At 43.0% G+C, this 60,948-nt stretch overlaps 2 protein-coding genes across 2 annotated transcripts; one reads left to right on the top strand and one right to left on the bottom strand.

Moving 5' to 3' along the window:
- Positions 1-7,792: 7,792 nt before the first annotated feature.
- On the bottom strand, positions 7,793-16,383 carry LOC137097307 (uncharacterized). Its single transcript, XM_067469557.1, has 5 exons — positions 16,272-16,383; positions 15,534-15,706; positions 14,072-14,196; positions 9,575-9,952; positions 7,793-7,854 (listed from the first exon to the last, which is right to left on the bottom strand). Exons 1-5 carry the CDS (start codon positions 16,290-16,292, stop codon positions 7,793-7,795), a joined length of 759 nt encoding a protein of 252 aa, XP_067325658.1. The 5' UTR covers positions 16,293-16,383.
- A 12,468-nt stretch (positions 16,384-28,851) lies between these two features.
- On the top strand, positions 28,852-60,726 carry CLDN7 (claudin 7). Its single transcript, XM_060779870.2, has 4 exons — positions 28,852-29,216; positions 54,674-54,838; positions 55,502-55,586; positions 57,070-60,726. Exons 1-4 carry the CDS (start codon positions 28,994-28,996, stop codon positions 57,236-57,238), a joined length of 642 nt encoding a protein of 213 aa, XP_060635853.2. The 5' UTR covers positions 28,852-28,993; the 3' UTR covers positions 57,239-60,726.
- The last annotated feature ends 222 nt before the right edge of the window (positions 60,727-60,948 follow it).

Genomic DNA, 60,948 nt, shown 5'->3' on the forward strand with positions numbered 1-60,948 from the left:
CTAGCAGAGGTGCAGGTTTGATGAGATTCTAGAGGTTGTTGGCAACCCATTCCTGAAGGCGAAGGCTGCCCAATTGGGATGTATCAACAGAGATCGAGAAGGGATCCCAAAACAACAGACCGATCCTTTTGTTCATCTTTGTTGGGTGCCCTCGTCAGCAGGAACGCTCCACTTGAGAGGAAAGTTGGAAATCTCGTCCCCAGGAACGTCAGGGAACGCAAGTCATCGTTACCAGGCGAGTAGAGGTTTTCTTGGGGAAAGGGAAAGTCTAGACTAGTAAACAGGCGCCAGAAGGGTGGAAGGTTGGAAAGTATTGTCTGTTCGGGACTGTGATACAACTGAATAGGCACCACCCTTAGGAAAATGGGGCAAAAAGGGAGTAAGAAATGCTCAAGCCCATTGGAATGTATGGTTAAGAATTTCTCTAAGTTTAGGCAACAGATGCCAGGATGTAACAATGCCCAGAAATTGCAATTTCTGTGTCAGGTGGAATGGCCGAAATTTAATTTAAATCCCAGATGGCCAGAAACCGGAACTTATGATTTGAAAATAGTAAGGCAATACCTTCGTTACATAGCTGCCAACCATCTAGATTAGCTTTGCTATATAAATGCATGGAGTGTTGTGTTGCAAACCTGATCTCCTTGGCTTTTAAAATGTTGCAAAGAAACTCCCTCTTGCATGCCCTTACTTGCCAATCCAACAGCACCATTTAATGGTGAAAGTAAGAAGGTCATATACCTTGATTCTGCAGAAGGACAATTAGAGCTGGAATCCCAGCCCCCACCATATGTGTCATAAGTACTTTTAAAAACATTAGATAGGTTCTGCTTTTAGTGAGACAGGTTGCATTAGGCACTTTCAGAGAAAAAATAGACACAGACTCCAGTACTTCCACCCGCCATGCTCTGCTCCATGGGAAGGACAGAGGTTGTGTATTCAGAGAGTGTCAGATATGCTATGGGAAAGCATCATTCTGGACACTTTGGGTCTTCTTTCTCAAGGGAAGAGGAAGAAGTGCGCTTTTGGAGTCTTAGATTTTGTGCAGGGAGTCAGGTTCTGCTGTATGGAAAACAGAGGTCTGGTCCTTGGCATTGTGCTTAGGGAAAGAAGTTTTGGCATTTCAGTGTTTTGAAGTTATGGCATTATGGAAGTTATGGAACTGTGCATTGGCAGGCTGCAGGAAAGCAGGGTCTGGCCTTACAGGTGCTTCTCCAAGGAGGGAGAAAAGGATATGGTAATATTTGGATGCATGTGGATGAATGCATGTACATGTGTGTGAATGTTGAGTGAAAATGTAATTCCCCTATGTTTAATGTATTGTCGAAGGCTTTCATGGCTGGAATCACTAGGTTCTTGTGGGGTTTTTTCGGGCTATAGAGCCATGTTCTAGAGGCATTTCTCCTGACGTTTCGCCTGCATCTATGGCAAGCATCCTCAGAGGTGTGAGGTCTGTTGGAATTAGGACAATGGGTTTATATATCTGTGGAATGGCTGGAGTGGAGCAAGGAGCTCTTCCCTGCTGCAGTTAGGTGTGAATGTTTAGCTGATCACCTTCATTAGCATTAGAAGGCCTGCCTGAGCCTGGGAAAATCTGTTGCTGGGAGGTGTTAATCTGTGCCTGGTTTTTTTCCCTCTCTGTTGTTTAGCTGTTATAATTTTAGAGTTTTTTTTAATACTGGTAGCCAGATTTTGTTCATTTTCATGGTCTCTTCCTTTCTGTTGAAATTGTCCACATGCTTGTAGTCTGTGTAGTCTGACATGGTGGTTGTTGGTGTGGTCCAGCATTTCTGTGTTCTCAAATAATATGCTGTGTCCAGGCTGGTTCATCAGGTGCTCTGCTATGGCTGACTTCTCTGGTTGAAGTAGTCTGCGGTGCCTTTCATGTTCCTTGATTCGTGTCTGGGCAATGCTGCGTTTGGTGGTCCCTATGTAGACTTGTCCACAGCTGCATGGTATACGGTAGACTCCTGCAGAGGTGAGAGGATCCCTCTTTTCCTTTGCTGAACGTAGCATTTGTTGGATTTTCTTGGTGGGTTTGTAGATTGTTTGTATGTTGTGTTTCCTCATCAGCTTCCCTATGCGGTCAGTGGTTCCCTTGATGTATGGCAGGAACACTTTTCCTCTGGGTGGATCTTCACCTTTACTCTCGTGGCTTGTTCTTGGTCTTGCTGCTCTTCTGATGTCTGAGGTGGAGTATCCATTGGCCTGTAGAGCCCAGTTGAGGTGGTTCAGTTCATCTTGGAGGAGGTGGGCTTCGCAGATTCTTTTTGCACGGTCTGCCAAGGCTTTCATGGTGCTTCTTTTTTGACTTGGGTGATGCTTGGAGTTTTTATGTGGATATCTATCTGTGTGTGTGGGTTTTCTGTAGACGGTGTGACCCAATTGTTGATCTGGTTTGCGGATGACTAGGACATCTAGAAAAGGCAGTCTTCCTTCATTTTCTTTTTCCATGGTGAACTGGATGTTTGGGTGGATGCTGTTAAGATGGTCCAGGAACCCGTTTGAGTTCTTCTTCTCTATGGCTCCAAATGGTGAAGGTGTCATCCACATATCTGAACCATATTGTGGGCTTTTTGGTTGCTGTCTCCAGGGCTTGTTTTTCAAAGTGTTCCATGTAGAAGTTAGCTATGACCGGGCTGAGAGGGCTCCCTATAGCTACTCCATCTTTCTGTTCGTAGAATTCATTGTCCCACTGAAAGTAACTAGTGGTGAGGCAATGGTGAAACAGAGCCGTGATGTCTTTTGGGAACCTCTGGTTTGTTTGTTAACCAATGTAATTGTGAATCCAATGTAGTTACATAGAATCTGTATGTCTGTATGTCCAATGTCATTCTTTGCCTAAATGTTTTCTGTAATCTTATATACCTTCTCACACTGGAAATTGCACTAAAAAAGAACCTCTGCTTTAAAATCATTGAAAAGTCATTCATGACATATGTAATTTTAGATTTTATTTAGCCTCACTCTTATTGATGATACTTTTCATAAAGTGTTTGCAGTTTTGAGCAGAAGATCCTCATCCTTATTGATTACAGGCTAATGATAAATAGAAGTGGGTTCATCCGAACTTGGAAAGCTGTGCAAGTTAATTAACAGTTTTATTTGGTTTCTAAACAGGAATGCAACTGGCCACCAATTAAAAGGATGCAAAGCTTATGAAAAAAAATGCAATTGGACTATTAATTGGAACAGTAAATATATGTATTGTTTGTGTTTTATAGTTTTTAAGGAGTGCAATAATAATAATAATAATAATAATAATAATAATAATAATGGTGACTCATATTATTATCTGGTACCAGAACCTATTGGCAGTTGTTTTTTCAGAGGCCAGAGCTATTCAGCATCAGACCTCTTTGAAAAACAAAGCAAATGAGATATCAAAAGTGCAGGATTTGCTAAGATTGGTTTACATGATTGGTAAAGAACAATTGCTCTAACACAAATGAAAGCAATATATGGTATAAAGTGTAAGATTTATTGTATAAAGGGTATAGAAAAAAATAAGGATGACATGATGTTTTGAATCAGATCAACCAAGTGATAGAAGGAAAGACACAGAATACAACGGATGAAGAATATTGAGCTTCAAATAGAGAAGTACAGCTTTGGTATATGGGATTACTGCCGGATTGCAATTAAGTATATTTGACCAGCTGAATCATTCCTTGGTTGCTTTAATGAAAGCTAAAAATGAAACCTTACAACAAATAAGTAAGTCTATGAGTTGTTTGACTATGGAAATAAATTTGAGAGATTGGAGAGAAAAATGTTGATGTTAATAATGGGAGGACACTCAGAAGCCTTCCTAGAATTAACAAAATTACATTATTGGTTAAGAACAGATTATAAAGGATGGAGTAAGCTTGTCAAATATTCTTGGGAAGATGATATACTAAGATTGAAACTGGAAACCTTGGGAAAAATGGTCAATATTGGAAAAAAAAATTGGTTTGTGATATAGTTCCTATGCCTATGCATGTGGGAAAATGGTTCTGGGTTCCATATTTGTTATCCAAGAAAACCATATGCACAAGGTCCAAATATACAAATTTGAATGAAATAATTGATATTGATAGATGCAATAAATGGGATATGTATGTCCTTTAACAGTAAAACAAGTTGAACCATGTGCATTGGAAATGGCAGATGCAATCTGCAGGTTACAAAAGCTAAAGCCCAAAACCATGGTATATGACAATGGAATGTAATGCCTATGTGCTATATCACCTAATGATTTATATTGGTGGAAACACAGAACACCACTGGTATGATATCTTCATAGGATACATTTAATAGTATGGATAGGGATACTTATATTGCTGCCAATCATTTGGATCTTATGGCCTCTTAGACAAATGACAGGATTGACAAATCGATTATCTATATTTGAAAACAAGTTAACGTGTTTAGAAACACAATTATGAACTATGATGTTTGATTAATCATACAAGTTCAATATTAACCTAAAGATATATACTCTACACTTAATCAAGTTTGATTATAAGTATAACCAACACTGAATTGCTTATCATGTATGGATCATGTATGTGATACGATAAATTAGCATTTATGTATCAAGGGGAGGAATATGTGAGGAATGAATGTTTGAATGCATGGAAAAGAGAAGAAACAGGCCTGAAGAAAAACCAACATGGAGTTCTCGCAAGGCATGATATGGGATGAACTTGGCAGTCGAAGCGAGGAGGCAGTAAGGCATAACTGAACAACAATGGACAATGAGGTATGCGGCCGAGCATGTAAGGAGTGCAGGAGGTACCCCATAAGTCATGAGGCCTGGAATGCGAATGTCTTGAACTTTGGAGAGAACAAAGACATATTGTCCTTTAGTAAGAGGACAGAGCAACCTGCTGTTGAAATGAAGAAAAATGGATTTTGGCCTATAAATGCAGGGGACCCCTGACAATCTCCATGCTTCCTGAACTGCAGCAATGGAGCGTCCACGCTTCCTCAGAAAAGACTGATCATCTTCGCCGGAGGAGGCCTGTGTGTGCATGAGTATGAATGAATGTGTGTGTGCACGAGAGCTCTCCTTGATGTGATTCTGATATGATTCTATGACTTAGGCTGTAGCATCCTGATGCCATACCTGTGCCAAGAAGAAACTTGTGTGACTCTAAATACTATAGTTGCTGTTAGTACACATTTAGGACATTACCCCACCTGTGAGAAGATTGTTGCTATGGTACAATCTATCTACTCTCCAACAGGTGAAAGTTGGTGGAATTGGCTAACCTCAGGGTTACCAGATTTCGGATGGCTAAAGGGATTGTTCCTGGGTATTGTCCTGTTGATTATTGTATTTTTTATAATTGTGATGTGTTTTCCCATCATCATGAGGATGTGTTATAAGTTCACCACAAGTGTGGTTCCCAAATGCCAGGGTATCGTAAAAATGTTATAACTAGATATTGATCTTGCTTCAGCTTCTGTATGATCAGCTTTCGCAAAAAAAAAAAAAATGGAGGAGTGAAGGGGCTAACAGAACTCAGAAATGTTGAAATTCTAAAATGCAAACCTAGAGAGGGGTTTGTGCCTCTCCTCTGGCCTGCAGAAGACCAGAAGCTAAGAGGAGATAATGTATCTAGAAGACACAAGATGCTGTATTGTCAAGTACACCCAGGGTGGGTTACTACGCCCAGGGAGTACCCAAGGGTGGGTTAACACCCAAAATGCTTATCTGTAACAATAATGTGTGTGTTTACGTAGTTTGTAGAAGGTTAGCAGTGAAAGACATTGGAGTGGCAAAATATGAGAAAAACATGTTTTTGAATGGTTGATCCGATAAGAGAGGTGTGTGCCCATGACACAGTGAAAAGACATGTATATAAGGAGACTGAAATATCCAAATATCAGAGACAGCTCTCTTTGAAGACACTGGTCTGTCTGGGCTGTTTCTCCCTGTGTGGCCACACTTGAAATAAAGAGATTTCTGCTTTACCTCTGGAGACTAGACTCTCTTCATTTTGCTGCCCTCTGTGACGGACTCAGCAAGGACCCCAAGCAGGGGGTCCCCTACACTTTCTTTCTTTCTTTTTTTCCTTCCTTCCTTTCTTCCCTTCTTCCCCTTATCCTCTCTTTCTTTTCTTCCTTTATCTTCTGTTCTTTCCTTCCTCCCTTCCCTTTCCTTCCTTCCCTTTTTCCCCCTTCTGTCCTACGTTTCCTTTCCATTTTTTCCTTCTTCACCTTATCTTCTGCCCTTCCTTCCCTTATTCCCTTCTGTTTTTCCTCCCTCCCTCCTTCCCACCCTTCCCCTTCCTTCCTTCCTTCGTTTCCTTCTTTCCCTTATCTTCTGTCTCTTCTTCCTGCCTTCCTTCCTTCCCTCTCTTCTTTCCCCTTTTGTCCTACGTGGGGTGAAAGAGTGAAGGGCCCATCGCCCCCCCACAAACAACTCCCAAACGTCAACGTCTTCCCCAAACTCTACTGTGTACAAATTTTGCCATATTGAGTTTTCTTCCCAAGTTCGGCCCAGATTCATTTTTGTTTTGATTCACAGTGCTCTCCAGATGTAAGTGGACTGCTATTGTGGTTGTTCTTATTATTATTATTAACCTGAGCCTGGCTATCTGTCAGCAGTGGTTAGATTGTGCTTCTCCCATTTGCCAAAAGGGGCTGGACTGGATGGCCCCTTCAAGTCTCTTCCTATCCTACGATTCTTTTATTATTATTATTATTATTAGTAGTAGTAGTAGTATTATACTGAGCCTGAATGGCCATCTCTCAGGAGTGGTTTGATTGTGCCAACCCTTTATGCCAGAAAGGGCTGGACTAGATGGCTCTTGGAGGTTTCTTCCTATCTTAGGATTCCATCATCATCATCATCATCATCAGGTTGAGGCTGGCCATCTCTCAGGAGTGGTTTGATTGTGCCAACCCTTTATGCCAGAAAGGGCTGGACTAGATGGCTCTTGGAGGTTTCTTCCTATCTTAGGATTCCATCATCATCATCATCATCATCAGGTTGAGGCTGGCCATCTCTTAGGAGTGGTTAGATTGTGCTTTTCCCATTTTCCAAAGGGGGCTGGACTGGATGGCCCTTGGAGGTCTCTTCCTACCCTACTATTCTATTATTCTTATCAACCAGAGGCTGCTTGGCCATCTGTCAGAAGTGCTTTGATTGTGCTTTTCCACCATGAGGGTAGAAGGGGGTTGCCACAGACTATGCCACAGCAACGCGTGGCCGGGTACAGCTAGTTTATTTATAAAATTAAAATAAAGTGCAATTTTAGAAAATTGTGCCTGCAACCCAATGCCTGGCTCACAAGTTCTTCTTCCCTTGAGCATGTGCAAAGTTCTTTTGCTCTTCAATATTTTATTATTATTATATTTATTTATAAAATAAAAGTTAAAATAAACTGCAATTTTCAGATATTGCTCATGCAACCCAATGTCTGACTTGCAAATTTCCATTGAACATGTGCAAAGTGCTTTTGCTCTCCAATATTTATTATTATTATTGTTATTATTATTTATAAAATTGAGCCCCCGGTGGCGTAGTGGGTTAAACTCCTGTGCCGGCAAGACTGAAGACCAACAGGTCACAGGTTTGAATCCGGGGAGAGGCGGATGAGCTCCCTGTATCAGCTCCAGCTCCTCATGTGGGGACATGAGAGAAGCCTCACACAAGGATGATAAAACATCTACAAAAAACAAAACATCCGGGCGTCCCCTGGGCAACGTACTTGCAGACTGTTGTGGTTCAGCAACAACATGATGGGAATGATGGGAATGAGGGTACAGTGAGTACAGATGTGGGCTTTCAGTTTTCTCATGTAGCTAGAGACACAACTAGAGACAGGCCGCTGCTGTTGTCACAAGAACGGAATGTAACTGATAAGACAGTGGATGGGAAACAAGGTCACGCTGCCCAGGTGTTAAGAAAGAGTTCACGACTTGCAGCCAAGTGTTGAGCTCATCTGTTGGTGGGAAAATTGCTCGTTAGCTGCTTGTTGATGCTTGATGTTTTGATGTTTAACGTATAAGTAACCTGCCTTGGAAGTGATTCCTGTGTCAGTTCCAATATTGCAAAAATGGCTCGCTTTGGCTCCGGCTCTGGGGCTTGGGAAAAGCCTGTTTCATGTAACCTCATGCTATTTTCTGGACTTTACTCTGTTTCTTTGCTTCAGGTCTTTTGCTTTGACTCAAAGGAATTTTATTGGATTTTTTACCTTGTACTACTGAACTTTTTACTGCTTATACTTTGATTTGGTTGAAAACCTCATAATAAACTTCTTACTTCAAGTTTGGCTGGTTTGTCAGAGACAGCAAGGTGAATCTTAACCTGAGATACAACACAGACGGCCAATTCTCTCACATCAGAAGTGACTTGCAGTTTCTCAAGTTGCTCCTGACAAGACCAAAAAATGTTTTATAAAATTAAAATAAAAGTGCAGTTTTAGGATATTGTGCATGCAACTCAATGTCTGACTCACAAGTTCTTCTTCCATTGAGCATGTGCAAAGTGCTTTTGCTTCCCATCATCATTTATTTATTTACCATATTTATATACCGCCCCCCTCTGCCCGAAGGCGACTCGAGACGGTTTACAGATGATGATTACTATTATTTATACCCTGCTTTATCTCTCCTGCAGGAGACCCAAAGTGACTTAACATACAAGCATCAGCATCCAATGTAAATTATACAAATATGCAAACATTAAAACAGGATTAAAAAATAAACAGTATTTAAAAATTCACAATTAAAAACCATTAAAACATATTCAAAGTTAAAAGCATTTCAATACAATCTAAAACAAACAAATATTAAAATAGAATTAAATATCATTAGTATTAAAAACAATTGCTTTTTTTGCAATTTGCAAGGTAGAAGCTGTATTGTTGAAGGCTTTCATGGCCAGAATCACTGGGTTGTTGTAGGTTTTTTCGGGCTATATGGCCATGTTCTAGAGGCATTCTCTCCTGACGTTTCGCCTGCATCTATGGCAAGCATCCTCAGAGGTAGTGAGGTCTGTTGGAACTAGGAAAAAGGGTTTATATATCTGTGAAATGACCAGGGTGGGACAAAGGACTCTTGTCTGCTGGAGCTAGGGGTGAATGTTTCACCTGACCACCTTGATTGGCATATAATGGCCTGACAGTGCCTAGAGCAAACTTTTGTTGAGAGGTGATTAGATGTCCTTGTTTGTTTCCTCTCTGTTCTTGTGCTGTTACAATTTTTGAGTTTTTTAATACTGGTATCCAGATTTTGTTCATTTTCATGGTTTCCTCCTTTCTGTTGAAATTGTCCACATGCTTCTTGTGGATTACAATGGCTTCTCTGTGTAGTCTGACATGGTGGTTGTGGGAGTGGTCCAGCATTTCTGTGTTCTCAAATGATATGCTGTGTCTAGGTTGGTTCATCGTGTGCTCTGCTATGGCTGACTTCTCTGGTTGAAGTAGTCTGCAGTGCCTTCCATGTTCCTTGATGCGTGTTTGGGCAATGCTGCGTTTGGTGGTCCCTCTGTAGACTTCTTGTCCACAGCTGCATGGTATACGGTAGACTCCTGCAGAGGTGAGAGGATCCCTCTTGTCCTTTGCTGAACGGAGCATTTGTTGGATTTTCTTGGTGGGTTTGTAGATTGTTTGTATGTTGTGTTTCCTCATCAGCTTCCCTATGTGGTCAGTGGTTCCCTTGATGTATGGCAGGAACACTTTTCCTCTGGGTGGATCTTCATCTTGACTCTTGTGGCTTGTTCTTGGTCTTGCAGCTCTTCTGATGTCTGAGGTGGAGTCTCCATTGGCCTGGAGAGCCCAGTTGAGGTGGTTCAGTTCATCTTGGAGGAGGTGGGGTTCGCAGATTCTTTTTGCACGGTCTGCCAAGGCTTTAATGGTGCTTCTTTTTTGACTTGGGTGATGGTTGGAGTTTTGATGTAGATCTCTATCTCTGTGTGTGGGTTTTCTGTAAACGGTGTGACCCAATTGTTGGTCTGGTTTGCGGAAGAGGAAGAAGAAGGAGGAGGAGGAGGAGGAGGAGGAAGAAGAAGATTATTTCAGGATATTTTTTAAAAAAGGAAAACAGACTAAAAACTAAAGGTAGGATTGAAAGGGTGGGAATGCATTAATATGATGGCCAAAACCCTGATGATGATGATGATGATGATGATGATGATGATGATGATATCATCATTATAATCATAAGGGAGATTATTTCATAGGGTGAATAATAATAATAATAATAATAATAATAATATATAGAGGCCTCTAAATATCTGGGCATACTACAGCAGGACAACATCAAACATGAACATGTGAAAACGGTGGTCAGCAAAGAATACATTCACAGGGTCAGAAAAATTCTCAAAAGAGAGCTCAATGGAGGCAACACCATCAAGGCCATAAATACCTGGGCAATGCCTGTCATAAGACACACTGCTGACATCATAAACTGGACGCAGGCAGAACTGGACAATTTGGACAGAAAATCAAGAAAACTCATGACCATTCATAATTACATCCTCACAGTGATGTTGACCGGCTATATCTGCCTAGAAGGTCTGGTGGAAGAGGACTCTTACAAGTCAAACAAGCAGTTCAAGAAGAAAAAACACGATGCCCTGGCAGAAGATGTCAAGGAAAGCCAAGAACCCGCTTTAATTGAAGTCAATAATCGGAAACTTCTCAAAGCACAGCAGGCAAAGAGTCAGTACAAGAAAACTGCACCCCAAACCAGAGCTGACAGCTGGCACAACAAAGCCTTACATGGGCAGTTCCTTGAGAAGATTGAAGGAAAAGTTGATAAGGAGAAGACCTGGTGATGGCTCATGAATGGAACCCTGAAGAAGGAGACAGAAGAAGGCGTGATTCTTGCGGCCCGGGAGCAAGCCATCAGAACCAATGCAATTAAGGCCAGGATCGAAAAATCAGCAGATGACCCCTAATGCAGACTGTGCAAGGAAGCTGATGAAACCATGGACCATCTCCTCATCTGCTGCAAGAAAATTGCACAGACGGACTACAAACAGAGGCACAACTCTCTGGCCCAGATGATTCACTGGAACTTATGACACAAGTACCACCTACGTAGCAGTAAAGAATTGGTGGGATCATAAACCCGCAAAGGTCGAGGAAAATGGACATGCAAAAATACTGTGGGGCTTTTGAATCCAGACTGACAAAGTTTTGGAACACAACACGCCAAACATCACGATAGTGGAAAAGAAAAAAAGTCTGGATTATTGATGTCACCATTCCGGGTGACAGTCACATTGAGGAAAAACAATAGGAGAAACTCAGCCACTATCAGGACCTCAAAATCAAACGGCAAAGGCTCTGATGGCATAAACCAGTGCAGGTGGTCCCAGTAGTCATTGGCGCACTGGGTGCCATGTCAAAAGATCTCAGCCGGCATTTGGAAACAATAAACATCAACAAAGTCATGATCTGTCAACTGCAAAGGGCCACCTGACTTGGATCTGCGCACATCATTGGAAAATACATCCCACAGTCTTAGACGCTTGGGAAGTGTTTGACTTGTGATTTTGTGATACTAAATCCAGCACAGAGATCTCGTTTGCTGTGACATACGGTGCTTTTGTTTCAACAATAATAATATAATCATCATCGTCACCATAAAGGAAAAGTATTTCATAGGGTACATTGAAATAATAATAATAATAATAATAATAATAATAATAATAATAATATCATCATCATCATCATCATCATCAAGGAAGGGTATTTCATAGGATGAATCCAAAATCATCATAGAGGTCCACTGAAATAATAATAATAATAATAATAATAATAATAATCTATACTGTCATGCTTCAAGGCTATGGGATCTTTGGAGTTGTAGTTTTACAAGGTATTTTAATACCAAACCGCACAAGAACATGAGGAAGAACTTCCTGATGTAAGAGCCGTTCAGCAGTGGAACTCTCTGCTGAGTGTGGTGGAGGCTTCTTCTTTGGAAACTTTTAAGCAGAGGCTGGATGGCCATCTGTCAGGGGTGATTTGAATGCAATATTCCTGCTTCTTGGCAGGATGGGGTTGGACTGGATGGCCCATATGGTCTCTTCCAATTCTATGATTCTACAGTATAGATGCAATTTGCGCTCCATTATCCCCAAAATTAGGAACTCACAAAATTAAGGGGAAATGGAACTGCTATTGGGGATGATCTAGATTTAAAGAGGCCAAATTTGAACCCATGGCTTAGGTTCCTCACTTCCTACCACACCAAACCATAACCCTGTGATCCTATTCTTCAGGATGACCTTCCGTGCTCAAGACTTGGATCTCTGCTGCCCAACGCACCCCACTTTTTGTTCTATGGCTTTCTTGTCCAGCTATGAATCTTGTAACCAAGTTATTAATCATCCTGTTCTGTCGTAAAAACAGAGCTGTTCTGAAAAATCCAATTAAACCTCCCTGGTTTGGTTTCCCCCGTTTCCTCCAAAGTGTCTCCAGGAACTGAATCCCCAAAGCTTTGCAAACAGAACACTTTGATCACATTAATTTATGGTTTTATTGCAGGCGTCTCAGGTTAGCCACCTGGTCAAAACACTAAAGATAAAAGTCACAGGGAAGAGTCCAGGAAGGAGGAGGAGACAAAGCCTCCCATCAAACTGGGAGCAGACGAGGAGAAGAAGAAGGAGGAGTAGGAGGAGGAGGAGGAGAAAAAGGAGAAGGAGGAGGAGGAGGGGGAGAAGATGAAGAAGATGAAGAAGAAGAAGAAGAGGAGGAGGAGGAGAAGGAGGAGGAAGAGGGAGAAGAAGGAGAAGAAGAAGGAGAAGGAGAGGAAGAGGAAGAGGAAGAAGAAGAGGAGGAAGAAGAAGAAGAAGAGGAAGAAGAAGAAGGAGAAGGAGAGGAAGAAGTAGAGGAGGAAGAAGAGGAGGAAGAAGAAGAAGAAGAGGAGGAGGAGGAGGAGGGAGAGGGAGAAGAAGGAGAAGAAGAGGAGGAGGAGGAGGAAGAAGAAGAAGAAGGAGGAGGAGGAGAAGGAGAGGAAGAGGAAGAGGAAGAAGAAGAAGAGGAAGAAGAAGGAGAAGGACTAGGAGAGGAAGAAGTAGAGGAAGAAGAGGAGGAGGAGGAAGAAGAAGAAGAAGAAGAAGAAGAGGAGGAGGAGGAGGAGGAGGAGGAGGAGGGAGACGGAGAAGAAGGAGAAGGAGAAGGAGAGGAAGAAGAAGAAGAAGAAGAGGAAGAGGAAGACGAGGAGGAGGAGGAGGAAGAAGAAGACGAAGAAGAGGAGGAGGAGGAAGAAGGAGAAGGAGAAGAAGAGGAAGAAGAAGAAGAGGAAGAAGAAGAAGAAGAGGAGGAAGAAGAGGAAGAAGAGGAAGAAGAAGAATTTTAGAGTTTTTAATACTGGTACAGCACAAAAACAGAGAGGAAACAAACAAGGACATCTAATCACCTCTCAACAAAAGATTGCTCCAGGCACTGTCAGGCAATCAAATGCTAATCAAGGTGGCCAGTTGAAAAATTCACACCTAGCTCCAGCAGACAAGAGTCCTTTGTCCCACCCTGGTCATTCCACAGATATATAAACCCATTTTCCTAGTTCCAACAGACCTCACTACCTCTGAGGATGCTTGCCATAGATGCAGGCAAAACGTCAGGAGAGAATGCCTCTAGAACATGGCCATATAGCCCGAAAAAACCTACAACAACCCAGTGATTCAGCCATGCAAGCCTTCGACAATACGTTATACTGCCATGCTTCAAGGCTATGGGATCCTTGGAGTTGTAGTTTTACAAGGTTTTCTAAATACCAAACTGCACTGATTCTACAATATAGATGCAATTTGCGCTCCATTATCCCCAAAATTAGGAACCCACAAAATGAAGGGGAAACGGAACTGCTATTGGGGATGATCTGGATTTAAAGAGGCCAAATTTGAACCCATGGCTTGGGTTCCTCACTTCCTACCACACCAAACCATAACCCTGTGATCCTATTCTTCAGGACGACCTTCCGTGCTCAAGACTTGGATCTCTGCTGCCCGACGTACCCTGGTTTTTGTTTTATGGCTTCTTGTGGCATCCCAATTTTTCCTGAGGATTCCCACTTTTCCTCCCTCAATTCCCAACTTTGGAGACCCTTTCCTTACCAGAAAAAGCTCCGATGAGGAACCGCCCGATGATCATCATCTCATAGGACTTGCCAAGCTGCGCCAGACCCATGAAGCCCCCGCCGAGGAAGGCCAAGCCGTTGTTCACAATCATGGCCCTCTTCCTGAAAAGAAAATACAAGGCAATAATCTGTGATCTTGGACTACAACTCCCATCTTGTAGTTTTACGCGGTCTTTCACCTTCTTTGCCAAACTATAACTTCCAAGATTTCATAGCATTGAGCTGTAGCAGTATCAAGTGGGGTCAAATTACAGTATAGTTTAGGGAAGCATTCACGTTCTTTGTCAGTGATGGCTTTGTAAATACTACAACTCCCATTATTCCAAAGTGGTGCCAAAGCGCATTAAGTCTACAATGCGGATGCACCCATAGTTATATCAGAAAGGAAGAGGCACTCTCTTGGAAGGAGGAACATTGACATCCCTGGATTGTGAATGCAATATGGTGTGACGGAATGCCTCAAGCACCTTGCGCATGCTCATTCCCCAATGCGTTGCAATGGAATGCCCAAGGCAGTCTGCACATGCTCAAAGTAACCCTAGGATTCCCCAATGTAGTGCAATGGAATGTCCAAGGTACTCTGTGTATGCTCAGAGTCACCCTCAGATTCCCTGATGTGGTGCAATAGAATGCCTAAGGTACTCTGCACATGCTCAGAGTAACCCTTGGATTCCTCAATTTGGTGCACTGTGTGCAATGGAATGCACAAAGCACTCTACATATGCTTGGAGTCACCCTCTGATTCCCCAATGTGGTGTAGCAGAATGCCCAAGGCACTTTGCACATGCTCAGTCACCCTCTGATTCCCCAATGTGATACAATGGAATGTCCAAGGCACTCTGCACATGCTCAGTCACCCTCTGATACTCCAATGTGGTGCAATGTGGTGCAATGGAATGTCCAAGACACTCTGCACATGTTCAGAGTTACCCTCAGATTTCTCAATGTGGTGCAATGGAACGTCCAAGACATTCTGCACATGCTCAGAGTAACCCTTGGATTCCTCAATGTGGTGCAATGGAACACCCAAAGCACACTGAATATGCTCAGAGTCACTCTCAGATTCCCCAATATGATGCAATGGAATATCCAAGGCACTCTACGCATGCTCAAGGTCACTCTCTGACTCCTCAATATGGTGCAATGGTATGCCGAAGGCACTTTGCACATGCTCAAAATAATTCTGATTCCCAATGAGGTGCAATGGAATGCCCAAGCCACTCTGCACATACTTGGAGTCAGTCTCTGATTCCCCAACGCGGTGAAACAGAACAGCCAAGGCATTCTGCGCACGCTCAGAGTCACTCTGATTCTCCAGTGTGGCACAATGTGATGCAAGGGAACACTCAAGTCATTCTGCACATGCTCGCTCTCCGATTGTGGTGCAATGGAAGTCCCAAGGCACTCTGCGCATGCTCAAGCAAGGGGCGGGAGCTCACCTGCCAAGCCATTCTGAGACGACGCCCACCATGAAGGAGGAGACCATGCCTCCGATGGAGAAGATGGCCACCGAGAGGGACCACAGCATCTTGAGGGTGTTTGGCTCAATGGGCGTCGGGTGCTCCACGCCCTGGCGCTCCATCCAGGTGGCATTGTAGTTCTGCTCAATGATCTGCGCAAAAGAATGCATGGTCAGTCTCCTCATCATCCTGAAGCAAGAGAAAATGACTGAGGATCCCTGTCATAGATGTGGGTGAAACGTCAGGAGAGAATGCTTCTGGAACATGGCTATATAGCCTGAAAAACCTACAACAATCCAGTGATTCCGGCCATGACAATACATTTTGGACCTTTGTTGCCCTTCGGTGCCTTCAAAAATGCTCCCTTTCAAAAAAGAATGCAGAATCCTTGTTTGTTGTTTCCTTTCCCGCCTTCAGCCGACCAACCGGCTTCCGGTGGCATGCCCAAGCTGGCTGGCATTGTTTCGGAGACTGGCATTCTGTGCAAAAGCGCTCCCAAAATTTGCATTAAAGTCCAGCAAAAAATCTCTATCCACAAGAATGGGCCAACTTGGGCCCTCCAGGTGTTTTGGACTCCAACTCCCACCGGCTGTTAGGAATTGTGGGAGTTGGAGTCCAAAACACCTGGAGGGCCCAAGTTGGCCCATTCTTGTGGATGGAGTTTACATTTCGTAATGGTGCATCCTTCTGTGGATGGGTTGCAACAAGTCCACCTACCCGTCTCCTCCAAGGGACCATCCTGAGCCGAGGAGCAAAGGGTGCTGCAGCTGCGCTCCTCCAAGTGACGCATGCATGCCTTGCTCAAGGGCTGCTCCTGCGCCCCACACGTCCCGCCCTCTTCCTCCTCCTCCTGACTGGTATGTGGGGAGAGGCCGGGTTGTCATAGCATCCGCCCAAAGGAAAGAGAAGCCCCAAGCAAGGCCAGGCAGGGCAAGGCAAAAGGAAGGCAGGAGGGCCAGGCTCCTCAGGGAGCATGTGGGTCCCAATGTGGGCTCCTGGTGGAGGGCATAGGGGATCCCCACACAGCTCCAATGCGCAGCAAGTAGAAAACTGGGCAAAGGGGCCTTTGGGAAGAGATGCGTCACCTGCTGCGCTTCACAGAGTGAGAGAGAGAGAATGCTTCTAGAACATGGTTATGTAGCCTGAAAAACCTAGATAGAATTGTAGAATCATAGAATTGTGGTGTTGGAAGGGGCACCCAAAGGCCATCCGGTCCAACCTCTACATAGATATAGAATCATAGAACTGTGGTGTTGGAAGGGGCACCCAAAGGCCATCCAGTCCAACACCTACATAGATATAGAATGATATAATTGTTGTGTTGGAAGGGCACCCAAGGCCATCCAGTCTAACACCTACATAGATATAGAATCATATGATTGTGGTGTGTTGGAAGGGGCACCCAAGGACCATCTAGTCCAACTCCTAAATAGATATTGAATAATAGTAGTTTGGAGTTGGAAGGGGCACCCAAGGAACATCTAGTTCAACCCCCTCAGGTAGATAAATGATAGATAGATGACAGAATCATAGATTCAAGGAGTTGGAAGAGACCCCCAAGTCATCCAGTCCAGCCCCTGAAATGGAATGGTGGATGGATGGATGGATGGATGGGTGGGTGGGTGGGTGGGTGGGTGGGTAGGTAGGTAGGTAGGTAGATAGATAGATAGATAGATAGATAGAGATATACTCCTGGCATTGGAAGGGGCACCCAAAGCCCATCCAGTCCAAGCCCTCAAGTAGGTAGGTAGGTAGGTAGATAGATAGATAGATAGATAGATAGATAGATAGATAGATAGAGATATACTCCTGGCATTGGAAGGGGCACCCAAAGCCCATCCAGTCCAAGCCCTCAAGTAGGTAGGTAGATAGATAGATAGATAGATAGATAGATAGATAGAGATATACTCCTGGCATTGGAAGGGGCACCCAAAGCCCATCCAGTCCAAGCCCTCAAGTAGGTAGGTAGGTAGGTAGGTAGATAGATAGATAGATAGATAGATGGATGGATGGATGGACAGACATATTGATAGAATAGTAGAATTGTGGAATTGGAAGGGGCACCCAAGAGCCATCTAGTTTAGCCCCCTAAAGTAGATAGATGATAGATAGATAGATAGATAGATAGAATGAATCATGGACTGATAAATGTCCATTGAGCAGGTGCAAAGTGCTTTTGCTCCCCAATATTTATTATTACTGTTATTATTATTATTATTATTATTATTATTATTCAAATTAAAATAAAAGTGCAGTTTTAGGACATTGTGCATGCAACCCAATTTCTTTTTGCTCTTCAATATTTTATTATTATATTTATTTATAAAATAAAAGTTAAAATAAACTGCAATTTTAGGACATTGCGCATGCAACCCAATGTCTGACTCGCAAATTTCCATTTAGCATGTGCAAAGTGCTTTTGCTCCCCAATATTTATTATTATTATTATTATTATTATTATTATTTATAAAATTTAAATAAAAGTGCAGTTTTAGGAGATTATACATGCAATAATCTCCACATCGCTGAGCCTGGATCCCCAGGTTTCGGCGGTGGTCAGGGGAGTTTTTGCACAATTAAAACTTGTCCGCCAGCTGTGCCCGTACCTTGGGAAGTCTGACTTGGCCATGGTGGTCCACGCTCTGGTTACATCCCGTCTAGACTACTGCAACGCTCTCTATGTGGGGTTGCCCTTGAAGACTGCTCGGAAGCTTCAAATGGTCCAGCGCTCGGCAGCCAGGTTACTAACAGGAGCAGCACTCAGGGAGCATACCACTCCTCTGTTGTGCCAGCTCCACTGGCTGCCAATCTGCGACTGGGCACAATTCAAAGTGCTGGCGTTAGCCTATAAAGCCCTAAACGGTTCCGGCCCTACTTACCTCTCCGAACGCATCTCCACCTATGAACCGACTAGGACATTAAGATCGTCCGGGGAGGCCCTGCTCTCGATCCCGCCTGCATCACAGGCGCGCTTGGTGGGGATGAGGGACAGGGCCTTCTTGGTGGTGGCCCCTCAGCTATGGAATGCCCTACCTGTAGACATCAGACAGGCCCCTACATTGCTGGCGTTCCGGAGGAAGGTGAAGACCTGGTTCTTCGAACAAGCGTTTGGCTAAGCAGTGCAACTGAATATAGGAACACGGTGTAATCGAACATAGGAACATGAAACAAAGGATTATGAGAATGGATTCTGATTTGTTGTCGAGGCGTTATGATAACGATTGTTTATTGATATTGATTGTTATGTATAATGCGTTTTAATTGCTTATGATACTGTCTTGATAATTTGTACTATGTAAACCGCTTTGAGTCGCCTAAGGGCTGAGAAAAGCGGTATAGAAATAAAGTAAGTAAATAAATAAACCCAATGTCTGACTTGCAAGTACTTCCATTGAGCATGTGCAAAGTGCTTTTGCTTCCTATAATCATTTTTGCTTCCTATAATCATTTATTTATTTACCATATTTATATACCGCCCCTCTCAGCCCAAAGGCGACTCCAGACTGTTTACAGATGATGATTACTATTATTTATACCCTGCTTTATCTCTCTTGCAGGAGAAACAAAGCGATTTAACATACAAGTTAAATATACAAATATGCAAACATTAAAACAGGATTAAAAAAATAAACAGTATTTTAAAATTCACAATTAAAAACCATTAAAACATATTTAAAGTTAAAAGCATTTCAATACAATTTAAAATAAACAAATATTAAAACAGAATTAAATATCATTAGTATTAAAAACAATTCCTTTTTTTGCAATTTGCAAGATAGCTCTCAACTGCTGCAATGGCGGCATCTAGTGGTCGGTAGCGGAATTGCAGTGATAAGATCTCTCTCCCTGAATCGATTTATCAAGAATCCAGTCCTGGTTTTCGGAAATTTTCTCCCAACTTGGTGAAAGAGGCGTCCTGATCTGAACACAAGTGAGACAGCGGATCGTCAGGAAAACCTGGACTGGATTATTTCCCAATACTCAGTATTTCTGTTAGGGTTAATGGAAAGAGTGCAGGAAGTGGGGATATATGTGAAAGCCATGGTTTGGTTAGCAGGGAATGGAATGGAAAACTGTTTTGTGATGTGTGCCATTTTATTATTTGGGGGCTAAGAAAAGGACACTCTGCACATGCTTAGAAACCCTCTACTATTACAACCATACTGCCATGTACTGTATATTTGTGGCATATATATCCTTGTTGTTGTTTATTCGTTCAGTCGTCTCCGACTCTTTGTGACCTCATGGACCAGCCCACGCCAGAGCTCCCTGTCGGCCGTCACCACCCCCAGCTCCTTCAAGGTCAGTCCAGTCACTTCAAGGATGCCACCCATCCATCTTGCCCTTGGTCGGCCCCTCTTCCTTTTGCCTTCCACTTTCCCCAGCATCATTCCCTTCTCCAGGCTTGGCTGTCTCCTCATGATGTGGCATTCAAAGGACTTCCACTTTCCCTCTAGTCTCCTTCCCTCCAATGAGCAGTCGGGCTTTCTTTCCTGGAGGATGGACTGGTTGGATCTTCTCGCAGTCCAAGGCACTCTCAGCACTTTCCTCCAACACCACAGCTCAAAAGCATCTCTTCCTTCGCTCAGCCTTCCCTAAGGTCCCGCTCTCACATCCGTAGGTGACTCCAGGGAAGACCATGCTTTGACTAGGCAATGGATCTTTGTTGTCAGTGTGATGTCTCTACTCTTGACTATTTTATCGAGACTGGACATTGCTCTCCTCCCAAGAAGGAAGCGTCTCCTGATTTCCTGGCCACAGTCTGCATCTGCAGTCATCTTTGCGCCTAGAAATACAAAGTCTGTCATGGCCTCCACGTTTTCTCCCTCTATTTTCCAGTTGTCAATCATTCTTGTTGCCATAATCTTGGTTTTTTTGACGTTTAGCTGCAACCTGGCTTTTGCGCTTTCTTCTTTCACCTTGATTAGAAGGCTCCTCAGCTCCTCCTCGCTTTCGGCCATCAGAGTGGTGTCATCTGCATATCTGAGGTTGTTCATGTATCTTCCAGCAATTTTCACCCCAGCTTTGCTTTCATCAAGAACACATCGCATGATGTGTTCTGCATACAAGTTAAAGAGGTTGGGTGAGAGGATGCAGCCTTGCTGGACGCCTTTCCCAATCTTGAACCCGTCTCCTGTTCCGTGGTCAGTTCTGACTGTGGCTCCTTGGTCCTTGTACAGATTCCTCAGGAGAGAGGGAAGGGGGCTTGGGATGCCCATCCCACCAAGAACTTGCCACAATTTATTATGATCCACACAGTCAAAGGCTTTAGAGTAGTCAATGAAGCAGAAGTAGATGTTTTTCTGAAACTCCCTGCCTTTCTCCATTCTCCAGCACTCGGATATTGGCAATCTGGTCTCTGGTTCCTCTGCCTTTTCTAAACCCAGCTTGAACATCTGGCAACTCTCGCTCCATGTCTTGCTGGAGTCTTCTTCCTTGCAGGATCTTGAGCATTACCTTACTGGCATGAGAAATAAGGGCCACTGGACGGAAGTTTGAGCAGTCTTTCGCATTTCCCTTTTTTGGTATGGGGATAGAAGTTGGTTTTTTCCAGTCTGATGGCCATTCTTGTGTTTTCCATATTTGCTGGCATATATATCCTATGTATTACTATATGGTACATGCATATCATTGCCTCCATTGGGACCCAAATTACTCAAAACGTTTTTATGATAGAACCAATTAGGAAATGACATTGATAACCCAGGAACAAAAACCGTGTTATGCAGTGTTATGGGCCTCCAAGTTGATTCATGCTTGTAGCACCACCCTCCCAAGTTTGTCTTGGCCAGATTTACTTTGAAGTTTTCTGTAACTTTCCTCCAAAAGAGTTGCCTAAGATATTGGCAAGCTGGGACACGTTTAGGAGAAGGGAAACAAACTGGTCAAAGGTCTGGAGACTGGGACACAATGGAGCCATGGGTTCCAAGGACAGGAAAAGAGATTCCACCTGAACATTAGGAAGAACTTCCTAACTGTAAGGAGAGCTGTTCAGCAATGGAACTCTCTGCCTTGGAGTCTGGTGGAGTCGCCTCTAGAGGCTTTTGAGCTGAAGCTGGATGTCCATTTGCCAGGAGGGCTTGGATTGTGGTCCTTATGTGTCTCTTCCAACTCTAGGATTCTATGGTTCTTCTTCTTATTATTATTATTATTAATAATAATCAAAGGATTTGGTGGTCATCTGTTAAGAAGGCTTGGATTGTGTCTTCCTGCCTGACAGAAGAGGGTTGGACTGGATGGCTCTCGCATGTCTCTTACAACTCTAGGATTCTATGGTTCTTATTATTATTGTTATTAATAATAACAACAATAATAATTGAAGGCTAGATGTCCATCTGTCGGGAGGGCTTGGATTATTTCTTCCTGCCTGGCAGAGGGGGGTTGGATTGGATGATCCTTATGTGTCTCTTCCAACTCTAGGATTCTATGGTTCTTATTATTGTTATTGTTATTAATAATAATAACAATAATTGAAGACTAGATGTCCATCTTTCAGGAGGGCTTGGATTGTGTCTTCCAGACTGGTGGAAGTAGGTTGGATTGGATGGCCCTTTCGTGTCTCTTCCAGCTGTAGTATTCTAGTAGTAGTAGTAATAATAATAATAATAATAATAATAATAATAGGCTGGATGGCCATCTAGGAGGGCTTGGATTGTATCTTTCCTGCCTGGCAGAAAGAGGTTGGACTGAATGGTTCTTATGTCTTCTCTCTTCTAGCTCTAGTATTCTAGTAGTAGTAGTAGTAGTAGTAGTAGTAATAATAATAATAATAGACTGGATGGCCATCTTTCAGGAGGGCTTGGATTGTATCTTTCCTGCCTGGCAGAAAGAGTTTGGACTGGATGGCCCTTGCTTGTCTCTTCATATTCTAGCATTCTAGTAATGATGATGATAATAGGTTGGATGGCCATCTGTCAGGAGGGCTTGGATTGTGTCTTTCCTGCCTGGCAGAAGAGGGTTGGACTGGATGGCCTTTGTGTTTATGTTCCAACTCTAAGATTCTATGACAGAGCTGGCAAGCTGGTGTGTCACTTTGCTCCGACCGTTTCACCTTTGGGTTGTTGTAGGTTTTTTTTTCGGGCTATATGGCCATGGTCTAGAGGCATTCTCTCCTGATGTTTCGCCTGCATCTATGGCAAGCATCCTCAGAGGTAGTGAGGTCTGTTGGAACTAGGAAAAAGGGGGTTTATATATCTGTGGAATGACCAGGGTGGGACAAAGGACTCTTGTCTGCTGGAGCTAGGCGTGAATGTTTCAACTGACCACCTTGATTAGCATTTGATGGCCTGGCAGTGCCTGGGGCAATCTTTTGTTGAGAGGTGATTGGATGTCCTTGTTTGTTTCCTCTCTGTTGTTGTGCTGTTGTAATTTTACCTTTCACCTTTGGCAGGGTTGGATGGCCATCTGTCGGGAGGGCTTGGATTGTGTCTTTCCTGCCTGGCAGAAGAGGGTTGGATTGGACGGCCTTTGTGTTTATCTTCCATCTATAGGATTCTATGACAGAGCTGGCAAGCTGGTGTGTCACTTTGCTCTCACCGTTTCACCTTTGGCAGCAGAAGGAAAGAAAGCCAGAGAAGGCCATAAAAGTGAGTTTTGATGACTGGAGGCTGCCAGGTGAGCGAGGAAGGCCGTGCGGAGACGCCACCTGGGCAGGACAGCAGCCTGTGGCTTGGCCTGGTCCCCGCCTCTACCTGCAGGGAGTGGCAGGAAGCCTTGCCCTTTTATGGGCACACCTGGGCAGCCAGGTACATGCAATGCACCTGCTTTATAGCCAGCAGGGAGAGATACCTGCACCACAAAACCCAGGTGACTTCAGAGGGAGTAGTGCCCCTGATCATGTGCAGAGGGCTCACACTCTTAGTCTCCTTGGATTGAAGTCCTAGGGGAAAATGGGAGCATGTGGAATGATATAAAATGGGGTTATCATATGGTTTTTTTGGACAACCATACCCAGAATCCCCCAACTGTAAGGATTATGGGTGCTGTTGTCCTTTAAAGTACTTCTCTGCCATGAGTCATAGCCAGGGATCATGTGTGTACTCCAATGACCAATGCAGTTTGCATCCTTCCTATTCCTGTTGTGAATAAACCGAAAGTTTCTTTGTCCTGTTGGTTTCAAATCCATATTCTTTGGCCGAAGAAGGAGACGGTGTGTCACTGTGTCAGTGAGTCACACTTTCGCTGGGCCAAAAGTACAGCATTTCCTCACGGATCCTTCTTGGGCTGCAACTGACTCATACTGTCATAAAAGCAGAAACAAACAAGCAGCGGATGGATGGGGAGAACGGCGCTCTGTGCATGCCCAGATGCCCACTTGGTCCCTGGCAGAGAAGAGTATATTTACACTAAATTCTTGTGGGTTTTCTCGGGCTATATGGCCATGTTCTAGAGGCATTTCTCCTGACGTTTCGCCTGCATCTATGGCAAGCATCCTCAGAGGTGAGGTCTGTTGGGAAAAGGGGTTTTTCCCCAGTTCCAACAGACCTCACTACCTCTGGGGATGCTTGCCATAGATGCAGGCGAAACGTCAGGAGAAATGCCTCTAGAACATGGCCATATAGCCCGAAAAAACCCACAAGAACCTAGTGATTCCAGCCATGAAAGCCTTCGACAATACATTATATTTACACTGTTGGAATTAATGCATTTTGACCTCATTTGAACTGCCAATGGAATCCTGGAATATATAGTTTCACATAGTCTTCAGCCTTCTCTGCCTCTCCAAACTGCAACTCCCAGGATCCCATTGCATTGAGCCATGGCACTTCAAATGGGATCAAAGTGCTATAACACTGCAGTGTGGACAGTGCGCTAAACAAGATTTCTATCATTAGTCTTTTCTGAATAAAAATTGCATATTGATATATTTATATGTACATGTGTGTGTGTATGTGCATTTATACATGTACATGTGTGCATGGGCATTAACATATGATCTGTGTGTTTATGTGTGCTTATATCCATGTGTGTGTATGCAAATCTATATAAATTAAAATGTAACGTTCGTTTGTGGGATTAACATAACTCAAAAACCACTGGTCAAATTGACACCAAATTTGGACACAAGACACCAGTCAGGCCAACGAGTGACCGTTACTCATAAAAATATTGAAAAACATAACATAAGGGACTTAAAAAGCCAAAAAATAAAAAAAAATACATTATAACACATGCACAAAACCACATATATACACAAATTTATATACACACATATATACACAAACAAAACACATATAAACAGACTGGGCCACAGCAACATATGGCAGGGGATGACTAGTATGTGTGTGTGTGTCTAACTATCTATTTATCTATCTGCACATGTATACATGCACATATATACCCACATACATAAAGACACATGTATATAAGCACACATAAATAGATACATGCACACATATATGTGATTTCTGATTTGGCCCACCCTGTGTGTGCACGTGTGTGTGTGTGTATGTGTTTATGCAGAAGCATATACTAACACACTCATATATATGTAAATATATAGATCTGTAATTTTTTCTGTTGGTGGCACTGTGTGTCTTACAATGGATGGCGTCCCAGAATTAATGAAATATGGTATATATGTGTCTGCGCGTGTGTTAGTGTATGTTTGTAAATGTGTGTGCATATACATACACAGACACACACAAACACATATATATACACACACATATATGTACACACAAGCGGTAGTCCAAAAGTCACAAAGAAGTTTCTATCTATCTATCTATCTAGAGAGAGAGAGAGAGAGAGAGAGAGATGACCTAAGCGCTAATCAATACAATAATCAATACAATAAACAATAAATAATAAATAATAAAATCAAACTGCAAAGACTCTGGCACAAGCCAGTCAAGGGGATCCCAGTGGTGATCGGCACACTGGGTGCAGAATATAAATAATAAATAATAAAATCAAACTGCAAAGACTCTGGCACAAGCCAGTCAAGGGGATCCCAGTGGTGATCGGCACACAGGGTGCAGTGCCTAAATACCTTGGCCTGCACTTAAACACAATCAGCGCTGACAAGATTACCATCTGCCAGCTGCAGAAGGCATCCGTATTGGGATCTGCACTCATTATTCGCCGATACATCACACAGTCCTAGACACTTGAGAAGTGTCCGACATGTGATCCAATTTAACAGCCAGCAGAGTGATCTTGTTTGTGGTGGATTCATCTTGTTGTGTTTCTAATAATAATAATAATAAGCCACAGGGAGGAGGGAGCAAGCTTGTTTTCTGCTTCCCTGGAGACTAGGACGCGGAACAATGGCTTCAAACTACAAGAGAGGAGATTCCATCTGAACATGAGGAAGAACTTCCTGACTGTGAGAGCCGTTCAGCAGTGGAACTCTCTGCCCCGGAGTGTGGTGGAGGCTCCTTCTTTGGAAGCTTTTAAACAGAGGCTGGATGGCCATCTGTCAGGGGTGATTTGAATGCAATTCCTGCTTCTTGACAGGGGGTTGGACTGGATGACCCATGAGGTCTCTTCCAACTCTTTGATTCTATAATAATACATCACACAGTCCTAGATAATTGGGAATCATAGAATCAAAGAGTTGGAAGAGACCTCATGGGCCATCCAGTCCAACCCCATTCTGCCAAGAAGCAGGAATGTTGCATTCAAAGTGGCTGACATGTGATCCAATACAACAGCCAGCAGAGAGTCTGCTGTGGACTCATCTTGTTGTGTTTCAAATAATAATAAATTTAATATACAGTACCATATAATTATATATGCTTTGCTATTTTGCTGCTGGAACACATCTCACCATGCTAAAACAGTGGATGTGGCTCTTAATGAGACATGGCGCATTATCACAGGGTGTCTGCGCCCTACACAACTGGAGAAATTACACTGTCTAGCCAGTATTGCACCACCTGACCTCTGCCGGGAAGTAGCAGCCAACAGTGAAAGGACCAAGGCAGTGAAATCTCCAACTCATCCCTTGTTTGGGTATCAGCCAGCATTTCAACAACGTAAATCAATGAATAGTTTTCAAAGACCTACAGAGACACTCGCTGGAACACCCCAGCAAGCGAGAGTCCAAAAGTGGCAGGCTCAAACTCAGAACCTCAACCAATGGCTGATACCAAATGAGAGACTCCCCCCTGGGCACACAGAAGACTGGGCAACTTGTAAGGCGCTGAACAGACTGTGCTCTGGCACCACGAGATGCAGAGCCAACCTCAAGAAATGGGGCCACAAAGTGGAGTCCACGACATGTGAGTGTGGAGAAGAGCAAACCACTGACCACCTGCTGCAATGCAACCTGAGCCCTGCCACATACACAATGGAGGACCTTCTTGCGGCAACACCAGAAGCACTTCAAGTGGCCAGATACTGGTCAAAGGACATTTAATCAACTACCAAGCTTGCAAACTTTGTGTTTTGTTTGTTTGTTAAATGAAGCTTTCTTCATTTCCTCCGAAGTGACTCTTACCCAAGGCAGGTCTCACCTGGCCACACCCCACCTATGCCATCCAAAGCATAAATGGATATAATTTTGGGGACTGGCTGTACTTCATTAGAGAAGTCATTCCCCAAATTATGATCAGGGAGATTGTTTGGTAGCTTCATGGGAAAACGGATGCTCAATCCAAGTGGCTAGACCTCATGGCTGAAAAGCAGGTTTACTCACAAGTCAAGCTAGATGTCTAGATTAAGAAAGGCTTGACACCAAGACAACACTTTGGCCCTCCAGGTGTTTTGGACTTCAACTCCCACAATTCCTAACAGCCGGTAGGCTGTTAGGAATTGTGGGAGTTGGAGTCCAAAACACCTGGAGGGCCCAAGTTGGCCCACACCTGCTTTGGACCCTACCTGTATACATACATCATATACATGCATACATACAGCCAGTAGGCTGTTAGGAATTGTGAGTGTTGGAGTCCAAAACACCTGGAGGGCCCAAGTTGACCCACACCTGCTTTGGACCCTACCTGTATACATACATCATATACATACATCTATACAGCCAGTAGGCTGTTAGGAATTGTGGGAGTTGGAGTCCAAAACACCTGGAGGGCCCAAGTTGGTCCAAACCTGCTTTGGACCTTACCTGTATACATACATCATATACATGCATACATACAGCCAGTAGGCTGTTAGGAATTGTGAGTGATGGAGTCCAAAACACCTGGAGGGCCCAAGTTGACCCACACCTGCTTTGGACCCTACCTGTATACATTCATCACACCTAGTTTGGATCCTACCTGTATACATATCTCATATAATACATACATACAGCCAGTAGGCTGTTAGGAATTGTGGGAGTTGAAGTCCATAAACACCTGGAGGGCCCAAATTGGCCCACACCTGCTTTGGACCCTACCTGTATAAATACATCGCACCTGGTTTGGACTCTACCTACATACATATATCATATACATACAGCCAGTGGGCTGTTAGGAATTGTGGGAGTTGGAGTCCAAAACACCTGGAGGGCCCAAGTTGGCCCACACCTGCTTTGGACCCTACCTGTATACATACATCATATACATACATCCATACAGCCAATAGGCTGTTAGGAATTGTGGGAGTTGAAGTCCATAAGCACCTGGAGGGCCCAAGTTGGCCCACACCTGCTTTGGACCCTACCTGTATACATACATCATATACATACATCTATACAGCCAGTAGGCTGTTAGGAATTGTGGGAGTTGATGTCCATAAACACCTGGAGGACTCAAGTTGGCCCACACCTGCTTTGGACCCTACCTGTATACATACATCATGTACACACATACATACAGCCAGTAGGCTGTTAGGAATTGTGGGAGTTGGAGTCCAAAACATCTAGAGGGCCCAAGTTGGCCCACACCTTCTTTGGACCCTACCTTTATACATACATCACACCTGGTTTGGACCCTACCTGTATACATACATCATATACATCTATACAGCCAGTAGGCCGTTAGGAGTTGTGGGAGTTGAAGTCCAAAACACCTTGAGGCCCATACCTGTACACATACATCATATAGATACATAAATATAAATATATCTCCCCTGACCCAGGTGTTTTCTTCCTTTCACACCTGTATGGAGTTAAATGGGACTCAAAAAACTCAGCTGCAACCTGTTGACTTCTTTCAGTCCTCCCTTTCTTTGCCCATTCCCTCCAGACTAGAGGAAAGCAGGTATCCGATATCCCTGTCACCTGGCGACGCCTCACCTGTGGGATTTCCGCCTGCAAGAGGGCGAGAGGGGAGGGGGCTCTTTGCCTCTTCCTGGAGGGTGGCCTTGGGTCTCGGTTTCTGGTGACACTCCTCCTCCTCCGGCGCCGACGTCACGCGCCCCTTCCTCCCTCCCTCCCTGGTCGCCAAAGGCATAAATACAGGTGCGCTCACCTGGCGCGCAGGTAAGCGCCTCCCGCCTCCTTCTTTGCGCGTCTCCTTCGGGTTGTTTGCTGCTTGGACGCCTCTCCTCCCGGACTCTCGATGGCCAACTCGGGCTTGCAGTTGCTGGGCTTCGCCTTGGCTCTGTTGGGCTGGATCGCCACCTTGGTGGCCACCATCATGCCCCAGTGGCAGATGTCCTCCTACGCCGGGGACAACATCATCACGGCCCAAGCCATCTACAAGGGGCTCTGGATGAGCTGCGTCTGGCAGAGCACCGGACAGATCTCCTGCAAGGTCTTCGACTCCGTCTTGGCCCTCGACAGTGAGTCTTTTGGGGGGGGGGGATTTTGGGGGCAGGGAAGGGGGTCTCCCGGAAGCAGGGCTGGGGGGAGGCCAAGGAGGGGCTCCCAGGACCCTCGTGGATCCATTTCACCCTTGGGTTTGGCTTTGGGGAGCAACAAAGGGCAGTTTCCTCCAAGTCGGGAGCTTCACAGACTCTGAATCCCGTTGAGCAAAGAGGAACAGCCTTTTGGGGAACAACAAAGCCCAGCATCTCCGGTTTGGGGGCCTTAAAGACTCAGAAAACCCTTGAAACAAACAAAATAACCTGTTTGGGGAGCAACAAAGCCCAGAATCCCTAGTTTGGGGGCTTCAAAGACTTTGAATCCCTTCGAACAAACATCACAGTTTTGGGGAGCAACAAAGCCCAAAACCCCCAGTTTGGGGGCTTCAAAGACTTTGAATCTCTTTGAACAAACAGGATCACATTTTTGGGGAGCAACAAACCTATTTGGGGGAGTAACACAGCCCAGAATCCCTAGTTTAGGGGCTTCAAAGACTCTGAATCCCTTCGAGCAAACAGGATCACATTTATGGGGAGCAATAAACCCAATTGGGGGAGTAACACAGCCCAGAATCCCCAGCTTAGGGGCTTCAAAAACTCTGAATCCCTTCGAGCAAATGGGGTCACATTTTTGGGAGCAACAAAGATCATAATCCACAGGGCTTCAAAGACTCAGAATCCCTTTGAGGAAACAGAATTAACTTTTTTGGAGGAGCAACAAAGCCCTGAATTCCCAGTTTAGGGGCTTCAAAGACTTCAAACCCCTTTGAACAAAAAGGAACACCCTTTTGGGGAGCCACAAAGCCCAGAATCCCTGGTTTGAGGGCTTCAAAGACTATGAATCCCTTTGAACAAACAGGATAACCTTTTGGGGGGAGCAACAAAGATCATGATCCACAGTTCAAGGGCTTCAAAGACTCAGAATCCTTTTGAGCAAACAGGATCCCCCTTTTAGGGGAGCAACAAAGCCCAAAACCCCCAGTTTAGGTACTTCAAAGAATCCCTTTGAACAAACAGGATAACCTTTTTGGGGGAGCGACAAAGCCCAGAATCCCCAGTTTAGGGGCTTGAAAGACTTTCAATCCCTTTAAACAACCAGGATAACCTTTTCTGAGGGAGCAACAAAGCCCAGAATCCCCAGTTTAAGGGCTTCAAACATTGAATCCCTTTGAACCAACAGGATAACCCTTTTGGGGGAATAACAAAGCCCAGAATCCCCAGTTTGAGGGCTTTAAATATCCAGAATCCCCCTTTTTCCTGGATGATAGACATTCAGAAAAGTTTCAAACTTCCAGGAAACCCATTTTTGGGACAAAAAACTCCCAAGATCACAATTTTCTGGACAAACCAACTTTCCCTTAGTATTTTCCCAGCTCCAGACTTTCCAAAATCACACTGTTTTGATTTCCCAGAAGCCCAATTCCAGGGTTATGACATCCCAGAAACTCCACTTTTCAGGTGACTCGCTTTCCACACTTTGGACTCCAAACTTCCCGAATCTTTGGCTCAATTATTCCCAGAATCCATTTCTTTCTACTACTACATGATCCCAGCGCCCTTCCAGGCAGGCCCTATATCCCAGGATCTGATCCCAAGTTGAAACTGGATTATATGAGTCCACATTGCCAGATAATCTGGGATAAACAGAAAACCTGGGACCTGATTCTGGGATATGGAGCTTGTCTGGAAGGACGCCCAGAATCTCTGTTTTTGGGACCTCCAGACTTCCAAAATCTACGTTTTGGGGTTATAGACTCCCCAGAATCCCCATTTCTCAAACGATTTGCTCCCCAAATCTCTGTTTTTTGGGGCTAAACACAACCAAAATCCCAATTTTCTGGAGTGCGAACTTCAAAGAGTCCAATCTACTCCCTAAAATCTGCATCTCTCAATCAACTAGTTCACAAAGACCATGTTTTTGGGGCTCCACACAACCAAAATCTCAATTTTCTGGACTGGGAAACTTCAAAGAGTCTAATCTACTCCCCCAAACCCCCATTTCCTCAAACGATTAGTTCACTAAATCCATGTTTTTTGGGGCTACACACAACCAAAATCTCAATTTTCTGGACTGTGAATTTCAAAGAGTCCAAATTTGGGATGATATATGTTTCCAGGAGCCCCATTTTTGTATAAAAGCCCCATTTCTTAGACAACAAACACCCACAATCCCCATATTTTGGATCGCGCCAACCAGAATCCCCAATTTTCAGGCTATAAACACAAAGAATTCCAATTTCCCTAACTACACACACTCAAAACCCACATTTCGAAGACCACAAATTCCCAGAATCCCCCTTTTCTGGGCAACAAATCCCTTTCTGGGACTACAAACTCTCCGAACCCCACCTTTTTTGTCTCTTCTAATCTCTACTTCCTTTTGACTACACAACCCCCATTACTTTACTTGTAATATAATATATTATATATACATATATTTATAATTTTATAATGTAATACAATATAATACTACTAATAATACAATATTATTTATTTGCATTATTTCAACCCTGTTCATATCAGGCCGAAGGCGACTCAGAGCGGCAATATTATAATTATATAATAATTTAATATATTGTATGTATGTGTGTGTGTATATATATATATCTTGTAAGCCACTCTGAGCCCTTCAGGGTGAGAAGGGTGGCATATAAATGTCGTAAATAAATATATAAATATTAGCCCCATTCCCTTGGCTTGTTTGGCAATACAGTCCCAATTTTCCCTTCCTTTTTAAGGGACTATAACTCCCAGCATCCACCCAAAGTTGACTTTTCCCAAGCTTTCCTCCAAGGGGAAAGGAAGGCATTAAAACCTCATATTGTCAAGAAAGAAAAACAACAAAGGAAGAAGCCAAGGGGGGATTCTGGGACCCCAAAAGCCCCTTTTTCCCTTTGGGAGTTCTAGTTTGTTGCTTCTCCCAGGCCTTGCATTTTCCTCCCTGAAACTAGAGGTTCCCCTCCTCCTCCTCTTCCCCTGGCCTTTGGCCCTTTCTTTACTGATTAACGAAGTTTCCTCCTAACGAATCTTTCAACAGTTTTACTCCTTGGCTACAAAAGGAAGCCAACCGTCCATCCCACCCGCAACACACCCTGCAATAAACACACCTTTTCCTCCATCCTTTCGAGTGGTTTCCACAAATTGAGAGTTGAAGCAGAACTAGATCAAAAGATATCAAAGTATGGGAAGAATGAGGAAAATCCACCTTAAATTTAGATTATTTTGGCCAAAGGTAGGAGTCGGTAAACAACGTCATGCTTTCAATCAGGATTTTGTTGGACTTTTTAGTCCAAAATCAGGATTTTGTTGTATTTTGTGGTCCAAAATCAGGATTTTGTTCTACTTTCTAGTCCAAAATCAGGATTTTGTTGTACTTTGTGGTCCAAAATCAGGATTTTGTTGTACTTTGTGGTCCAAAATCAGGATTTTGTTGTACTTTGTGGTCCAAAATCAGGATTTTGTTGTACTTTGTGGTCCAAAATCAGGATTTTGTTGTACTTTGTGGTCCAAAAATCAGGATTTTGTTCTATTTTGTGGTCCAAAATCAGGATTTTGTTCTACTTTCTAGTCCGAAATCAGGATTTTGTTTATTTTGTGGTCCAAAATCAGGATTTTGTTTATTTTGTGGTCCAAAATCAGGATTTTGTTGTATTTTGTGGCCCAAAATCAGGATTTTGTTGTACTTTCTAGTCCGAAATCAGGATTTTGTTCTATTTTGTGGTCCGAAATCAGGATTTTGTTGTATTTTGTGGCCCAAAATCAGGATTTTGTTGTACTTTGTGGTCCAAAATCAGGATTTTGTTGTACTTTCTAGTCCGAAATCAGGATTTTGTTTATTTTGTGGTCCGAAATCAGGATTTTGTTGTACTTTGTGGTCCAAAATCAGGATTTTGTTGTACTTTGTGGTCCAAAATCAGGATTTTGTTGTACTTTGTGGCCCAAAAATCAGGATTTTGTTGTACTTTGTGGCCCAAAATCAGGATTTTGTTGTACTTTGTGGTCCAAAATCAGGATTTTGTGTTACTTATCATAGTCCAAAACACCTGAAGGGCCCAAGTTGGCCCCTGCCTGATTTGCACCATAGAATAAATGCGTTTTGACATTTTTTCCCCTGCCTTTTCTCCCTATCTTTGAACTTTTAAACCAGAGCAAACCTGTGGGTGTTTCAAAGTGTGCCCACGCAACCCTGTTGTACTGGATCTCTCCAACTCCCTAAGGGCAGGCTTTAATTAGAAGCAGCTCCTTTTTTGGCAGGTCATGAGAAGCAGCCAGCAAAGTAGCCTCTGGGCATGTGCAGAGAGTGGTCTCTGACTAACTAACCAATAACTAACCAATACAGGTGGGAAGGGGATGGATGCATGCCCCATTGCACCCACCCCCCATTTTGCCCCTCCAAAACTGGGGAGGAAAGTAACCAACTGTTTTACATCTATCTATCTGATCTATCTTTAGAAGGGGGGTTGGACTGGATGGCCTTTGGGTGCCCCTTCTAAACCTATCTAATCTATCTATCTGTATTTGGGGGACTGAACTGGATGGCCTTTGGGTGTGCCTTTTAAAGCCACCATTCTATCTATCCTATTTAATCTACCTGTATTTGGGGGGTTGGACTAAATGGCCTTTGGGGATCCCTTCTAAAGCTATATATCTGTATTTTGGGGGGCTTTGGACTGGATGGCCTTTGGGGCGGTGCCTTCTAAATCCATGATTCTGTCTGCCTGTCTATTCTATCTGTTTTTTGGGGGTTGGACTGAATGGCCTTTGGAGGTCCCTTCGAAAGCTATATATCTGTATTTTGGGGGGCTTTGGACTGGATGGCCTTTGGGGGTGCCTTCTAAATCCACGATTCTGTCTCGCTATCTCTCTGTATATATTTTTTGGAGGGGGTGGATTGGATGACCTTTGAGGATGCCTTCTAAAGCTATCTATCTTTTTGAATTTGGGGGTTGGACTGGATGGCCTTTGGGGGTATCTCCTAAAGCCATGCTTCTATCTATCTATCTATCTATCTATCTATCTATCTATCTATCTATCTATCTATCTATCTATCTATCTATCTATCTACTGTATTTTGGGGGTTTGACTGGATGGCCTTTGGGGGTCCCTTCTAAAGACATGCTTCCATCCATCCATCCATCTATCTATCTATCTATCTATCTATCTATCTGTATTTTGGGGGTTCGACTTGATGGGCTTGGGGGGGGGGGGCTTCTAAAGACATGCTTCTATCCATCCATCCTTCCACCCACCCACCCATCCATCAATCCATCTATCTGTACTTTGGGGGTTCAACTGGATGGCCTTTGGGTGTCCCTTCTAAAGACATGATTCTATCTATCTATCCTTATTTTGGGGGTCCCTCCTAAAGCCATGCTTCTATCTATCTATCTATCCATCCATCCATCCATCCATCTGTATTTTGGGGATTCGACTGGATGGCCTTTGGGGGTACCTTCTTAAGACATGATTCGATCTATCCATCCATAATAATTTATTATGTATCTCAGCTTTGGATTGGATGCCCCTCGGTATCGCTTTCAACATCATGATTCTATCCATCTAAACAAAAACTAGATTAAGTCCCATCACAATTGCTTTTAAAATATATTTTCCAAAGAGATTTAAGATTATCACTCTGTAAACATACATATCTGACCAGTTTATTTCCTTGTATGATGATATCCTATCTACTCCCTCCCCTCACTTTTTCCCTCTATTTCAATTTAACGTTTAGTATTAACATTGAAACCTTAATTGTGAAATCGCAACTGACATAATACAAAAAAAAAACTATTTAAATAATTATTATTTAACCAAGCGTTCGCCTTTCAAACACGATTTGGCCCAATATAATAATAATAATAATAATAATAATAATAATAATAATAATAATAATAATAACAATAATAATAATATAAATGTAATAATAATAATAATAATAATAATAATAATAATGGCTCTAATGGCTTGTTCTTGGGCTGCCAGAATAATAATAATAATAATACCAATAATATAAATGTAATAATAATAATAATAATAATAATAATAATGGCTCTAATGGCTTGTTCTTGGGCTGCCAGAATAATAATAATAATAATACCAATAATATAAATGTAATAATAATAATAATAATAATAATAATAATGGCTCTAATGGCTTGTTCTTGGGCTGCCAGAATAATAATAATAATACCAATAATATAAATGTAATAATAATAATAATAATACCAATAATATAAATGTAATAATAATAATAATAATAATAATACCAATAATATAAATGTAATAATAATAATAATAATAATAATAATAATAATGGCTCTAATGGCTTGTTCTTGGGCTGCCAGAATAATAATAATAATACCAATAATATAAATGTAATAATAATAATAATAATAATATAAATGTAATAATAATAATAATAATAATAATAATAATAATAATAATAATAATAATGGCTCTAATGGCTTGTTCTTGGGCTGCCAGAATAATAATAATAATAATAATAATAATAATAACAATAACAATAATAATAATAATAATATAAATGTAATAATAACAATAATAATAATAATAATGGTTCTAATGGCTTGTTCTTGGGCTGCCAGAATAATAATAATACCAATAATATAAATGTAATAATAATAATAATAATGGCTCTGCTTGTTCTTGGGCTGCCAGAATAATAATAATAATAATACCAATAATATAAATGTAATAATAATAATAATAATGCCTTGTTCTTGGGCTGCCAGAATAATAATAATAATAATAATAATAATTATTATTATTATTATTATTATTATTATTATTTAAAGCAAAGTGGACTTTCTGTTTCTTATGGCATTGGTTTTTCGTATGGGAATTTTCTATGGCAGGGAAATTCTGAAATGTCGAATTTCAGTTTAGGACAGGCATGGGCCAACTTGGGCCCTCTGGGTGTTTTGGACTTCAACTCCCACCATTCCTAACAGCCTCAGGCCCCTGAAAGGGGCCTGAGGCTGTTAGGAATGGTGGGAGTTGAAGTCCAAAACACCCAGAGGGCCCAGGTTGGCCCATGCCTAGTCAAGATGACATACCACCATCCTATAATGCAGACCTCCAGATGTGCAGGACTACAACTCCCATCATCCCCAGCCAAAAGGTCTTGTTAGTAGTACAATCTTCCGAAAGAGTGCACGCTGTGGCCTTTTATGGCGGTTTTCCCTTCGGAAACGATGGCTTTGGGGTTTCTCACCAGGCTCTCAATCCCTTCCAAACCTTTGGGAATTTAAATGGCCCATAAATGGCGTTTTGGGTGCTGATTTGGGGGATTAGAGGCAAATCCTGCTCCTTAAGGCTGTGTTTAGACAACAGCTTCAAAGCCGCCGTCTGCCGCCTTCTCCAAACAGAACAGGACCCAACCTCCCTTAATTAAATCCATTAATATAATCCCAATGTTAATGATATTTGGGGGTCAGCTTGGAATGGCATGGAGCCCCTCTTTTTGGTTTTTCCACGGCCTTTCCTCCTCTTCTTCTTCCAAGGCCAAAGTTGGTGCAACTTTGGTGGGACTTTGTCTTTGCATTTCCGGCTCCTTTTGTGGAGTCTCCCTCCCTGAAACTGCCTTGGCCGGTTGGGTCAGTTCCCCAAGGCCTTTCTTTTCTTCTTTTTCTCCTCTTTCTTCTTCCTTTCTTTCTCTTTCCCTGGGTCACACCTTTCCGCAGTCTCAGCAAGACAAAGGAGCCAAGGGGTTGGCTCACTGTTTGCCTTCCAACATTAGAAAACAGCTCATCCTGGGGCCATTTTAGAATGGAGAGGGGGAGAAAAGGGGAATTATTTATGCATTATTATTATAATAATAATAATAATAATAATAATAATAATAATTAGATGTGGAATGGAGGAAAACAACATTTATTTTATGCAACACTTGCAGGATATGGCACGTCTATATAAATAAAAATGTAATGTTTATGTGGTCAGTTGAAAAATTCACACCTAGCTCCAGCAGACAAGAGTCCTTTGTCCCAGCCTGGTCATTCCACAGTTATATAAACCCATTTTTCCTAGTTCCAACAGACCTCACTACCTCTGAGGATGCTTCCCATAGATGCAGGCGAAACGTCAGGAGAAAATGCCTCTAGAACATGGCCATATAGCCCAGAAAAAAACTACAACAACCCAAAGGTGAAACATTCGGAGCAAAGTGACACACCAGCTTGCCAGCTCTGTCATAGAATCTTGGAGTTGGAACATAAACACAAAGGCCATCCAGTCCAACCCTCTTCTGCCAGGCAGGAACGACACAATCCAAGCCCTCCTGACAGATGGCCATCCAACCTATTATCATTATTAGTAGAATACTAGAGGTGGAAGACACACGAAAGGACCATCCAGTCCAAACTCTTTCTGCCAGGCAGGAACGACACAATCCAAGCCCTCCTGACAGATGGCCATCCAACCTATTATCATTATTAGTAGAATACTAGAGCTGGAAGAGACACGAAAGGACCATCCAGTCCAAACTCTTTCTGCCAGGCAGGAACAACACAATCCAAGCCCTCCTGACAGATGGCCATCCAACCTATTATCATTATTAGTAGAATACTAGAGGTGGAAGACACACGAAAGGACCATCTAGTCCAAACTCTTTCTGCCAGGCAGGAACAACACAATCCAAGCCCTCCTGACAGATGGCCATCCAACCTATTATCATTATTAGTAGAATACTAGAGGTGGAAGACACACGAAAGGACCATCCAGTCCAAACTCTTTCTGCCAGGCAGGAACGACACAATCCAAGCCCTCCTGACAGATGGCCATCCAACCTATTATCATTATTAGTAGAATACTAGAGGTGGAAGACACACGAAAGGACCATCCAGTCCAAACTCTTTCTGCCAGGCAGGAACGACACAATCCAAGCCCTCCTGACAGATGGCCATCCAACCTATTATCATTATTAGTAGAATACTAGAGGTGGAAGACACACGAAAGGACCATCCAGTCCAAACTCTTTCTGCCAGGCAGGAACGACACAATCCAAGCCCTCCTGACAGATGGCCATCCAACCTATTATCATTATTAGTAGAATACTAGAGGTGGAAGACACACAAAAGGACCATCCAGTCCAAACTCTTTCTGCCAGGCAGAAACGACACAATCCAAGCCCTCCTGACAGATGGCCATCCAGCCTATTATTGTGGAAATTATTATTATTATTATTATTATTATTATTATTATTATTATTATTATTAATGTTTGTTTGTGGGATTAACATAACTAAAAAACCACTGGACGAATTGACACCGAATTTGGACACAAGACACCCATCAGGCCAACGAGTGACCATCACTCATAAAACACAACAAAAGAGACTTAAAAAGCCAAAAAAAACAAAAAAATACATTACAACATATCCACAAAACCACATATATATATATACACACAAACACATACACACACACAAAACACATATACACAGACTGTGCCACAGCAACACGTGGCAGGGGATGGCTAGTTACTAATAATAATAATAATTGTTATTATTGGGTTGTTGAGGGTTTTCGGGGATGTCAGGCCATGTTCCAGAAGCATTCTCTCCTGATGTTTTGTCCACATCTATAGCAGGCATCCTCAGAGGTTGTGAGGTCTGTTAGAATCTAAGAAAATTGGGTTTATATATCTGTGGAATGATGTCCAGGGTGGGATTTATCTATCCACAGATATATAAACCTCACTTGCCTAGTTTCCAGCAGACCTCACAGCCAGACTTTGAAGCTGCAAGGCCATTCAGTGCTAATCAAGGTGGCCAATTACAACATTCACACTTGCCTCAAGCAGACAAAAGTTCTTTCTCCCATTCTCGGCATCATCTATATATATAAATTTGTTAGGGGCATCCAACGAGGAAACAAAACTCAAAAACCCCCCAACGAAACTTAACCAAAATTCCCATGCCCATAACACAACCCACAAGGTACAAACATATTACTCAAAATGAAAAACAACACAACAACACACTCACAAAACGGCAAAACAACAAAACTCAAAAAAACCCCAACGAAACTTAACCAAAATTCCCATGCCCGTAACACAACCCACAAGGTACAAACGTATCTACTCAAAATGAAAAACAACACAACAACATACTCACAAAACGGCAAAACAACTGAGCATGCGCATTGGCGCCCAGCCGCAAGTTCCCTGGCGCGCGCACATGGCCTTCCGGCCAACGTTCCCTCTGCGGAAACCATGCCCACTCCAAGCCCCGCCGCGCCGCTTCCCGCACACACACACACCCCTGCCGCACATACACACACAACCCCACACTCCATCACTCCCCCCGCCGCCGCACACACACACACGCAACCCCACTCCCCCCGCCGCCGCACACACACACACACAACCCCACACTCCATCACTTCCCCCGCTGCCGCACGCACACACGCAATCCCACTCCCCCCACCGCCGCACACACACACGCAACCCCACGCTCCATCACTCCCCCCGCCGCCGCACGCACACACGCAACCCCACTCCCCCCGCCGACGCACACACACACAACCCCATGCTCCATCACTCCCCCCGCCACCGCACACACACACGCAACCCCACGCTCCATCACTCCCCCCGCCGCTGCACACACACACACAACCCCACGCTCCATCACTCTCCCACCCCAGTCTTACCTCCTTTTACTTCACGCCACCTCCAAACCCCACCCTGCCCCTTCCCGCCCTGTCAAAATCTAGGAAAGACAGGAAGGAAAGAAAGAAAGAAGGAAGAAAGAGAAAGGGAGGTAAAGAAAAAGGGGGAAGGAAGGAAAGTTAGAGAAAGAAGGAAGAAGAAAAGGAAAGATGGAAGGAAAGAAAAGAGAGACAGCAGAAAAGAAAGAAAAAGGGGGAAGGAAGGAAAGAGGTAGAGAAGGAAGAGGAGAAGGAGAGATGGGAGGGAAGGAAGGAAGGAAGGAAGGAAGGAAGGAAGGAAGGAAGGAAGGAAGGAGGGAAAGAAGGAGAGAAAGAGGGAAGATTGGCCACAGCAACGCGTGGCGGGTAAAGGTTGTTATTTCTATTATTATTATTATTATTATTATTATTATTATTATGCCATTGTTCCTATGAGACCCTTTTAGGGGGAATGGGAGAGGTGTCAGGTCCCAGAGGCAATGCATTGCATTATTGTTATTGTTATGATGGTGGTGAAATAAAAGGAAATAAAAAGTGAAAGAAGGAAGCAAACAGGGAGGGAAGAAAGGCAAAGGAAGAAAGGGGGAGGGAATGAAGGGAAGAGAGAAGGATGAAACCAAGTAGTGAAAGAAAGAAAGAGGTAGAGAAGGAAGAAAGGAGAGAAAGGGGGAGGAAAAGGGGGAAGGAATAGGTAGGGACCTCTCTTTCATAATAGTCCAGATATCTACCTCAACTTTGATAAGTTTTACTATAGGCCACAGCAACGCGTGGCAGGGCACAGCTAGTTCTAGATATATATATATATGTGTGTGTGTGTGTCTGTAATTGTATGTGTATATGTGTATGTGTGTATATATATAAACCCCACAGACCTCACAACCTCTGAGGATGCCTGCTATAGATGCAGGCGTAACGTCAGGAGAGCATGCTTCTGGAGCATGGCCAGACAGCCCGGGAAACTCACAGCAACCCAGTGATTCTGGACATGAAAGCCTTTGACAATGAATTGTTATTATTACCATCCTACTTCTATCTCAATGCAAAGTGATTCATGCCGATTTTAATTGCATTGAGTTGTGTTTGTTGTTAGCTGCCTTGAGTCCCTATATTGGGCGGGCAGGGTGTGATTAAAAAATAATTAAGTAACATGTTGTCGAAGGCTTTCATGGCCGGAATCACTGGGTTGCTGTGAGTTTTCTGACCTGTGTGGCCATGTTCCAGAAGCATTCTCTCCTGACATTTCACCCACATCTATGGCAGGCATCCTCAGAAGTTGTGAGGTCTGTTGGAAACTAGGAAAATGGGGTTTATATATCTGTGGAATGATGTCCAAGGTGGGGGAAAGAACTCTTGTCTGTTGGAGGCAAGTGTGAACTGCAATTGACCAGCTTGATTAGCAGTGAATGACCTTGCAGCTTCACAGCCTGACTGCTTCCTGGCTGGGTAATCCTTTGTTGGGAGGTGTTAGCTGACCCCTAATTGTTTCCTGTCTGGAATTCCCCTGCTTTTTGAGAGTTGCTCATTATTTACTTTCCTGATTTTAGAGTTTTATAATACTAGTAGCTGGAGTTTGTTGGGAGGTGTTAGCTGATCCTTAATTGTTTAGCACTGAATGGCCTTGCAGCTTCAAAGTCTGGCTGCCTCCTGCCTAGGGGAATCCTTTGTTGGGAGGTGTTAGCTGACCCCTAATTGTTTAGCATTGAATGGCCCTGAAGCTTCAAAGCCTGGCTGCTTCTTGCCTGGGTGAATCTTTTGTTGGGAGATGTTAGCTGACCTTTAATTGTTTACCACTGAATGGCCTTGCAGCTTCAAAGGGGACCCCAAAGGTCATCTAGATATACCCTCCTTCCTTCCCAATATATTGTGTGTTGAATGGAAGCATAGGATCTCAAGGATGGAAGGGGACCCCAAAGGTCATCTAGATATACCCTCCTTCCTTCCCAATATATTGTGTGTTGAATGGAAGTATAGGATCTCAAGGATGGAAGGGGGCCCCAAAGGTCATCTAGACATACCTCCCCAGACAGTGCAGGCGGCTCAAGCCAAATGAGAGTACTTTGGGGCTTCTTTGGTGTTGATTTCAGATAGATTATTTGGAATCGTGGACCCTGCCAAGGTGCTGGACTACAACACTCATCACCCATGACTACAACACCCATCATCCATAAATCCTCAGCTAAATAAAAATTAGAAAATATAGATTGGGAGAAGAAGGCATGCTCCTTTACTTGGAGCTCTTTGTTTTCTATGTGAGTTGTTTATTCTCTTGATGAACAGAGAAGTTTCCCCCATTGGACTAAAGTCCCAGAATCCCTAGCTAACGATAGAAATTATAGATCGGGAGAAGTTGATCTTCTTTAGTTGGAGCTCTTTGTTTTCTATGTGAGTTGTGTATTCTCTTGATGAACTGAGAAGTTCCCCTTTTGGACAACAAGTCCCAGAATCCCTAGGTTTTCTATGAGTTGTGTATTCTCTTGACAAACCAGGAAGTTCCCTCTTTGGACTACAAGTCCCAGAATCCCTAGCTAACGATAGGAATTATAGATCGGGAGAAGTTGATCTTTAGTTGGAGCTCTTTGTTTTCTATGTGAGTTGTGTATTCTCTTGATGAACCGAGAAGTTCCCCTTTTGGACTACAAGTCCCAGAATCCCTAGGCTTTCTATGAGTTTTGTATTCTCTTTACAAACCAGGAAGTTCCCACTTTGGACTACAAGTCCTACAATCCCTAGCTAACGATAGAAATTATAGATCGGGAGAAGAAGCTGACCTGCTTTTGGTGTAGCTCTTTGGTTTCTGTGTCAGTTGTGTATTCTCTTGATGAACTGAGAAGTTCCCCCTTTGGACAACAAGTCCCAGAATCCCTAGGTTTTCTATGAGTTGTGTATTCTCTTGACAAACCAGGAAGTTCCCCCTTTGGACTACAAGTCCCAGAATCCCTAGCTAACGATAAGAATTATAGATTGGGAGAAGTTGTTCTTCTTTAGTTGGAGCTCTTTGTTTTCTATGTGAATCGTGTATTCTCTTGATGCTTAGAAGTTCCCTTTTGGACTACAACTCCCACAATCCCCAGCTAACGAAAGAGCAAAGCCTGATTGGGGGGGGGTGATGGAAGTTGCAGTCTGGCATGTCAGCAAGTTATGAAAGGTTATATTTAGGACCTTCTGCTCCAAATGTGTGTCTCTGTAATGGTTGGAGCCCAAACCAGTTGACTTTGAAAAATCTCATATTTTGTCGTTCTTGTTTTCTGTTTGCTCCAAAAGTCTGCCCGAAGGTATGTTGCTTGAACGAGCAGGGTGAGGCCAGGCTTTTGGGTGCGGCTTGATGGACTGTCCACAGCTAGGAAACATAGCAGTGGCAAGGCTCTGTTTTTAGGCCTTTCCTCTTGTTTGATTTTCCTCCGAGGCCGAGAAAGTGTGACCTGCCTTAAATGGCCCAATGGGATTTGAACAGAGCTCCACGCAAGCTATGAGTGCATTTACACTGTAGAATGCCCATTTGAACTTGCCACGACTCAATGGGGATCCTGGGATTTGTAGTTTGCAGGGAAGGCTTAAAGCCCTTGCAAAACTATAACTCCCAGGACTCCGTAGACGTGATCCAAAGCTGTTAAAGTGTTGTTTGGAGGAAAATATGGCATACTTAGAAGATAAATACTTCCTTTTTATGAACCTGGGTAAGCAATGTGTGCTCCTTAGATAGCTATGAGACTACAACACCCATCAGTCTGAGTCACTGCCTAGAAACGAGGGTGGTGCTCAAGCTGTAACTTTCCAGGCTTTGTGCTCTTTGGGGAATGTTGGCCTACGATGCTCACTTACCATCATGGAGGCCATATCAGGGGATGATGGGTGCTGCAATCCAAAACATATGTGAGGGCAGCAAGTTGAGGGCATAGCTACAGAAGGAAGAAAAGGAAGGAGGAAAATTGACCACAAAGGGCTGAAGTTGGTAAAGACAAATGCTTAACTTATGGACTACAAGTCCCAAAATCCCCAGCCAACTAAAGGCTTGTGCTTGAAGTAGAAGGGATTGTAGATGGCCAGACCTTTGAAGGAAGAAGCTAAGCTGTTTAGTTGGAACTCATTGCTTGCTAAGGTTTTGTTGAGTCCCTAGGTGGATAGGAAAGCTTCCTTTTGGACTACAACTCCCAAAATCCTCTAAGTAAAGGCTCGAGTTTGGAGCAGAATTGTAGACGGCCCGTCCTTTGGAGGAAGAAGCTTAGTTGGAACTCATTGCTTGCTAAGGTTTCGTTGAGTCACTGGGTGGATGAGAAAGTTTCCTTTCGGACTACAACTCCCAAAATCCCCAGCTAAGTAAAGGCTCAAGCTTGGAGCAGAATTGTAGACGGCCCGTCCTTTGGAGGAAGAGGCTTAGTTGGAACTCATTGCTTGCTAAGGTTTCGTTGAGTCTCTGGGTGGATGAGAAAGTTTCCTTTTGGACTACAATTCCCAAAATCCCCAGCTAACTAAAGGCTAGAGCATGAAACAGAATTGTAGATGGCCAGACCTTTGTAGGAAGAAACTTAGTTGGAACTCATTAATTGCTAAGGTTTTGTTGAGTCTCTGGGTGGATGAGAAAGTTTCCTTTTGGACTACAACTCCCAAAATCCCCAACTAAGTAAAGGCTAGAGCATGAAACAGAATTGTAGATGGCCAGACCTTTGGAGGAAGAAACTTAGTTGGAACTTATTGTTTGCTAAGGTTTCGTTGTATCTCTGGGTGGATAGGAAAGTTTCCTTTTGGACTACAACTCCCAAAATCCCCAGATAACTAAAGGCTAGAGCTTGGAGCAGAATTGTAGATGGCCAGACCTTTGGAGGAAGAAACTTAGTTGGAACTTATTGTTTGCTAAGGTTTCGTTGAGTCTCTGGGTGGATTGGAAAGTTTCCTCTTGGACTACAACTCCCAGAACCCCCTAGCTGGCTAGTTGGGGATATTGGGTCCTGCAATCTCCACTAAATTCTGCTTTTACTTGGGATTTTAGATGATTATGAGACCAGGATTTCCTGGCTCTTGCTGGCCTTTGTTTATAAAACCCGAAGCCTCCCTATCTTATCGGCCTTCATACTTTGAGAAAACAAACTTGCTCCTTCTGCGGCTGAAGCTTGACCGCAAGGGTCAGGAGGAGGCAGGCGGCGAAGGAATAGGGCCTTGCGATAGATATGGGCCAACTTGGGCCCTCCAGGTGTTTTGGACTACAACTCCCACAATTCCTAACAGCCTACCGGCTGTTAGGAATTGTGGGAGTTGTAGTCCAAAACACCTGGAGGGCCAAAGCTTCTCTTACCTAGTCTGCCACTTTCATTTTCTCGACATCGGTTTCAGCGAAACTATGATTGATTTGTGACTGGTGTTCGTTGGGCTTCGTTGCCTTTGCGTGCGCACCTGTCCCAGGGGAGGGGGGAGTAAGTGATGTCACCTCTCACCTGTGGCAGCGGAAGAGCCTTGGGTGGGGCTGGACGCGACCGGATTCCGATTCAGCATTCGGCTAAGTGAGCTTCTTTCGCAGGCTCAGGGAGCTCCGGTTTTCTATATTTACCTGCAGAGTTCTCAGCTTCTGGTTTAGTTTCTTACCTGCCACCTAGGTCACCTAGGTTTCTTACCTGCCATCTAGGCTGAACTAAAATGGCCACTGAGTTGTGCCGAAATGGCTACCGAGTTGGACTGAAAAAGCTACTGAGTTGGTCCCAAAGGACCATTGAGTTTGTCCAAAACGGCTACTGAATTGGACCCAAAGGACTACCAATTTGGCTCAAAACAGCTACTAAATTGGACCCAATGGGCAATTGAGTAGCTAAAATGGCTACTGAATTGGACGCAAAAGGCAACTGATTTGGGACAAAATGGCTACTGAATTGGACCCAAAAGTGCCACCGATTTAGGCCACAATGGCTATCAAGTTGTGTCCAAAGGGCTACAAAGTTGGGCCAAAACAGCTACTGAATTGGACCCAAAAGGCAACTGATTTGACTCAAAATGGCCATGAATTAGACTCAAAAGGCCACTAATTTGGCTCAAAATTGCTATTGAATTGCACTCAAAAGGCCACTGATTTGTACCAAAATGGCTACTGAATTGGACCCAAAGGACTACCAATTTGGCTCAAAACAGCTACTAAATCGGACCCAATGCAATTGAATAGCTAACATAGCTGCTGAATTGGATTCAAAAGGCAACTGATTTGGGCCAAAATGGCTACTGAATTGGACCCAAAAAAGCCACCCATTTAGGCCACAATGGCTATCAAGTTGTGCCCAAAGGGCTATAAAGTTGAGCCAAAATGACTACTGAATTGGACCCAAAAGGGCCACCGATTTAGGCCACAGTGGCTATCAAGTTATGTCCTAAGGGCTACAAAGTTGGGCCAAAACAGCTACTGAATTGGACTCAAAAGGCCACTAATTTGGCTCAAAATTGCTATTGAATTGCACTCAAAAGGCCACTGATTTTGGCCAAAATGGCTACTAAATTGGACCCAAAAGGGCCAACGATTTAGACCACAATGCCTATCAAGTTGTGCCCAAAGGGCTACAAAGTTGTGCCAAAACGGTTACTGAATTGGACCCGAAAGGTCACCAATTTGGGCCAAAACAGCTACTGAATTGGACCTGCAAGGGCTACCTAATATGGCTAAAATGGCTACTGATGTGGACCCAAAGGACCACTGTGGCTACTGAATTGGACTGAAAAGACCATTGATTTGGAACAATATAGCTACAGAATTGGACCCAAAGGGCTACTGAGTTGGGAGCCAAAATGGCTACTAAATTTCTGACATTTCAGATAGAAAAAAGGACAGTGTTTAGTCCTAGCCTTTGCCCAAAGAGAATAAGTATGCTTTCAACAACCACAATATTTTACCTATCTTTTTCTAAGGCGGTATACAACCTGCTTAAAAGAAGTACTGTAAAAGGCCAGGCATAACATTCAAATACATGATGACCCCCATATCTATGGGACTAGTGCCATGGTTTCATTGATCTGCACAAGATACCCCTTCTAGGTATTTGATGCAGGATTCTTAGGTCATTTCAATAGGGTTTGCAATCCTCCACAGTTTCTGCGGGATCCGACTTGCTGCTTTCCGGGGCCGTTCAAATTCCATTGTTGCGCAGTGTTTACTATCAGGAAGTTGTTGCTCGGGCTGAGCCCAAACCGCCTTTTCCTTATCATTTGAATTTGGGACGTTAATGTCACACAACCCGTAACTGACAACTGGATTTTGTCAAATCTATATTTCAACATTTATTGATTTGTGGGAAAAGGAGCAAAGCCAGTTCGAGTTGTCAAATTATTAGATGTGCTTCCTCAATATGTGTGTCTTTTAAGGAAAGAATGCCTTTATTTCCCATAGAAGTTCAAGCAATAGTTGATACGCCCTTAAAGTCACCAGATAGATAGATCGATCATTAGAGCAAATAGATCAAATGGGATGACAATATCAAAAAACAAAAAATCAAAAACAGGAAAAAGACTAAGGAAAGAATCTCCAGAAATTTATGGCAAATTTATCAACAAAACAAAGTCGACAAAGGAACCAATTGATATAAATCAAGAAAATGATAGTTAAGAAAATATCAAATAATGTTAACGGGCTAAATGTACCAAATAAAAGGAAATTGATATTCAACCAATTAAAGAGAGGGAATTATGACATTACAGCGATACAAGAAATACATACCACACAAAAACATTCTGCTCACCTAGAAAACAAACAATTAGGCAAATTATTCTATTCATCCGCCCCCGAAAAAAAGAGGTATAGCAATTCGAGTCTCAATTTGGCAAATGCAGGGTTGCATCTACACTGAGGACTTGATGCAGTTTGATACTGCTTTAACTGCCATGGTTAGTTGCTATGGAATCCTGGGAGTTGTAGTTTAGCAAAACACTAAAGGCTAAAGACCTTGCAAAATTGCATCTCCCAGGATCCCATTGCATTTCACCACGGTGCTGAAAGTGGTACCAAACTGCATTAAGTCCACAGTGTAGACGCACCACTAGATTGGATCTCCGTCATTAATAACATTTGCACACTCTAATGTTACTCAGTTGTATTTGGCTGCTTTTCTTTTGTATCATATGGAAGAAAAAAGGGAAATTTCTGCTCCTCGTTTCATGGAACCGAACCTGCAAAGAGTTAAATAAGGTGTGTGTTTTATGGCCCTCTGCTAGCAAAAGGGCCCCTTTTAGACTTTGTATCCTTTCCACCTGCAGAAACTCTACCTTTCGGAAAGGCCAAAGGTGGGGAACCGAACACAGGTGTCATTGTGGATGTCCTCCCGTTTGTCCTATTTGCACTGTCCGTCCTTGTGCAACACAACTGTTGTGCAAAACTCACAAATGTCTCCCTCCTCATTGAACCCTTCCCAAAATCATCATCATCTCCCAAGCTTTTTTCCACAGAAAAGTATCGACAAGTTTACTCCAAATCCCCAAAGCAGATGGGAATTTAGAGATTTGTAGTTCTCCAAAGTTACTTTTTTCAAGGCATTTTGGGTCAGCTGTGTAGTTTCTAATGTAGTTTAAGTTGTATTGTCGAAGGCTTTCATGGCTGGAATCACTAGGTTCTTGTAGGTTTTTTCGGGCTATATGGCCATGTTCTAGAGGCATTTTCTCCTGATGTTTCGCCTGCATCTATGGCAAGTTTAAGTTTTTTATATTGAAGGATTTAATAGCACAGAGGACTTATTTCAATTTTCTTATTATATTACTACTATTATTCCTATTATTGTTATACTATTATTATGGTTTAATGGCACAAAGGACTTCGTTGTTTATTACTTTTTCTCCTTCTTACTATTATTATTGGTATTATTATGGCTTAATGAGCCAAATAGCTTGCCGTTTTAATGTTTTTCTATTACTATTATAGTTTAATGACAAGCATGGCTTTACTGCTTTTAAATCCTATTTTCCTCTTCCTGTCTATATTCTGATTTTTACTTCTTGGCAACATGATATTTTGCAGAAGCACATTTGGACAGTCTTAATTTGCATTGTTGGCATATTTATGGTTAGCTGCCTTGGATCCCTATACTGTATAGTGAGAAAAAGCAAGTAAATATATGAATCCAAATAAAGCTGGAGAAGTTGGACAATCGAGGAAAGCCTTGCCTAAATAGACAACTGTTTCTTGATTGGGTGTATTGGCTGTGGAGTAGATGGTCTTTGGGGAGCCCCTTTTCCCAATTCTGCATTGAGATCTTAGAAGAGGGCTGGACTAGATGCCCTTTGGAGAGCCCCTTCTCCCAATTTCACATTGAAACCTTAGCGGAGGGCTGAGCTAGATGGTCTTTGGGGAGCCCCTTCTCCCAATTCCGCACTGAAACCTTAGTGGAGGGCTGGACTAGATGGCCTTTGGGGAGCCCCTTCTCTCAATTCCACATTGAAACCTTAGCAGAGGGCTGTACTAGATGGCCTTTGGGGAGCCCCTTCTCCCAATTCTGCATTGAAACTTTAGCAGAGGGCTGGACTAGATGGCCTTTGGGGAACCCCTTTTCCCAATTCCGCATTGAGACCGTAGCAGAGGGCTGGACTAGATGGCCTTTGGGGAGCCCCTTCTCCCAATTCCGCATTGAGACCGTAGCAGAGTCCTTGCAATGACTGCTTCTTCTTAGAGGAACTCTTTCAAGAAACTCAAGAGAGTCGAGATGGTGATTCATGTCTCTTATTTGCTCTGCTCTTCGTTCTGCAAACATATTTTCCTTGCCTTTCTGGGTCCCCACCCTGTTCCCAGGGAGCTTCCCTCTTTCTTGTTGACAACTGCGTTTTCTTTTCACTCCTTTTTAAAAAAGCAAAACTGTCCGCATGACATCCAATTTGTTGGGTGTTGGTCACCCTTCCCCGGCTGCTCTCGTTTTTGCAACGTTTCTTCTCTTGCAAACCATAGAAAAATGCAACTAAGCTTGCTTCTAAACCAGGCACGGGCCAACTTTGGCCCTCTGGGTGTTTTGGACTTCAACTCCCACAATTCCTAACAGCCTCAGGCCCCTTACTGACAAAGGAAGGATTCCCCCAGGCAAGAAGCAGCCAGGCTTGGAAGCTGCAAGGCCATTCAATGCTAATCAAGGTGACCAATTGCAACATTGAAGCTGCAAACAGTGCTAATCAAGGCCAATTGGAATAGCCTGGCTGCTTCCTGCTTGGGGGAATCCTTTGTTGAGAGGCATTAGCTGGCATGTCAGACTACTCAGAGAAGCCATTGAAATCCATTGAGCATGTGGATGATTTTCACAGAAAGGAGAAAATCATGAAAATGAATAAAATTTAGCTACCAGTATTTTTAAAAAAGTCTAAAATCAAGACAGTAAATAAAGAACAACACTTAGAAAATGGGAATTCCAGACAGGGAACAATCAGGGCCAGCTAACACCTCCCAACAAAGGATTCCCCAGGCAAGAAGCTGCCAGGCTTTGAAGCTGCAATGCTAATCAAGGTGGCCAATTGCAACATTGAAGCTGCAAGGCCATTCAATGCTAATCAAGGTGTCCAACTGCAACAGCCTGGCTGCTTCCTGCCTGGTGGAATCCTTTGTTGGGAGGTGCTAGCTGGCATGTCAGACTGCTCAGAGAAGCCATTGAAATCCATTAGGCATGTGGACATATTAACAGAAAGGAGAAAACCATGAAAATGAACAAAATCTAGCTACCAATAGTAAAAAAAACCCCTAAAATCAAGAAAGTAAATGAAGAACAACACTTAGAAAATGGGAATTCTAGACAGGAAACAATCAGGGCCAGCTAACACCTCCCAACAAAGGATTCCCCCCAGGCAGGAAGCAACCAGGCTTTGAAGCTGCAAGGCCATTCAATGCTAAACAAGGTGGCCAATTGCAACATTGAAGCTGCAAGGCCACTCAAAACTAATCAGTTTGGCCAATTGCAACAGCCTGGCTGTTTCCTGCCTGAGGGAATCCTTTGTTGGGAGGTGCTAGCTGGCATGTCAGACTACTCAGAGAAGCCATTGAAATCCGTTAAGCATGTGTACAATTTTCACAGAAATGAGAAAACCATGAAAATGAACAAAATCTAGCTACCAGTATTAAAAAACCCTCTAAAATCAAGACAGTAAATAAAGAACAACACTTAGAAAATGGGAATTCCAGACAGGAAACAATCAGGGCCAGCTAACACCTCTCAACAAAGGATTCCCAAAGGCAGGAAGCAGCTAGGCTTTGAAGCTGCAAGGCTAATCAAGCTGGCCAATCGCAACATTCACACTTGCCTACAACAGACATTATTCCACAGATATATAAACCCTATTTTCCTAGTTTCCAACAGACCTCACAACCTCTGAGGATGCCTGCCATAGATGTGGGTGAAACATCAGGAGATAATGCTTCTGGAACGTGGCCAGATAGCCCGGAAAACTCACAGCAACCCATATATTATGTAATTTATCTGCAATCTTGGATACATTTAACTTTTGAGTGACTAAAGGAGTGGAAACAGGAAGCTTTTGTTACTATATTACTCATTCTGATGGTTACTTTAGGCAATATATATATAAACACACAGCCCAAACTTTTAATGCCTTCCTGGTCCTCACTATTACATCGTTTAGGTTTTGAATTGTATTTTCGTAAAGGTGGTGAGCCACTCTGGGCATTGATCCAGAAGTAATATCAATAATAATAATAATAATAATAATAATAATAATAATAATAATAATATATTAATTATTTGTAGTCTGCCTCTCCCCATTGTTAAAACACATCACCATAAATACATGCAATAAAATGCATATTATTAAAACATATTTCTACAAAAGGCACATATTTAAATACAAGTTGCAAAGATTAAAATGCAATAATGATGGGATGTACAATTTAAAATTAATGGTTTGGACTGGTGAGGCCTGCCACTTGTAACCCACTTTTCCCTCGGAAAGAATATTATTATTATTATTATTATTATTATTGCAATAAAATAATAATATATTGCTAAAATATATTAATATTGGGTTGCTATGAGTTTTTTGGGGTTGTATGGCCATGTTCTACTAGCATTTCCGAGAGACCTCTGAACAAGCCTTTGAGAAGGCTTGTCACAGATGCAGGTGAAATGTCAGGAGAGAATGCTACTGGAACGTAGCCATACAGTGCAAGAAACCTCACAGCAAGCCAGTGATTCTAGCCATTAAAGCCTTCAACAACATGTTGTTGTTGATAATCATTATCTAGACTGAAATATCCAATAGTCCCTAATAATTATTATTATCACCATCATTTCACACAGCTAGACTGCAATATCCAATAGTTCCAATTATATTATTATCATCATCGTCATCATTTAACACAGCTATAGAGAGGGATTTGGGCTCCCAAATGTGCTGGACTGCAATATCCAGTAGTCCCCTCCCAATTAATAATAATGATTATTATTATTTCACACAGCTATAGAGCTGGGATATAGGCTTCCAAATGTGCTAGACTGCAATACCCAGTAGTCCCAATTAATTATTATTATTATTACTACTACAACAATGAAATAATTTATATTATTGCTAAAATAAATTAGTGTTATTATTATTAATATTATGGCCATTCAGTGCTAATCAAGGTGGCCAATTGCAATAGTCTGGCTGCTTCCTGCTGGGGGGGGGGGGGGGGGGTCCTTTGTTGGAAGGTGTTAGCTGGCAACCTCTAAAATCAAGACAGTAAATAAAAGAAATAAAGAACAACACTCAGAAAATGGGAATTCCAGACAGGAAACAATCAGAGACAGCTAACACCTCCCAACAAAGGATCCCCCCCCAAATGTGCTAGACTGCAATATCCAGTAGTCCCTATTATTAATTATTATTAGTAGTATTACTTCACACAGCTATAGAGCTGGGATATAGGCTGCCAGATTATTATTTATTTATTTGTGATGTTTGTATACCGCTTTTCTCAACCCCGAAGGGTACTCAGGGTGGTTTGCAATGTTGGCAACAATTCGATGGTAAAAAAAATTAAGGGTTAGGGTTAGAATCAGCACCACTTGTGTTTAAGTGCAGGCCAAGGTCTTTAGGCACTGCACCCAGTGTGCCGATCACCAGTGGGACCCCCTTGACTGGCTTGTGCCAGAGTCTTTGCAGTTTGATCTTTAAATCCTCACATTGTGTCAGCTTTTCCAGTTGTTTCTCTTCATTCCTGCTGTCAACTGGGATTGCGTCATCGACGATCCATACTTTGTTTTTTAACATGATCGTGAGGTCAGGAGTATTGTGCTCCAGAACTCTGTCTGTCTGAATCCGGAAGTCCCAGAGGAGTTTGGCGTGTTCATTCTCTGTAACTTTTTCTGGCTTGTGATCCCACCAGTTATTTGTCACAGGCAGATGATGTTTGTGGCACAAGTTCCAATGAATCACCTGAGCAACGGTGTTGTGCCTCTGCTTGGAGTCTGTCTGCGCAATCTTCTTGCAGCAGCTGAGGATGGGATGTATTGCTTCATCTGCTTCCTTGCAGAGTCTAAATTTGGGATCTGTTGTCGACTTTTCAACTCTAGCTTTGATGGCATTGGTTCAAATGGCTTGTTTTGGGGCTGCCAGAATCAGGCCCTCCTTTGTCTCCTTTTTCAGAGTCCCATTTGTGAGCCACAGCCATGTTTTTTCTTTGTCAGTTTGGCTCTCAATTTTCCCCAGGAACTGTCCATGGAGAGAGAGCCTTCTTTCGCCAGTTTTATCTTCTGCTCTGGATTGTGTTTTTACATTATTCACTCTTTTGTCTTTTGCACAATTCTGGCTTTGATGGCCTTGGTTCAAATGGCTTGTTCTTGGGCTGCCATAATCAGGCCCTCCTTTGTCTCCTTTTTCAGAGTTCCATTTGTTGTTGTTCTTGTTATTATTATTATAATTATTTGAAACACAGGGTCAGCGCCGATTGTTTTTAAGTGCAGGCCAAGGTCTTTAGGCACTGCACCCAATGTACCGATCACCAATGGGACCACCTTGACTGGCTTGTGCCAGAGTCTTTGCAGTTTGATCTTTAAATTCTCATATTGTGTCAGCTTTTCCAGTTGTTTCTCTTCAATCCTTAATAATAATAATAATAATAATAATTAATAATAATACTTATTGATGATGATGATGATGATGATGATGATGATTTGTAGCAAGTATTGGATAGCCAACTTTTCTAGGCAGGGTATTCAGACTACCATAACCTAGCATATTATGATTATTATTTGGAGCAAGTATTGGATAGCCAACTTTTCTGGGCAGGGTATTTGGACTACCATAACCTAGCAGATTATGATTATGATTATTATTTGTAGCAAGTATTGGATAGCCAACATTTCTAGGCAGGGTATTCGGACTACCATAACCTAGCATATTATGATTATTATTTGGAGCAAGTATTGGATAGCCAACTTTTCTGGGCAGGGTATTTGGACTACCATAATCTAGCAGATTATGATTATGATTATTATTTGTAGCAAGTATTGGATAGCCAACTTTTCTGGGAAGGGTTATTGGACTACCATAACCTAGCATGCCACTGATCCATGCTGGGTGGGGATGCTGGGCACTGTCATCCAACAAGTAATGCATGCTCTTGAAGTCCCCAAAGTGGGTTGCGCAGCTTGCAATTGTGCAAAAGGAGGACTGACCTCTCTTTGCTTATCCTGCCTTTCTTCCCAGCCGCCACGCAAGCCACCCGGGCCCTGATGGTGGTCACTGCCATCCAACAAGTAATGCATGCTCTTGAAGTCCCCAAAGTGGGTTGCGCAGCTTGCAATTGTGCAAAAGGAAGACTGACTTCTCTTTGCTTTCTTCCCAGCCGCCACGCAAGCCACCCGGGCCCTGATGATAGTCTCTCTGGTGCTGGGGGCCCTTGCCATGTGCATTGCCATCATGGGCATGAAGTGCACCCGCTGCGGAGGAGATGACAAGACCAAGAAAGCTCGCATCGCCATGAGCGGAGGCATCGTATTCCTGGTTTCCGGTAAGTTCCCTAAACTTGGGAATGTTTACGTCAGGTATGGGCCCACTTGGGCCCTCCAGGTGTTTTGGATTTCAACTCCCACCATTCCTAACAGCCGGTAGGCTGTTAGGAATGGTGGGAGTTGAAGTCCAAAACACCTGGAGGGTCCAAGTGGGACCATGCCTGGATTACACTATGTAATGATCATAATATCCTGCCTTGGCTCCATTCACCAAGTCAGGGTTCAAAGTGCTAGGCACCACTTTACTATAGGTTTTGTTTACTTTTGGGAAGTGTTTATCCTAATTGAATCATGGCCGCCAGATTGTGACAAAGCAAAGCCTCGCAAGACCATTTATTTTGGCTTGAAGGCTGCACAATGGAGGCCAAATCCTGCTTTTTCCTCCTCTTCAGACTTTGCCATTTGTATAGAGATTAACCAATTGTTCGAATGGATTCCCTGCAATCCCTTTCTGCTTCTGTAAACATCATCAATGGCTCTAGAAGCAAATTTGCTCCAATAAATCCTGCAGTTTGTCCACAGTTAGAGCAAGCTCTAGACTTGGAAGGGCCTCCCAAAAGTCATCCACTCTAACCCCATTCTGTAGAGGAAGGCACAGTCTAATCCCTCCCCACAGATGGCCATCCAGAGTTTTGATTACGATGATCTCTCATTTGATCTAGGTTTGTGTTGCCTCGTCGCTTGCTCCTGGATCGGAAACCAAATTGTGCAGAGTTTCTACAGTGTCCTGGTGCCCGTCAATTCAAAGTGAGTTCTCCTTTAAGAAGCAACATTTGATGGGGATGAATGGGGAAAGTAATGGGAAGCACAACAGTTTAGACCAGACATGGGCAAATTTTGGCCCTCCAGGCGTTTCGCACTTCAACTCCCTTATTTTTCCTATTTGCATGCCAGTCTTCCTTTCTCTCCTGTTAGTGCCCTCTATCCCAGGATCTGATCCCAGATTATATGGCAGTGTAGACTCATATAATCCAGTGCAAATCAGATGATCCGGGATCAAATCCTGGAATATAGGGCAGCGTAGATCCAGCCTGATACTTCTCAGGGACTTCTTACTTAAGCGATCCCTCATTGTCTGAGTAGGATAATTCTCCAGGGTGGGTCCGTAGGTGACTATGGAGCCCTAGTCTGGATCTGCATCTTCTCCCACAGTTTCCAGGTGGAAGGTGGTCCTGGTCGGGGTTGGCTTGATGTGCCTTCCTCTTGACACAGTTCTCTCTTTCGCCCTCCATTCGTGCCTCTTCAAATTCTGCAGCACAGCTGGTCACAGCTGACCTCCAGCTGGAGCACTCACACGCCAGGGCTTCCCAGTTCTCAGTGTCTATGCCAGAGTTTTTAAGGTTGGCTTTGAGCCCATCTCTCAATCTCTTCTCCTGTCTTCCAACATTCTGTTTTCCATTTGGAGTTTGGAGAAGAGCAACTGCTTTGGGAGACGGTGGTCGGGCATCTGGACAATGTGGCCAGTCCAGCGGAGTTGATGGCGGAAGACCGTCGCTTCAATGCTGGTTGTCTTTGCTTCTTCCAGCATGCTGACATTTGTCCGCTTGTCTTCCCAAGAGATTTGCACGATTTTCCGGAAGCAGCGCTGATGGACTCAATCCAGGAGTTGCATGTGACGTCTGTAGACAGTCCACGTTTCGCAGGCGTATAGCAGGGTTGGGAGGACAGTAGCTTTATAAACAAGCCCCTTGGTCTCCCTACGGATGTCCCGGTCCTCAAACACTCTCTGCTTCATTCGGAAAAATGCTGCACTCGCAGAGCTCAGGCGGTGTTGTATTTCAGTGTCGATGTTGACTTTGGTGGAGAGGTGGCTGCCAAGGTAGCGGAAATGGTCAACATTTTCTAATGTTACACCATTAAGCTGTATCTCTGGCATTGGAGAGGGATTGGCTGGTGACTGCTGGAACAGCACTTCGGTTTTCTTGATGTTCAATGACAGGCCGAGCTTCTCATATGCGTCTATGAAGGTGTTTAGAGTGGTATGTAGATCTTCTTCTGAATGTGCACAGATGACATCGTCATCAGCATACTGGAGTTCTCAGGGACACACCTCTTCCTCTAAGTATGTGACAAGCCCCAGTTTGTCCTTCTCCTGTGAGCATGGAGAGAGGCAAGATGTCAGCTGTGAGTTAGATAGCTAGGCGCTGTGTTAACTTCCAATATAGTAATGTAAGTCTTTGAGTAAGGTATTTTCTTTTGTCGGAGCTCACCTGTCTGTTCCTTTTTCCAGGTATGAATTTGGGGCGGCCATCTTCATCGGCTGGGCGGGGGCGGCCCTGTCGCTCCTGGGCGGGGGGCTCCTCTCCTGCTCTTGCCCCTCCAAAGAGGGCTACAGCGGGCGCTCCTACCCGCAAGGCAAGCCCATCTCCAAGCCCCCCAGCAGCAGGGAATACGTCTGAGAGAGAGGCCGGCGGAGCCCGCCTCCCACACACCTGCCCCAGGCACACCTGGAATACACACCTGGACTCTGCCCGGCGCCGCACACCTGGCGGATCTTGAACCTCGGCCCCCTCGGAGTGCCTTTTAAATGTTCTGCATTTCATAACGCGTTTTTAAGAAACTTAATTGTACTACTTTTTAAAAATAATAAACTGGCTTTGTAATTATTTAGGAGTTAGCTATATCTATCCATCTAGCCATCCACTGATCGATCTATCCATCTGTAGATAGATATATGGGTATTATAGAGAGATAGTGAGAGATAGATCAATGTATCTATCCATCCATTTTTAAGAAACTTAATTGTACTTCTTTTTTAAAAAAATAAACTGGCTTTGCAATTATTTAGGAGTTAGCCATATCTATCTATCTATCTATCTATCTATCTATCTATCTATCTATCTATCTATCTATCTACCTATCTATCTACCTATCTATCTAGCCATTGATCTATCTAGCCATTTATATTTATAGATATATAGGTACTATAGATAGGTAGATAGACAGATCAATGGAGACCATTGTTTAGGAGACCTACCTACCTACCCATTCATCTATCTATCTATCTATCTATCTATCTATCTATCTATCTATAATCTATCTATGTATCTCTGCCCATCCATTGATCTATCTGACCATTTATATTTCGAGATAGATATATAGGTACTATAGATAGGTGGATAGATAGATCAATTGTGGTTTTGTTATTGTTTAGGAGATACATCTACCTACCTATCCATTCATTCATCCATCTCTCTATCTATCTATCTATCTATCTATCTATCTCTGCCCACCCACTGATCTATCTAGCCATTTATATTTGGAGATAGATAGATAGATCAATAGATAGGTGGATAGATAGATCAATTGAGGTTCTGTCATTGTTTAGGCGATACATCTACCTACCTATCCATTCATCCATCTCTCTATCTCTCTGTCTATCTATCTCTCTATCTGCCCATCCATTGATCTATCTAGCCATTTATATTTAGAGATAGATATATAGGTACTATAGATAGGGGGATAGATAGATCATTTGAGGTTTTGTCATTGTTTAGGATATACACCTACCTACCTACTGACCGACCGACCGACCTACCTACCTACCCATTCATCCATCCATCCATCCATCTCTCTATCTATCTATCTATCTATCTATCTGCCCATCTATTCATCTATCTAGACATTTATATTTAGAGATAGATATATAGGTATTATAGATAGGTGGATAGATAGATCAATTGAGGTTTTGTCATTGTTTAGGAGATACATCTACCTACCTACCTACCTATCTATTCATCCATCTATCTATCGGTCTATCTATCCATCTACCCATCCATTGATCTATCTAGCCATTTATATTTAGAGATAGATAGATATATAGATACTATAGATAGGTAGGTGGATAGATAGATCAGTGGAGGCTTCATAATTGTTTAGGTGATACTCCTAATGTCTGTCTATTTATCTATCTCTCCATATATTTAGCCTTCTATATCTATAGATACATGGGTGCTATAGATGGATGGATGCATAGATAGGAGATACTCCTATCTATCTATCTATCTATCTATCTATCTATCTATCTATCTATCTATCTATCTATCTATCTATCTATCCATCCATCCATCCATCCATTGATCGATCTATCCTTCTATACCTATAGATTTATGAGTACTATAGATGGATAGATGGCTAGATATAAAAGGTGGTTTTAATTATTTAGGAGATATTCCTATCTATCCATCGATCTATCCATCTATATGTATAGATATATGGGTACAATAGATAGATAGATAGATAGATAGATAGATAGATAGATAGATAGATAGATAGATCAATAAAGTAGGCTTTGTAAAATTATTTAGGAAATACTCATACCTATCTGTCCATCCATGCATCCATGTGACTACTCATTCATTGATCTATCTGTCCATCTATATATCTATAAATCTATCAATCTATATATCTATTGATCTATATATCTATAAATAGATATATGGGTACCGTAGATTGATGGATCAATGGATCGATAAAAGCCTATGTAATTATTTATCTATCTATCCATTCATCTATCGATATATTTGCCTGTAGAATCATAGAATCAAAGAGTTGGAAGAGACTTCATGGGCCATCCAGTCCAACCCCATTCTGCCAAGAAGCAGGAATATTGCATTCAAATCACCCCTGACAGATGGCCATCCAGCCTCTGTCTACTCATTCATTTATCTATCCATCTATATATAAATAGATATATGGATACTATAGATGGATGGATAGATAGATCAGCAGATGGGTAGATGGATGGATAGGCGGATAGATAACGGTACAAGGGGCATCTACACTGCCGATCTAATGCGGTATTGTACCACTTTAACTACAGTGGCTCATTGTTATGGAATCCTGCGAGTTGTGGTTTTGCAAGACATTCAGGCTCCTTTCCAAATAGTGCTGATGACTCAACAAACTACAACTCTCATGATTTCATAGCCATGGCAATTAAAAGTGGTATCAAATTGCCTTTATTTGACAGCATTGGATGTACACATAGATATGAGTGTATCCCTTAAATAATGTAGATATAGATGTATATAATCATGGGTGGGATTATGGATCCATATCATCTGCAATTAACTAGCGCCTTGTAAAATGAAAGGCAGGAATTTCAAAGTTTTCGATGCTGTCTCTTCAAGGCGACGATAACACATTTTTATGAAAACCAAAGACGGGATCACATTTGGATGGATGTAAATCCATATCTGGGAAAAGACCAGAGTTTGGAATGAATGAATGAATATATATATGGAGTGACACCTCACAATTTTCCTGGTTTTGCTGGGAGTTCAAGTCCAAAACTCGCAGTAGACATCTTGCCTCTCTCCATGCTCACAGGAGAAGAATAAAATGGAGGGAGCTTATCTATTATATCGAACTCTCCATAGTGCATTCATTTGGAATTGAAATAGAATGGATGATGCTGAGACATTTCACCCTCCTTTTGGGACTACAACTCCCAGCATCCAGGAAAATAGAAAGATGGACATGTTACAAGAACTACAACTCCCACACCATGGAGAGAAGGCAAACTAGATGGCTAGATTTCTATGGAAATAGCTTGGCCTTTTGGATAACATTGAGTGGCAACACTCAGCAGCCTCAAGGACATTGGTAGAGGATGATGGGAGTTGGAGTCCAAATTCTACAACAGTATGGGTCAACTTGGGCCCTCTAGGTGTTTTGGACTTCAACTTCCATCATTCCTAATAGCCTCAGGCCCCTTCCTTTTCGGATAACATTGGATGGTAACACTCAGCAACCCCAAGGACACTGGTAGAGGATGATGGGAGTTGGAGTCCAACTGGCTCTACAATAGGTATGGGTCAACTTGGGCCCTCCAGGTGTTTTGGACTTCAACTCCCACCATTCCTAACAGCCTCAGGCCCCTTCCTTTCCCCCCTCAGCCTCTTAAGCGGCTGAGGGGGAAAAGGAAAGGGCCCGAGGCTGTTAGGAATGATGGGAGTTGAAGTCCAAAACGCCCAGAGGGCCCAAGTTGGCCCATGCTTGCTCTACAAGGCTGTATAATTTGCAGAAATTTGGATAAATCCTACCTATAACCCTCACTCACCCCACTTTCCCTATATTTTCACTCCCCAATGATTATATATTTTTG

Source organism: Anolis sagrei, chromosome 6 (genome assembly GCF_037176765.1).
Source record: "Anolis sagrei isolate rAnoSag1 chromosome 6, rAnoSag1.mat, whole genome shotgun sequence".
NCBI classification, from domain to species: Eukaryota; Metazoa; Chordata; class Lepidosauria; order Squamata; family Dactyloidae; genus Anolis; species Anolis sagrei.

What these genes read in the sequence shown, in the direction of transcription:
- LOC137097307 (XM_067469557.1), bottom strand. Translation starts at nt 16,292, where the DNA reads ATGGTCCCTTGGAGGAGACGG. An exon ending in GTCTCAGAATGGCTTGGCAG is followed by an intron (nt 14,197 to 15,533) that starts GTGAGCTCCCGC and finishes TTTTCTTTTCAG; the next exon opens with GAAGAGGGCCATGATTGTGA. An exon ending in CCTCATCGGAGCTTTTTCTG is followed by an intron (nt 9,953 to 14,071) that starts GTAAGGAAAGGG and finishes TCCGCAAACCAG; the next exon opens with ACCAACAATTGGGTCACACC.
- CLDN7 (XM_060779870.2), top strand. Translation starts at nt 28,994, where the DNA reads ATGGCCAACTCGGGCTTGCAGTTGCTGGGCTTCGCCTTGGCTCTGTTG. An exon ending in CTCCGTCTTGGCCCTCGACA is followed by an intron (nt 29,217 to 54,673) that starts GTGAGTCTTTTG and finishes CTTTCTTCCCAG; the next exon opens with CCGCCACGCAAGCCACCCGG. An exon ending in CATCGTATTCCTGGTTTCCG is followed by an intron (nt 54,839 to 55,501) that starts GTAAGTTCCCTA and finishes CATTTGATCTAG; the next exon opens with GTTTGTGTTGCCTCGTCGCT.